General features: G+C 37.8%; 8 protein-coding genes and 1 long non-coding RNA gene across 16 annotated transcripts in view; 4 read left to right on the top strand and 5 right to left on the bottom strand.

Annotated features, from left to right (window-relative positions):
• The window catches only part of LOC126584969 (uncharacterized), a 3,020-nt gene extending 2,160 nt beyond the window's left edge, over window positions 1-860 (bottom strand). Inside the window, exons 1-2 of one of the 5 annotated variants that reach the window (XR_007610209.1) lie at window positions 405-860; window positions 180-242 (exon numbers count right to left, since the gene is read on the bottom strand). This is a non-coding gene — a long non-coding RNA (uncharacterized LOC126584969). The remainder of the gene's footprint in view (window positions 1-179; window positions 243-404) is intronic. The other 4 variants (XR_007610210.1, XR_007610207.1, XR_007610211.1 and 1 more) reach the window with 4 other exon arrangements.
• A 13,832-nt stretch (window positions 861-14,692) lies between these two features.
• LOC126584967 (cytochrome P450 84A1-like) lies at window positions 14,693-17,256 on the top strand. Its single transcript, XM_050249348.1, has 2 exons — window positions 14,693-15,631; window positions 15,990-17,256. Exons 1-2 carry the CDS (start codon window positions 14,693-14,695, stop codon window positions 16,608-16,610), a joined length of 1,560 nt encoding a protein of 519 aa, XP_050105305.1. The 3' UTR covers window positions 16,611-17,256.
• Window positions 17,257-19,090: 1,834 nt separating this feature from the next.
• On the bottom strand, window positions 19,091-22,337 carry LOC126584966 (uncharacterized). Its single transcript, XM_050249347.1, has 5 exons — window positions 21,957-22,337; window positions 21,474-21,643; window positions 21,166-21,229; window positions 19,582-19,654; window positions 19,091-19,440 (listed from the first exon to the last, which is right to left on the bottom strand). Exons 1-5 carry the CDS (start codon window positions 22,168-22,170, stop codon window positions 19,320-19,322), a joined length of 642 nt encoding a protein of 213 aa, XP_050105304.1. The 5' UTR covers window positions 22,171-22,337; the 3' UTR covers window positions 19,091-19,319.
• Window positions 22,338-22,945: 608 nt separating this feature from the next.
• On the bottom strand, window positions 22,946-35,539 carry LOC126584965 (zinc finger CCCH domain-containing protein 19-like). The gene is made up of 10 exons (XM_050249346.1): window positions 33,977-35,539; window positions 33,817-33,896; window positions 32,321-32,508; window positions 29,339-30,260; window positions 29,107-29,234; window positions 28,701-28,760; window positions 28,573-28,623; window positions 26,448-26,518; window positions 25,573-25,727; window positions 22,946-25,415 (listed from the first exon to the last, which is right to left on the bottom strand). Exons 1-10 carry the CDS (start codon window positions 35,260-35,262, stop codon window positions 23,254-23,256), a joined length of 5,103 nt encoding a protein of 1,700 aa, XP_050105303.1. The 5' UTR covers window positions 35,263-35,539; the 3' UTR covers window positions 22,946-23,253.
• A 1,668-nt stretch (window positions 35,540-37,207) lies between these two features.
• On the bottom strand, window positions 37,208-44,539 carry LOC126584964 (zinc finger protein GIS2-like). The gene is made up of 4 exons (XM_050249345.1): window positions 44,344-44,539; window positions 40,325-40,538; window positions 39,620-39,712; window positions 37,208-37,990 (listed from the first exon to the last, which is right to left on the bottom strand). The coding sequence occupies exons 2-4, from the start codon at window positions 40,450-40,452 to the stop codon at window positions 37,429-37,431; spliced, it is 783 nt and encodes a 260-aa protein (XP_050105302.1). The 5' UTR covers window positions 40,453-40,538; window positions 44,344-44,539; the 3' UTR covers window positions 37,208-37,428.
• Window positions 44,540-51,594: 7,055 nt separating this feature from the next.
• LOC126584963 (endoglucanase 24-like) lies at window positions 51,595-55,438 on the top strand. Its single transcript, XM_050249344.1, has 4 exons — window positions 51,595-52,285; window positions 53,852-54,151; window positions 54,297-54,458; window positions 54,646-55,438. The coding sequence occupies exons 1-4, from the start codon at window positions 51,857-51,859 to the stop codon at window positions 55,252-55,254; spliced, it is 1,500 nt and encodes a 499-aa protein (XP_050105301.1). The 5' UTR covers window positions 51,595-51,856; the 3' UTR covers window positions 55,255-55,438.
• Window positions 55,439-63,096: 7,658 nt separating this feature from the next.
• Window positions 63,097-65,366, top strand: LOC126584961 (uncharacterized). The gene is made up of 2 exons (XM_050249339.1): window positions 63,097-63,261; window positions 64,544-65,366. Exon 2 carries the CDS (start codon window positions 64,546-64,548, stop codon window positions 65,284-65,286), a length of 741 nt encoding a protein of 246 aa, XP_050105296.1. The 5' UTR covers window positions 63,097-63,261; window positions 64,544-64,545; the 3' UTR covers window positions 65,287-65,366.
• A 583-nt stretch (window positions 65,367-65,949) lies between these two features.
• Window positions 65,950-68,192, top strand: LOC126584960 (fructose-bisphosphate aldolase 1, chloroplastic). The gene is made up of 6 exons (XM_050249338.1): window positions 65,950-66,218; window positions 66,529-66,798; window positions 66,911-67,020; window positions 67,131-67,221; window positions 67,370-67,639; window positions 67,730-68,192. The coding sequence occupies exons 1-6, from the start codon at window positions 66,045-66,047 to the stop codon at window positions 68,006-68,008; spliced, it is 1,194 nt and encodes a 397-aa protein (XP_050105295.1). The 5' UTR covers window positions 65,950-66,044; the 3' UTR covers window positions 68,009-68,192.
• A 288-nt stretch (window positions 68,193-68,480) lies between these two features.
• LOC126584962 (B-box zinc finger protein 18-like) overlaps window positions 68,481-70,309 on the bottom strand; it is a 3,902-nt gene continuing 2,073 nt past the window's right edge. The window contains exons 5-6 of one of the 4 annotated variants that reach the window (XM_050249343.1): window positions 70,165-70,244; window positions 68,481-68,742 (exon numbers count right to left, since the gene is read on the bottom strand). In XM_050249343.1, coding sequence (XP_050105300.1) covers window positions 70,173-70,244 — 72 coding nt within the window. In that variant the 3' untranslated portion in view covers window positions 68,481-68,742; window positions 70,165-70,172. Of the gene's footprint in view, window positions 68,743-70,155; window positions 70,251-70,309 lie in introns of all 4 variants that reach the window. The other 3 variants (XM_050249341.1, XM_050249342.1, XM_050249340.1) reach the window with 3 other exon arrangements.

Here is a 70,309-nt window from a genome sequence, read left to right as displayed (position 1 = left end):
CACCCACACTAAAAACCCAAACAGACAAAGGAAACCGTAAAAATTAATCATCTGTATTGTTCTTTTTTTGTATTTTTATAAAAAAAAAAAAAAAAATCGAACCAGAAACGAAACAGGACCCAAAAAAATTAAAAATTTTGTTAAAAGAAAGATTTAAGAACAAAACATAAATTATATACCTCACCCAAAAATGGCTTGCAAGCTCGTACAATAAAACCCTAAAATTCAAAGACCAATGTTCCCTGCAACCAAAAACGAAATCAGATCAAACAACCATACACAAAGTACGAAAAAATTAAGAAAACACCCGGTACAAAATACCTAGACTTGAATTTTACACTAATCAATTCAAAAATTTTCTTGCTATCCAAACAGAAAATAAAGAAGCGAATGAAGCAACGCACCTAAAACGGTGCGATTGGTTTCTGGAAAAGAGAAGAAAAAAACAGACGAACTACCTTTTTAGACGATCAGATTGAAATCTAAACGGAAAGACAGGCGGAGAGATATAGAGAGAGCAAAAGAAAAGGAAAAGACATAAGAGAAGAGGAAAGTGAAAAGTGGAAAGTGGAAAGTGGAAGATGCTTCCAGCCAAAAAATAAAACAACCAGCCTCTGAACAGAACCCCCCACGATGATCAACACGTGGAAGCTAGAGGTACCAAAAGCAGAGTCTAACCAAAAATTAAAACAAACAAAGGCTAAGCAACAACATATACGGGAGAGAGAGAGAAAACATAATAATTAAAAAATTAATGGCAGGACAAACAAATTATATAAAAAATAGAAGTTAAATCAGGCCACATAGTTTGTGGCACATCAAACACTAAAAAATTATAAAAAAAACCAAGGGAAAAACACAGAAACAGAGGAAGAAAAGGGAAAAGCAACGGAAGAAAATGGAAGAGCCTTCGAGCACCTTCCCCATCAAAAACGACGCACACAGGTAGAGCACGTGACACAATTAATTCTCACCTTCTCCCAACAGGCGAGATGACAGGGATGGAGGAAAGCATGCGAGGGGAAGTCAGGAGAGAAAAAGCCAATAAATATCTCAATTTTTAATAATTGTTTTGTCCATGTATCTAATTTTTTTATAATTTTTTAATGTGTTGTTTGCCACAAACCATTGCAGGATCTGAGTGGAAGACAAAAAAAAAGGCAAAACCTAAAAATAAAATAACCAAAAGGCAAAGCAATGAGAGACAGGTGGCTTCTCATAAATTTTAATAATTATTTTGTGCATACATCTAATTTATTTATAATTTTTTATTGTGTTTTGTGCCACATGGATCGAAGGTGAGATGGCGACAGGGATTGCAGGGAAGCATGGGGAAGTCAGGAGAGAAAAAGGAAGCAAATACCTAGAATCAAAAGGGTAAAACGGCAAAGCCGAGCAACACGCGGGTTAAAAAAAAGATAAAGGAAAGGGGTAAAAACGACATTTCATGTAGCATCTTCAAAATGCCAAAAAAGTGAGCGTTAGATCAGGGGCATTTTAGCCATTACACTGCTCGTGAACAGTGCTTTTCACCGGGTTTTAGTATATAGATAATGTGGGCATGGTTTGTAACCTACTTCTCCACTGTTTGACAAACACATGGAGAAGAAGTGACATTTGCGCATGGCTACTTGCTAATTTTCAATGTTGATACTCCTCGAGCGCAGTGCTCATGTGAGGGTCGTTGAAAAGAAATTAAGCCAAGCGCTTAGTCTGACAACATTCATATCCCTTCATAGACTTTCTTTTCTATTGTTGGTCAATTTTGTGTCTTGGAGTTGACGTTTAGATAGACCTGTCCTTGAAGCTCTGTGCCAGAAAGTTATCATGTTTATCAACTGGCTTGAGCAGTCGAAAAATCCTTTAAGTCTCTTGCTTGTTCCCTTTTGTCGATAGAAAATCCAGAGCTTTGCGTGGTCATTAGTGATAGTCGTTAGAGTAGCACTCGGTCCCTCGGGTTGGCCTGTGAGCCTAGTATATTGGTCTTTCCTCATTTCCTAGGGTCTTTCAAGACCAATCTCTGAGTTTTTAACAGCTACACATTATTTTAATTAGTCTTAAAATACCCTTGTGTAAACAAGGTAAACCCTATCATAGTGTACTGTTTTTTTTTTTTTTGGATCAAACAATATTATCTACATGGGAGGAAGTAGTCTTAGCCTAATAATAAGTTAGTAATAATGTGGTTCAATTTTTCGTTTGGCAAGAATCAAACCTAAAATTTCTCACTTACAAGTGAAAGAGAATATCACTAACCTTACATAGTAAGATTAAATATGAAAGACTGTAATTTGTAAAAGGACTAACACGTTGACAAAAATTTAAATTATACACGATGTTGAGAAAGACTGAAAGGAAAGAGGAAGTGTGTTGTTACCAGTTTTATTTGTTTATTCGTCCTAAATTAAATTCCCCCCCCCCCCCCCCACGTTTCCTTTGGTGTTATCCGTAAAAAAATAATAATAAAATAAAGAGTGTTTTCATTAACATCCCATAATTTTATGAATACATCCCAACTTCAAAATTATTCTTTAAAATTCCAATATTAGCCCTTTCATTTTTTAAGACCACCTTTTTATAATAGTTAAGAAATTAAAACTTTCTAACATCCTATCTTAATCGCTCACCCTTCTGCCACCTTCCTCGTTGGTGTCGGCCAATGATAGCCACCCCCTTTCCCGCTGTTCTCTCTCTCCAGAATTCTCACTTCTGCTAATATTTTGCAGGACATGAAATACCATAAAATTGAATTTTATAATGTCGATATCGGCCTAATCAGGGATACCAACTTGATGGTCATGGAAAATTTGAAAAAATGCTACTTGTAGAGAAGCAATCCTTCTGTCAACTCGGAATTGACTTTCTATGAGACTATTGGCTAGTCTAATACAAGTCAGCATTTGTTTTGGTATATTTGAGATCATTTTGTTAACGGAGGTGCCGGGGGCTGTCAAGAAGAAGTAGGTTTTAGGATGATGAAGGTGGTGCTGGTTTTGTTTGTTTGTTTTTATTTAATTTAAATTAGGGTAGAAAAGGAAATTCAGACCAAATAAGAGAATATGGGGTGTATTCATAACATTATGGGGTGCCAATAAAAAAAGGCCTAAAATAAATACAAAACTCGCCATATATTTTTTATGTGGTAAACCCTAAGCTCACCACCACCTGTTTACTATTTTTTCCTCTATTTGGTCTCACGATGGAATAAGGTAACCGATAGAATAAATCCCTAGCTAGGAAACCTTGTTCTACAAGTATTATAATTAAATGTAAATTAGCTCTCCACACTTTCCAAGGAATCCTAATCCTTGAAGCCAAGGTTTGTGATGTATATATATAGGGTTTACCCATCTACGAATGAAATCAACTAACTCAATATTTCTGCATCGTATCGGACAACTGAAAGTTGAAGCTTAAGAAACTCTCTAGCGCCACAATATAAGAGGTATGTATGTTCAATTTTTATTCTGTTAAATGTCTTAGTGCTAATTTTATAGTATGAACATCAATACTAAGGATATTTTGCGTAGTATATAAAAGTTTCTTGTTAATATATATTGCAAAAACCCTAGACTAAATCAGTTAACTTGGCATAAATGGTGAATTCTTTGTTTTATGTAATTGGTATAGATTTTGGTTTTACTCAAACTTCAGGAATTTAATTGTTTATTTGAATCAAATTAAGGTTACTGATTAAATGTTATTAATTATTTTCTGAACCCTAGAATGGATGCAACACAAGATGTACCAGTTTCGCTTCGTACTTTGAGAGAGTACGCTATTCATAAGCAGATGGCTGATCATCCCCTGCTGGAGGACATGAGGAGACAAGAAGAACTTAAGTTAGCCGACGAGAAGGCGTCGGCACTCATGAATATGGAAGTTGTTGATGTAAGTGATGAGGCGGACATGCTGAACTTGTGTTTGTTTAAGCTGGCAGATCACCCTAAAACCTGGCCTGGTTCCGCCCGGATCACAGCTGCTCTAGATGCACATGAGCTTCAAAAAATTCTTGCCATTGCTGTTCGGTGTGACATTCCGGTACTCCAGCCACCACAAGGATGTGCTTGGGATTCCCACATCCTAGCAAGGGACTTATAGGTCAAATAGAATATATTTATCCATATGCCCGAAGTTCTGAGTTTGATTATCCAATTTTTTAGTTTTGTGTTTAATTTTTAAAAATTCGTTATTTTTGTGTTGTAACTATGGATTCGGTGATGTTTGAATCTGGATTTAAATTTCTTATGGTGTTATATGCATCGAAGTTTTACTTCTCTCAACTCAATCATATAATTTTACTGTATGCATCAAACGAACATGTGAGGATTTTACTGTGTAACTTGCTATTTATCCAATTTCCTCTCTCTCAAATTACGCGACGCTCATACACCGCGTGATAACTGTTTGCACCGACGTTTCCCCCCCTGCTCAGCCCTCAGCAACTGAGGACTTGATGATGCATGACTCTTGAATAGTGAACATGTGTTTAGCACAGTGACTTTTGAAAAATCAGTCAATCAGGTGCAGTCATTGAAATTTTACGCAGTCACATCAAAGTTCCAGCACAAACTTGTCACACCAACGTAAGACGATTTTAGCGCCATAAGTCACCTCATGTCTACTCTGTTGTAAATTGTAATGATTCTAGAGATTGTGTTCTTGGTGTGTTTTAAGTTTTAGACGCAGGTTTAAGGCTTTTCTAATTATTCCGCTGCGTTTCGATCTTTCTTGACAGTGTTGGATATATGTCAACAATCTACAATAAAATAAATATGCTAATAATAAATACGAATAAATATATTCCAGAGACTCAACAAGATGAAATATTAATTAAGCAGAGTAACAAAAGATCGAGGCTTGCGTACCGCAATGTCCTTGAAATAGGAATAATGCCCTTAAAATAGGAATGTTGACTTTGTTTATATTGTAAATAATTCCTTTCCTTCTCTGTGAATGTTTTAGCTTGATTGTAGGAACCATATTAGGCATTATTGTAACTACAAATAGGTTGTTATGCCTCTTGAATCAATATCAAAAATCAATTACATATCATTCTTTTACATGGTACTAGAGCATTGATCTGGGCAATAAACCAAACACAACAAAACCCTAGCCGACCTCCATGGCAAACGACAAAGCATCAGGCACGGCCTCAGGAACCCAGTGGGATAATCCCACTCATCAACTATATCTTCATCATTCAGACCAACCCGGTGCTATTCTTGTGCCGCAGCCCTTGGTCGAAGACAATTACAGCACATGGAAACAATCCATGACTATGGCCTTAACGGTCAAGAACAAAATCGGACTCGTAGACGGTTCGATCGAAGAACCAGATGGAAAGAATCTCCATGAATGGCAGCAGTGGAATCGCTGCAATAATCTGGTCCAGACTTGGCTGCTAGGGTCGATGTCGAAAGACATCGCTAGCAGCGTGATCAATTGCAAGAACGCCAGGCAGATGTGGCTGGAACTGCAGGAGCGATTCTCGCATGTGAACGTGGTTCAACTGTTCAATATCGAGAACGAGATTCATGATTGTGTGCAAGAAGGTATGTCTGTGGGATCTTACTTCACGAAGTTGAAGGGACTATGGGATGCCCGTGACGCTCTATGCACTTTTCCGATCTGCACTTGTGGCTCAGTCAAGGAACTGGCTGCATATTTGGACACACAGAAAACTATGAAGTTCCTCATAGGCCTCAATGACTCATATGCAAGTGTTCGCAGTAACACCTTGCTGCAAGATCCGTTACCCACAGTGAACAAGGCATACTCCCTTGTTCTGCGGCATGAGAAGCAATCGGAAGTAACAGCAGGAAAAGCTTCGACACAACCGGATGCGGCGGTGTTTGCCGTGAAGAATGCCAACCGTGAATCCGAAGGAGAAAAAGGTGAGTTGAAGTGCACCAAGTGCAACAAGACCAACCACACTGCCAAGACTTGTCGGGCACACCTCAAATGTGCATTTTGTGGCTGGAAAGGTCACACGGCAGAATACTGCCGCAAGAAGAAGGCAGCGGCTGAGGCTAATTTTGGGGCAGTGCTTTCCAAAGGGAATCAAGCAGCAACGTGTTTGACAGAAAGGAAGGAGATGAAGTTCCCGTTTACTGCTGAAGAGTGCAAACAAATCTTGAGTATGCTGCAAAATAAATCCTCATCTGCCAATCATGTTAGTAATTCTGCAACCCATGAAGAACTCTCAGGTAAAGCCTTTTCACTTAACTCTCATGGAAAACAAAGCACTTGGATTTTAGACAGTGGCTGCACAGATCATATGATTTATGATCCTGACATGTTCTCCACCTCGCGGCCTGTCACTAATCACACAGTGGAATTGCCGAATGGGTCCGTAGCACAAGTGACTCACATTGGCAAAGTTGTCTTGTCCCCCAATTTGACCCTTGAGAACGTTTTATGTGTCCCGTACTTTAAGTTGAATTTGGTTTCAATTAGCAAGTTAGCCAATTCATCTTGTATTACAATTTTTCTGAACCAATTTTGTATCATACAGGACCTACGTTCGGGGACGATGATTGGGACGGGAATTGAACGGGAGGACCTCTACTATCTCGATCATACCAAGAAAGGAACATGCAATCAGGCACACAAAACCCATCCCATCCTTTGGCACCAACGCCTTGGCCACCCATCTACCAGAGTTCTTCCATTATTTCCTATTACTACTTTTAAACATGCACCTTGTGCTACCGACAAGTGCACAATTTGCCCTTTGGCTAAACAAACCAAGCTTCCCTTTTCTTCTAGTTTAATTACTACTCATTCTAGTTTTGATTTAATTCATATAGACATATGGGGTGGTTATAAAATTGCTTCCACTTCGGGTGCAAAGTATTTCCTTACTATTGTTGATGATTACACTAGATGCACCTGGATTTACCTTATGAAACACACGTCTGATGCTCGGCCTCTTCTAGTTAATTTCATCAATATGGTTGCCACTCAATTTGATTCCAAAATTAAAATCATTCATAGTGATAATGGCCCTGAATTCAAAATTGACAGTTTCTATGCAGATAAAGGTATCATGCATCAAACTAGTTGTATCAACACACCACAGCAAAATGGGGTTGCTGAAAGAAAACATAGACACTTGTTAAACATGGCACGTGCCTTGCTTATTCAGGCCGGGCTTCCAACTCATTTTTGGGGGGATGCCATCCTCACATCCGCTTATCTCATCAATCGTACACCTACCCCTCTTCTCAATGGCAAAACCCCGTATGAAACATTGTTTAACAAAACTCCCAGTTATTCCCATTTGCGTGTTTTTGGTTGTTTATGCTTTACTTCTACCCATGCCCAAACTCGTTCCAAATTTGATCCCCGCGCCTCTCGGTGTATTTTTTTGGGCTATCCTTATGGTAAAAAAGGCTATCGGGTTTTTGATCTTAGTCAACAAAAGGTACTCGTTTCTCGTGATGTGAGTTTCTTTGAGGATGTGTTTCCTTTTCTTCTTCCTCACCATTCCGCTGCATCACCACATCCCCATATTACCCACATTCCCAACGTTTTCTCATCTCACCCTGACCCATTTTTACCCTCTGATTTGGACTCTCTTTCCGCACCCCCCTGCCTCCACCTCCCGTTGGGCCTACTCCGACACCCGGCCCACCTCACCCCACATCCCTTAACCCACTTCCTGCAGAACCCACACCTGCCGAACTCACACCTCTGCTTTCTCCTTCTCCGCTCCCCGCTCACTCTCCACCGACACCTCTCATTTCCCCACCACCGTCCCCCCCGCCTACCAGCCCCGCTCCGCGCCGCAGCGGTCGCTCCACCCGACCGCCTGCCTATTTGCAGGACTTTCATCTCGAGACTAGCCTCCCTTCCCGGACCACCTCATCATCGTCTTCGAACCAGGTCACCCGTTCAGGTACGGCTCACCCGATCTCTCAGTTTTTGTCTTATGCTCACCTGTCTCACCCTCACAAAACATATCTTGCTCAACTTACTCTTCTTAAAGAACCCACCAGTTTCTCTCAGGCAGTCCAAATCCCACACTGGCGTGATGCCATAAAAACTGAAATTGCTGCTTTACAAGCTAATGGGACTTGGAGCTTGGTGCTGTTGCCTCCTCATAAGCGGTCGATCGGTTGTAAGTGGGTGTATAAGGTGAAATTGAAGGTTGATGGTACAGTTGAACGCTACAAAGCCCGCTTAGTGGCCAAGGGCTACAGTCAGGTTGAAGGCGTCGATTACCGGGAAACCTTTGCCCCCGTTGCAAAAATGGTGACAGTTTGTGTTCTTCTTAGTGTGGCCTCTCTGCGTGGCTGGCATCTCCATCAGTTGGATGTGAACAATGTGTTTCTAAATGGTGACCTTGATGAAGAAGTCTTCATGTCCTTGCCTCCTGGTTTCGGACGAAAGGGGAAGCATCGGGTCTGCCAATTGCATAAGTCATTGTACGGGTTAAAACAGGCATCTAGGCAGTGGTTTATCAAGCTGTCCACTGCCCTCAAGGCCGCGGGATTCCAACAGTCACGATCTGACTATTCTCTCTTCGTCTGACGTCGTCAAGACAACTTCCTAGTGTTGCTTGTATATGTTGATGATGTTATACTGGCAGGGAACAATTTGGAAGATATAGAAAACACAAAGTTGTTCTTGGCTAACCGATTCAAACTCAAGGATTTGGGGCAGTTGAAATATTTCCTTGGCATCGAAGTTGCCAGGTCACGACATGGAATTAGCTTGTCACAACGAAAGTATGCTTTGGAAATCTTGGATGATGCAGGATTTTTGGGTGTCAAACCTTCTCAATTCCCTGTGGAACCGAATTTATCACTTACACAGCTCGATGGAAAGTTGTTAGATGATGCTTCGGTATACAGAAGAATGGTTGGGAGACTAATATATTTGACCATAACTAGGCCAGACTTGACTTATGTTGTACATGTATTGAGCCAGTTCATGGACAAACCACGACAACCGCATCTGGAGGCAGCCCACAAAGTGCTTAAATATATTAAGCGAACACCGGGTCAAGGCATCCTACTGCCATCTACAGGGTCGCTACAATTGCGGGCATTCTGTGATGCCGATTGGGCACGTTGTAAGGATACAAGAAGATCGATCACGGGATACTGCATCTTACTTGGGCAAGCACCGGTCTCTTGGAAGACTAAGAAACAGACAACGGTATCACGTTCGAGTGCGGAAGCCGAGTATCGATCCATGGCTACCACTTGCTGTGAAGTTACATAGTTGAAAAACATTTTGAAGGATTTAGGAGTTGATCACACGCAGCCAGTAGCTTTGTTTTGTGACAATCAGGCGGCTATACACATAGCATCGAATCCGGTATTTCATGAGAGAACCAAACACATAGAGATAGATTGCCATCTGGTTCGAGAAAAGGTACAAGAAGGGATGATTCGGACAACTCACATTCGAACCACAAATCAGCCAGCAGATTTGTTCACTAAACCATTAAGCTCGACACAATTTGAAGTGCTACTTAGCAAGTTGGGTGTCGTAAACATACACTCCAACTTGAGGGGGAGTGTTGAAGAAGATCGAGCTTAAAATAGGAATGTTGACTTTGTTTATATTGTAAATAATTCCTTTCCTTCTTTGTGAATGTTTTAGCTTGATTGTAGGAACCATATTAGGCATTATTGTAACTACAAATAGGCTGTTATGCCTCTTGAATCAATATCAAAAATCAATTACATATTAATTAAGCAGAGTAACAAAAGATCGAGGCTTGCGTACCGCAATGTCCTTGAAACAGAAATTTCGCCCCTACTCAGTGCTTGTAGTTCTACGAACGTCTGCTTCATCAGGATTCAACGATCTAAGTCAGAAATTCCAACACCGGAAAATTGACTTTTGGCGAATATTAATGTGGTTCTCTCAGAAAGGATGTTTATGATTGCAGGAGAAGATTTATGATTTTTTTTCTGTGCTTTAAATGTCATGCAGATGGATGTATATATAATGTGATTATACCTGTTCATAACAGGTATAAGAAAGGGATGCATCTGTTGGGAGACATATGCTGAAAAGGGTGTTTTTGTTTCTACGTTCTCACACTTCAGACTTCATCTGAAAAGATGAGTCTGTTGGTAAAAATAAATAATTAATTCTGAAAATAATTAATTAATTAAATTATTAGAGCCCCAAGGCCCATCTTTTGACAATTAAATATATATTAATTATAATTAATTATATATTAATTACCAATTAATTAGTACACTCCAAAGCCCAACCCCAAGGGTGAGCCCAGTTTTAGTCTCCAGGCCTATTACTCCAATCACTTTCTATAAAGGACAAAGTCTTATAAAGTGATAAAATCTTTTGAGAATGACCAATGTGGGACAAAGAAATTTCTACTCAAACTACTCAAATTTCCAACAATACCCCACATTTGAGTTGAAATTTCATTCAAACTCCAACAATTACCCCACATTTGAATGCAAATGTAAATGCAAATGGATGACTAGGCTGCCTAAAACTGAGAGAGAATAGACATGATATGCATCGAGTGAAGTGTCTTTTGGACTTGAACTTACCCTAGTGAAAACATATCGGGTTTGCTTGGTGACGCAGTGGATATGGAAGATCTTGAACTGTCCACCGCAGTAGTAAACCGAGACAATGTGCTACACACATATCATGTCTGCCACACGTAAATTCATACGGTTGTGTTCATTTTGGCCCTGAACAGATCCCGAATTTCGTAGGAGCTTTAGAGAATTTAGCCATGTCATTTCTCATAAATGTGGGCCCTAAACCCCAAGGCCCAAGGCCCATCTTTTGACAATTAAATATATATTAATTATAATTAATTATATATTAATTACCAATTAATTAGTACATCCCAAAGCCCAACCCCAAGGGTGAGCCCATTTTTAGTCTCCAGGCCTATTACTCCAATCACTTTCTATAAAGGACAAAGCCTTATAAAGTGATAAAATCTTTTGGGAATGGCCAATGTGGGACAAAGAAATTTCTACTCAAACTACTCAAATTTCCAACAATACCCCACATTTGAGTTGAAATTTCATTCAAACTCCAACAATTACCCCACATTTGAATGCAAATGTAAATGCAAATGGATGACTAGGCTGCCTAAAACTAAAAGAGAATAGACATGATATGCATCGAGTGAAGTGTCTTTTGGACTTGAACTTACCCTAGTGAAAACATATCGGGTTTGCTTGGTGACGCAGTGGATGTGGAAGATCTTGAACTGTCCACCGCAGTAGTAAACCGAGACAATATGCTACACACATATCATGTTTGCCACACGTAAATTCATACGGTTGTGTTCATTTTGGCCTTGACCAGATCCTGAATTTCGTAGGAGCTTTAGAGAATTTAGCCATGTCATTTCTCATAAATGTGGGCCCTAAACCCCAAGGCCCAAGGCCCATCTTTTGACAATTAAATATATATTAATTATAATTAATTATATATTAATTACCAATTAATTAGTACACCACAAGGGTGAGCCCATTTTTAGTCTTCAGGCCTATTACTCCAATCACTTTCTATAAAAGACAAAGCCTTATAAAGTGATAAAATCTTTTGGGAATGGTCAATGTGGGACAAAGAAATTTCTACTCAAACTACTCAAATTTCCAACAATACCCCACATTTGAGTTGAAATTTCATTCAAACTCCAACAATTACCCTACATTTGAATGCAAATGTAAATGCAAATGGATGACTAGGCTGCCTAAAACTAAAAGAGAATAGACATGATATGCATCGAGTGAAGTGTCTTTTGGACTTGAACTTACCCTAGTGAAAACATATCGGGTTTGCTTGTTGACGCAGTGGATGTGGAAGATCTTGAACTGTCCACCGCAGTAGTAAACCGAGACAATATGCTACACACATATCATGTCTGCCACACGTAAATTCATACAGTTGTGTTCATTTTGACCCTGAGCAGATCCCGGATTTCGTAGGAGCTTTAGAGAATTTAGCCATGTCATTTCTCATAAATGTGGGCCCTAAACCCCAAGGCCCAAGGCCCATCTTTTGACAATTAAATATATATTAAATATAATTAATTATATATTAATTACCAGTTAATTAGTACACCCCAAAGCCCAACCCCAAGGGTGAGCCCATTTTTAGTCTCCCGTCCTATTACTCCAATCACTTTCTATAAAAGACAAAGCCTTATAAAGTGATAAAATCTTTTGGGAATGGTCAATGTGGGACAAAGAAATTTATACTCAAACTACTCAAATTTCCAACAATACCCCACATTTGAGTTGAAATTTCATTCAAACTCCAACAATTACCCCACATTTGAATGCAAATGTATGCAAATGGATGACTAGGCTACCTAAAACTAAAAGAGAATAGACATGATATGCATCGAGTGAAGTGTCTTTTGGACTTGAACTTACCCTAGTGAAAACATATCGGGTTTGCTTGGTGACGCAGTGGATGTGGAAGATCTTGAACTGTCCACCGCAGTAGTAAACCGAGACAATATGCTACACACATATCATGTCTGCCACACGTAAATTCATACGGTTGTGTTCATTTTGGCCCTGAACAAATCCCGGATTTCGTAGGAGCTTTAGAGAATTTAGCCATGTCATTTCTCATAAATGTGGGCCCTAAACCCCAAGGCGCAAGGCCCATCTTTTGACAATTAAATATATTAATTATATATTAATTACCAATTAATTAGTACACCCCAAAGCCCAACCCCAAGGGTGAGCTCATTTTTAGTCTCCAGGCCTATTACTCCAATCACTTTCTATAAAAGACAAAGCCTTATAAAGTGATAAAATCTTTTGGGAATGGTCAATGTGGGACAAAGAAATTTATACTCAAACTACTCAAATTTCCAACAATACCCCACATTTGAGTTGAAATTTCATTCAAACTCCAACAATTACCCCACATTTGAATGCAAATGTAAATGCAAATGGATGACTAGGCTGCCTAAAACTAAAAGAGAATAGACATGATATGCATCGAGTGAAGTGTCTTTTGGACTTGAACTTACCCTAGTGAAAACATATCGAGTTTGCTTGTTGACGCAGTGGATGTGGAAGATCTTGAACTGTCCACCGCAGTAGTAAACCGAGACAATATGCTACACACATATCATGTCTGCCACACGTAAATTCATACGGTTGTGTTCATTTTGGCCCTGAACAGATCCCGAATTTCGTATGAGCTTTAGAGAATTTAGCCATGTCATTTCTCATAAATGTGGGCCCTAAACCCTAAGGCCCAAGGCCCATCTTTTGACAATTAAATATATATTAATTACCAATTAATTAGTACACCCCAAAGTCCAACCCCAAGGGTGAGCCCAATTTTAGTCTCCATGCCTATTACTCCAATCACTTTCTATAAAAGACAAAGCCTTATAAAGTGATAAAATCTTTTGGGAATGACCAATGTGGAACAAAGAAATTTTTACTCAAACTATTCAAATTTCCAATAGACGGAGAGTCAGTTTGTTGAGGCTGTTTAGTCCCCTTTTCTTCACTTAACGACACACTAGACAATCCACCACTTGCCTGTTTATCCCCATTGAATTACCGAAAATAAAAATAAAAGGTCAGAGTTTCACTTACATAGCAAATTAATACATATATTCAAGTGGCCTGGGGACAATGTGGACAAGGGATATATTCAAGTCGTCATCTTCTATGCCCAACCATTGCGCCTTCGTAAGTTGGTGCATAAAGGATACACTAGTTCAGCATAGCTTTTATTGACTGATCTGAGAACTTGTGTCGGAAAATTTTGACATTTAGGGGTACAAGGTATGATCACAGAAAACTAGAGTTCTCCCAGTGGCAAGAGAAACTCTGCAATCCATCATAAGTGAAGTGGTCTATCTCTCTCATCATGTGTCACCAGGGGCTCAAAGTAAGGGCTACTGGAATTTATCAGTAACCATGCATTGATACAATATCATTATTCCTCTTTTGCCTCTCAAATATAGCAAAAGGGAAGCAAAACAAGGTCAACTGTGAATCAACATTTTCTTGCTCCATTCAGTTTACTAATCGTTCGTTCTAACATCAAATTGCCATGACCATAGCAGCTAAAACCCTGTAACAGATCTAGCATCACACTGCCGTAAAAAGAATAGTGATCTCTGAGTTTCTGTATCTCATCGATAACAAAATACCTACAATCATATGTGTCAAATATTTATTTTATTAATATATTCGGTCCCATAGTTACATTAATTATTAAAAAATAATTAAAAATCAATTTTAATCCTATTGGTTGTCAATGAGACTCATGAATTAAACAATTAAATTAAAGGCATTTGACTCCATCTTTATTTGCGGTAAAAAATGTCATATATGACATCTTCTTTAGAGAATACCGTGATGTCTTTTAATCCTAGTTGACGTATTTGACATCTCTTTTATACATGGTAAGAATTCAAATTATTCTTCCCTTCTTTTGTCGAAATTCAATTAATTCCTTAATTAACTGGGGTATAATCTGTTTCCAGACAAGTGGATCCAAAATTCCCACTGGCAGTATACACAAAACAACTCGTGACGTTTGCAAGATAAAATACATAGCAGATATCACCGCCAAGTCACCAGTTATTACTTGCCACTTTAGGGCTGCAGATCCCTTATTAATTATATAAAGAACTCTCATAGTTTTATATGAACCTCACCAACCCCATTTTCCCAACACAACCAAAGCCATGGAACTCCTTCACCAAGCTCTTCAATCCTTGCAATCTTCACCCATGTTGCTTATTCTTCTTCTTCTTCTCCTCATCATTTCCTTTATTTTTCTGTTTAATTCGCGCCGGAAACTCCCATATCCGCCAGGTCCAAAAGGGTGGCCCATCATCGGTAACATGCTCATGACGGACCAACTTACCCACCGTGGCCTGGCCCATTTGGCCAAGCAATATGGCGGTCTCCTCCATCTCCAGATGGGGGTCATACATGTTATGGCCGTATCAACTCCTGATATGGCACGCGAAATCCTCCAATCCCAAGACAGCTCATTTGCCAACCGGCCAGCCAATGTTGCCATATCTTACTTGACCTATGATCGGGCAGACATGGCCTTTGCCAACTACGGCCCGTTCTGGCGTCGCATGCGCAAAATTTGCGTCATAAATCTATTTAGCCGAAAACGGGCTGAGTCATGGGCTTCGGTGCGCGAGGAAGTCGATGAGATGGTCCAAACCGTGGCGGGGAAAACCGGCTCGCCGGTGAATATCGGGCAGTTGGTTTTCGCTCTAACTAGGAACATAACATATCGGGCGGCTTTTGGGTCAAGCTCACATGAAGGGCAAGGCGAATTTGTGCAGATTTTGCAAGAATTTTCAAAGCTTTTTGGAGCTTTTAACATGCAGGATTTTCTACCTTGGTTGGGTTGGGTTCATGCACAGGGTTTTCAGGACAGAATGGCTAGGGCACGTAAATCACTAGACATTTTCATCGACAAGATCATCGACGACCACATGGCTAAGAGGAAAGCAAACATGGAGAAGGATGACAGTGAGGATGCTGATACAGATATGGTGGACGAATTGATAGCTTACTTTAGTGATGATGCTGGAAAGGAAGGTGACGACCCCAATTCTGGCTTCAAGCTCACCAGAGACAATATCAAAGCACTTATTATGGTATGTACATTTGACAATTAATATTTTCTTAATACGTTATATTTGTTGGTGAATAGTCACACATCAGAGAAAAACAAAAATAATATACAATTTTTATATTTGGGACATATACTTCTAATATCATCAAGATTTTCCAATGATAAAATTCTACACATAGCAATAAGTGGTATGCACTTTATTAATTTTTAAGAAACAAATCTGATTTTAAGTATTTGTTGTTGACTATTTGGGTAAGGAATTAGGAGAGAAAACTATTCTGATAAGGAATTCATGTACGTAACTATTACTATATTTATCATTTCCGATTGATATCGATTGATTTAGTACTAAATAATACGATTATCCCATATATACGTAGGATGTGATGTTTGGTGGAACAGAAACGGTTGCATCAGTGATCGAATGGACAATGGCAGAGCTGATGAAGAGCCCAGAAGATCTCAAAAGAGTACAACAAGAGCTCACCGATGTGGTTGGATTGAACCGTAGGCTCCAGGAAACCGACCTCGAAAACCTAACCTACCTCAAATGCGCAGTCAAAGAATCCCTCCGTCTCCACCCGCCAATCCCTCTCCTCCTACACGAGACCGTGGAAGACACCTCTGTGGCTGGCTACTCGTTCCCAGCCGGGTCACGGGTTTGGATCAATGCGTGGGCTATTGCTCGTGACCCGACTGCATGGGACGAGCCAGAAACATTCAAACCCTCGAGGTTTCTGGAAGATAGCTCGCCTGATTTCAAAGGGAGCAACTTCGAGTTTATTCCTTTTGGGTCCGGTCGGAGGTCGTGCCCGGGAATGGCGTTGGGGCTGTATGGGTTGGAGATGGCTGTGGCTCATCTGCTTCATTGTTTTGCATGGGAGTTGCCGGGTGGGATGAAGCCTAGTGAGCTTGACATGAATGATGTGTTTGGACTGACTGCACCAAAAGCGGTTCAGCTTGTTGCTGTGCCAACTTACAGGTTGAATTGCCCCCTTTGAATTAATAGTTTCAAGTAGACGAGGAGACGATGATGATGAAATATTACTTGGTTTTAAATCAGTGATCGATGAGTCAATTTCTCTACGTAAAGGTACCTTAACTAATAAGGGTTTGTTATGTTCTTGGTCTCTCTTTACTAATTGGATAATACTATTGCTTTCCCCCATGGGGGATGAGCTTATTATTCCTCTATTGCAAATAACAATATCTTCAACATAGAAATTTCATAATCGGAACAGTCCAATATCTTAATCTTCATTTGAAGATCATCCTTACAAAAAATAATTTGATTTTGTGATCGGTTCGTCATCCAAATGTATCAGTAAATCAACGGTTCATCATGAATATGCTACTTGATACCTACACTTATGATTTATTTGATACATTTGAATGGCTAAACAATCACGTTAAATTATTTTTTTGGAAGGATGATCTTAAAATGAAGATTAAGAGATTGAACGGTTCTAACTATAAAAAAATCTACGTTAAAGATATGTTATTTGCAACTGGAGGAATGACCTCATCTCCCATGGAGAGTATGTAAGCAGTATCCATTATTGTAATAATCATTTTTAATTTTGTGATCGATATAATATCACTATGTTGTTAATAGTTAACATAAATGTATGCGTAGTTGTTTGTTAACCTTTGTTGGCTTTCTGTCCTTTGTGGCTCGGCCCTGTATCTTTTAGTCAGTTTTCCGAAAGACAAAAAGGGAAGAGATCCTATCCGGATCTCTCCCACCAAATTCTAGGGATCCGAAGATCCGAACTCTTAAAATTGGATTCAATGGCCACAAATAGAGGATTCCTCTAAAAATTATAATAATTACAATAATTTGATCAAATTTCAAATGTTTGGATCTTCGGATCCCTAGGACTTGGTAGGAGAGATCCGGAAGGGATCTCTTCCCTACAAAACAAGTGGGGATGTACTTTTAATGTTGGACTGTTAAAGTCCTGGAAAAACATCTTTTGTCAAACTATATAGCAAAAATAGTAGTAAGCTAATTAAGATGCTTATGGTGTTAGATTATGGATCGAGGTTATTGATCAAGATGAATCTTTCCTAAATTTATACCAAATTTATAATCTCACAACATAATTTGATGAACTCGATATGCAATATTGATCACACAAAGAGTTCATATAGAATATTGGTTTATATCATAAAAAAATTAAATTTGTAGGGTTCGTAAACTGTTCCATTAGGTAGTAGTAACATATTAACTTGATATTGTGATGATACAAGGCTCAAATTAATAGTATTGTTATCAACTAACTATTGATCTAGTAATTTTTTTTCTTCCCTAATGTTGAAATAAACGTCATGAGCTCGATTCCTCTCTTTTATACAAAAGATAATATAAACAGTAGCATAGATTTCAACAAATGGCCGTTGAAATAAACATTTTGAGTTCGGTTCCTCCCTTCTACACGAAAGATAATATAAATCAATAGCATAGCTTTCAACAAATGACCGTTGCATTTAGATGAAAGCCCTTAAAGTTTGCCGACCCTTTGACATGTGGTTAAGTAAATAATATAACTAGCTAATTGAAGTGGTTGAGAAATGGACATTGTGAGATTGGAATGCGTTAGCAATTGCGCAATGCAAACTATGCTGTCGGTAGAAGGTGAAAGGATAAACCTCAGCCAATGACATTCTATGCAGCTGTTTAGCTATAGCTTTTTGAACCTGTACAAACGATTTTTATTTTCTTTTTAATATTTAAACCAAGAAATATAAATTTTGAGTCCAACTTCAAGGTAGATGATCGATTACTCATCAAATAAACTTATTTATTCCAATCATCTTTAAAATAAGAGGAAAAAGAAATAAGCAAAGTTCCGTTGTTGAGCAAGAAATGAAAAATTCATAGAAAGGTATAATCTCCACCACGTAATGTGCACCTACACGCCTTCATTGACGTCGTTTCTCAATTGGATAGATAAAAGTTTTCTTCAAGTCTAAACCCCCTTTCATCAAGTGGTGAATTGACACAATGATTAGGACATTTCTCTTCAGCCCACTACTTTCTGGATACAAACTGTCCCTCTTCCCCTAAAGTAAATTTAGTAACATTGATTCATGCAAAGAAATTCCCTTCTAATCTTCTCAAATGAATACTATTTACACTTTTAATAGTCATTCGGGTTATCTGCTCCTATCCAATCCCAGAAATTAGAAATCAAACGAGGCATAATTTCCACACTAGCAGGCAAACAACAGCTAATCAAACAGCTGCAAAAGGATAAATTTACCTTCGACTTCTACAGTCAACTTAAACAAAATTTTAAAGTTGACCTTCTTTCAATATACCTTCCGTCCATCGGTTATCTAATTCAATCCAATCCTAGACATCAAACGTGTAGCATAGAAACTAGGTAAGCATGGGATTACAGCTCAATACATTTGTTTTCTAAACAAATTAAATCCGACAAAAAGAGAAAGCAATGCCAACAGTTACACGAGAAAATTTTCAACCAACCATGCTAGTCTTGTATTTGTGATTACAAATGTTGAAACAAGGTGTAACCATGGCAGACCTACAACCCCTATTATTACAAATTTCCGCTGTAAAAAACCCATCCCTTCGCCGGATGATTATATTGTTATTACCATAAAAAATAAAAAATAAAATAAAATAAAAGAGAGCGAGGGAATGAAGGGTATAGAAATTATTTCTGCAATAAAAGGAAGAGTTGTTACTTGGGCCTTCTACGGTAAGGGTATAGAATGTCATCCACACTTTGTTTCACGTAGTTGCCCACCCTATTCACATTTCTAGCAACACCTGATGCTACTAGTACTGCATTCCTCTTAAACCTGCACATATAAATATAAAGTTTTTGAACTATAAGGCGAAAGATAATAAACAAGACCGGAAATTAAATTAATAAACCATGTGAAAAAAGTCATTGACAAGTGATAACTCATATTCACTGCTAAGTCGAGTTTCTGCCTTACCTGCGGAGGTATTCATCTCCTGCTGAATGTGCTGGTTTGTAGGTTCGAGGTTGAGGAATAGGCCGACTGTTTTCTGGAGAGGAGACACAAAAAGTTATCAACAAGATTGCTGTAAATGCTAAAAGAATATTCAAATCACTTTGACAATTAGTATTCATATATTGAAAAAGTTTGCTGCTTCACCAGAAACACCAGTAAGAAGCATAAGCTGTTAGCATATAAACTAATCAATTATTTCATATTCTTCTAAGACTCCCCATCACATGTTAGTCTCTCTTGTGGAAATCAATCTATATTGAAGTTGCAATTGTAGGGATTCAAACTAAGGATCTCGTTCTTTGGCAAAGTTTGCCAGTTTACCACCATTCCCAAACATTAAAGCTGTTCAGTGGAGACCTAATGTGAATCTAGCTCTATTGGATACATAGCCCAATCAATGTGGTGCAGTGCAAAACACTCCCCCTCAGGCAGATCACCTCTTTGGGTGATTACACATGTGGCATGGGGTCCCTCTTTTGGTGATCAGGATTCACGAGCTCTTATATCTATTAAGGTGACCTACAGTTTGTGCCTCTAATACCATGATATAGTTTGTTGATTTACCACTATCCCAAAAGCATCGACTGTTAGGAAGTGAGGCAAAGAGTTATTGGATGTTCTAAATAGACACAATAAGAAGTTCTAAAAGACGCTAGGCTAGTTGGGTGGTGGGCTGGGGCCTAGCTCCTAGGTGGCTAGACGGGGCTTAGGCGGATTTAAGCAAATTTATTACATATCATATAAATAAGTGCCTATTTATACTTTAAAAATATACATAATTGTATTGAGATACATAAATTGCAAAATAAAACAGCATATAAATTATAAAGTATTAAAATATATTGAACATGAGAAGCAAGTATATAATGAGTTTTCACTCGAATATTCAACAAGTTTGTTACATTTTAATGAAAAAATAAATTGCAAAATGAAAGTTATCAATTTTCTGTATAAGTGAGAGTCGCGACCTCGGCGGGTGCCTAGTCGGGTCTAGGCGGGCTAAGCAGGCGGCTAGGTGCACTAGGGGGACTCCTTAGCAGTTCTAGGCACCCTTTCTTAATTTTTAAACGCTTAGGGATTAATCGGGACAGTGACCAGGCGCCTAGTGCCTAGGCGGCGCTAGGCGGGGATTTTTAGAACAGTTATATATCTAACTTTATACATCAAGCGAGAAACTATAGAGCAAAATAAAGAACAAAACTGAGAAAATTCATTCTGACGGTAACCAAACATACCCTTCGAGAATGCAATAAAATCACACTGCACATTTTCTAAGTTGAGCTCTTCATAATGAGAAGAGAGAGAGACACACACACATGGTATATGCTGACAAATAACGTCACATCACTAATCTAATTAACAAGAATTTTGGCATGCATTTCATTTGCAGGACGGGTTTAGAACATGAGACATTTTAGTATCAGAAACTAAGTGCCCCATGGGAGAGATGTATTTGTTCAATATTCATGGAATCAAGACCTTATTGGCATTCCCCCTCCCCCTTAACAAAGTTAAAAGAAACATAAAAAGAAAAACTTGATATACCTTCACTATTATGAGCAGGAGCCGGAGCATGCGTATGGACTGCAGGTTTTTTGTCATACAGTACCTGACACAAGCTCATTATGTCACATATCAACCAAGTTAACGAGAAGATTGTAAGCATAAAAATATGAATATTATGAAGTATCAATGAAACTAGACTTTTAACTTAAACATAAGGATATTAGATAACAAAGTGATGATATTCCACCAGATAAAATTCGAACAGTCTTCAAGTGTAAAATTATATGTAAAATGAGTTTTACAATTAGAGAAACAAGGAAAAAGAAATAAGAGTCAAAATATAACACCTCGAGACCAACACAAAACGGCAATTCTGCTTGTTTATTATGTGGATCAGCAGGAGTATCTTTTCTGTCCAAGAAGACCGAATAACCAACGCAGGCATATTTAAAATCAGCAAGTGTCCGGTCTGCTTTAGACGCCTCCAATTCAGTTTCTCCCACAATGTAGCTCGGAACTGGGCATATAAAACCATAAATAATAATATATCTTAATCTTGTTGATGCATGAAAACAAATATAAAGTTTCAGATGGTCTCTCAATATATATGATGAAAAATTGAAAACCCGAAAAGATATAATCATCAAATTAACTACTAAATACTCCATAAAGACACAGCCTTTTCTTGTCAGTACGAAAAATATAAGCATCAAATGAGCGTGTAAATGTTGTAGCAGAACTAAAAGCACCACGATTTGATTTCTGGGTGATTGGATTAACAAAACCGTCAAATTCATTCATCAATTTGGAGAGAGAGAGAGAGAGAGAACCTTGTTGGAGGGTTTTGGAGAAGCCGACGCAGTTGGGGTATTTAGATTTGGATTTTTGGGTGGAGGAGTAATAGAGGCAACCCTTGCATGACTTTCCCTTGGTCGATGACCCTCCTCCGCCTCCGCCTCCGCTTCCGCTTCCGCCGAGAATAGGATTGGGGTTAGGTTTTTGGATTGGGATTTCTCCATCTCCGCCTCCGCCGTTCTTATCCATTTCTATCTCTCTTTAACAAAGACTTTCAGATTATTATCTCCGGAATCGAATCAATGAGTCGGCTGAGAATCGTATGATTTCTCCATCTGCTATTTATTTGTTGCTCTCTCCTTTCTTTGCTCTCTGTTTCTCTGGTGGTGTTTTGTTGATTCAGTTTTTTCACTTCCCTCCTTGTCAGCTGCACTAGATTGTCCTCCACGGTTCGGTGCTGATCCTACGGTCCAAAAATAAGCGGTAAAACATGTGTAAATTTTTATGAACATATACGACATCGATGTTATTACGACGGTTTACTTATGTCATATAAGTTTTCTTTTCGTTCACTGGAGTTGTAAATGACATCTTGCAAATAAAGAGTTGCGCATTCCTTTCATTTGTTATGTTTATACGGTGCATTTATGATTTATTTCTTATTAACTTGACCTAAGTTCCTTGGGACTATAAAATCACTCACTCAAACATACGTCTTACAAGAGTTTAAAGAATTGACAAATGACATATAATGAGTTACGTATGGTGTTAGCTTAAGTTGTGAGCGGTATTCAATTGATGTGTTAGAATTGAGTTAGGCCTAGAGTTCGATTCCCTCCAATTTAATACCTAAACTTCTGCCTACTTTATAGAATTATCATTGCAGATGTGCTTCCCCATATCCACACGATGTTGTTTTTATCACATTGGAAAATCTAAACAGTACCGAAGAATGCACGCAAGCCCAAACAAAGCGAGACACCAAATGACGATTTTGACATGAACTACATTGAGGATTCCCCAATTATCCAACGCGTGATATGTCATTAAAGAGGATATACCTCACACAGAAAAACATGTAAACAAACCCTACAACAGACCACCGGACCACCGGACCACCGATCACAATGCCGAGTTGTATGAAGAACAAGTATCGGTACTGGGATTTAAAAGGAAAAGAAGAAAATATACCATATAATAATAAGGATTTTGATGAAAGAGCTGAATACACTAAACTAAACTGCCCTGGTTATGTAATTAGAAGATTAACAAAACAAAGGGCTTATGCAAAAGTCAAAACTATTTAATCGGAAATTTTCTGTACACCTGCTGCTATGTGTTCCCAAACTTCTTACTGGTCGGGTGCAGATAATCACACGCTGCGCCCTTCTTGCAGTGACCACTCTCAAAGAACCTGCACACTTTTAAAGTAGTTCTCCGCAAACCTCCTCCCCCACCGCCCCCACCGCCGCCACCACCACCGCCACCACCACCACCGCCACCACCGCCACCACCGCCGCCACCGCCACCACCACCACCACCACCACCAAATGACGACTGCCTATTCCAGGGCTTGCCACCACCATAACCAGAATCTCCGCCATGTAGGCCGCGATCCCTTTGATTTGAGAACCTATCTCCTCCATTCTGAGTTTGTGCACCCCAACCAGGATTGGTGTTCCCAACTGCTGTCCCTTGACCAGATGGAGCCCAACCTGGATTTGCAGGCGGTCCTTGAGCAGCAGGTTGGACCCAATTAGGCGCTGCATTTCCAGGTACTGGACCTTGACCAGGCCCAGCCCACCCTGGACCCTGTCCCGGAGCTCCCCAATTCATGTTTGTATTTCCCGGCACTTGTCCTCCCCAGGCCATGTTTGGATTTTCCCCAATTGGCGCCCAACCTGCGTTTTGATTCTCTTGCCCCGTTCTTGGCAGAGAACTTTGGTTATCTGGAACACCCATGCTCCAAGGCAACTGGGGTGATAGTGCTGGAGGCTGAATGTATGATTGATTAGCCGGAACTTGGGGTCTCCAAGGATCAGACTGGGGAACACCAGAGAAGCCTGATGAAGGGAAATTTCCAGCTGCATTTCCTGTATTAATAGACGGGGTAGCATTGTTGGTAGATGGAGCATTACCCCAGTAACCATGGGCCGGATGTTGTGCAGGTATAGTAGTAGCACTAATTGGTTCTATCCTTTGGGATGGAGCACCTGTCCGGTGTTGAGTTTCACTCCCAGATACTGGGCCTGAACCAGTCATTTCCTGTTTTGGAACTGAACCAGAAGCCCATCCTAGAGTATCACCACCGGGTGAACGACTGGTCACAGACTGAACCAGATTTTGCAGATTTGAAACAAGATTTTTCACATCTGGCACTTGATTCATTGAAGCATTTACTTGACTCTGCATTTGAAGACTATTTGTGGAGCCCAGAAGTGGAACACTTTCAGACTTGGGTGCTGCATTAATCCCATGAAGAGAGCTTGAGCGATCATTCCCAGAAACTCGCAGTGCACTTTCTGGAGTAGCTACTGTACTAGGTCGCGGCACTCCATTGCCACCCAAGACAGAGCCAGTTGGATGAACAGGGGTGGGTGACCAATTACTTTCATAAGCTTGACCCCTTGCCCCACCTAATGGAGTTCGGGATGGAGTAGGCGAGGGAAAGTTTGTTGTGCTCCACCCATCTGAAGAATACTTGGGGACCTCCACTGATGATGGAGTACCCCTGCCTGAGGAAGGATTAAGTTCGTTTTGAGACCCCCAACTTCCTCCTCCAGCTTGGCCTTCTGTACCCCGCTGAAAGAGACCTCCTTGAGGCTTCCCAGAATGTGCAGGTGTGAGATGTGAATCTTGCACCATTTGGGCCTTTAGAAAACTACTGTCAACCGGTGAAGTGTCTTTCTGGAACTTTCCGGCCAATACATCAGTTACCAGGATAGAATCTTCTTCCTTCTCAGTGTTTTTCCAAACTCTCAAGTTGGCAGGAAAATAGCCAGTGCTGTTCCATTTGCGCAGCTGTGCCATGGAAAATGGTCCCTGAACTTTCCCGGAAGGATCTTTGTAATGCCATATTTTTTCTGCATCATTGATGGTGGCCGTAGATTGCGTTATGCTAGTGGAGAAATGTGCCACTGAATTTCCCGAGCCACCACCAGGAGATGATTCAGATGGTACCATAGACTGCGTACTCCTAACACCTGTTTCTAAACTTGAAATATTTTGTTTCTTCTCCCATTGGTTTGTTTTCAGTGTTTCTCTGTCTCTTCCTTGACCCCATGAATCATTCACTATCTCACCAGCTCCAGTTGTATTTTCTGCTTTGTTGTAGAATCCCTTATTCGACATATTCCTGCTTAACTCCCGATTCGGATTGGAATAATTCCTTGTCCCACTCCAGGAATCATTAAAAGAAGATCCTCCTCTTCGTGGAGAGATTGGATCCCTCCCCTTCCTTCCAAAGGCAGAACCTGTAGATCTAGTGTAACTATCTGCATGGATTGAAAGCTATGTTATCAATGATTGAAGTAATGATTGGATTATACTATCATTCCAGTTAAAAACCTATGATTGAATTAATGACAGAGAAAATAGCACTACAGAATTAAAGGTACAAAAATTTCAAAAAAAAAAAAAATTGAATGGGACCTTGTCTCTTATCATCTCCTTCGTCTTCCTCCTCCTCAGATTCATAACTCGGGTCCATATTTGGATCTGCATGTATTTCTGGAGTTTCCTCTAGTCTACGCTGGCGTTCCTCAGGTGTCTTTAGAAGCTGCAACTTCTCTACACACTCTCTAAGCGTGAAAAGGAAGTTAAGGATTACATCATATCCATTCCTAGTCATCTTAAAGTACCATATAGAACATAAACACCTCTAAAAAAATATAAAAAGTAGTTTTAAGGTTTTCTTTCCAAGAAATCAAGAAATTAATAAGATTGTGTTATATTAACAGTGAAAATGTGTTTCCGCATCAACTAATGAAAATGGAACTATCAAATAAAACATAAAGAAAAAGAAGACCTCAACTGGTTTAAAGTATCCCTTCACAATTCACTCATTACTTCTAATCATAGCAGGAAAAAATAAAAAATAAAACACATGAGAGAGAGAAAGAGAGAGTTCACTTTCCGCCTTTACCAACATAAAGTTTTTAAGTTTTCTGGAAATCACTAATATAAGAAACAGGTCAACTTATATCGAAGGCCACAGCCTTGGAATAGAGCAAGAAAATATAAAATTACATCAAATAGCTCAGACTGCAGGAAAGAGATTAGTGCATAAGGTTCCAACACATTCAAACAGCGCGCACCAAGAAAAGGGAAAAGATTTCTGCACATCATATTTCACCTCTTGCACACCCATATTTTTTCTAGCCATTGGATTGAACAAAAAGGATAATCAAGGGCCAAAATTAATATGGGTGTGTAGAACTAGAAGGTAAAAAAGGGTCTGCAGAAAATCACTCCCCCACAAGAAAATTGTGCACAAAAATGTATTAAACATGAAAAGTAAAGGATATTCCTTCCTGCGCCCTTTTTCACTAGCTCGATCGCGAAGATGACTGAGTCTCACTATCTCTGTTTCTAACCACTATCAGAATAAAAAATAAAAACAAATAAATAATCCATCATAGAAAAGCAACAAAAATTATTGAATTTAGACCTACAAGATTAAGAGTTGAGTCAACACTAAAGGAGCCAGAATCCATATTGTATCCAAGAAGAGGAAGACAAAAACAATCATTTTTAAAGAACAAATCTGGTCGAGATTATTAGAAATTAATTGGGGAAATGCAACTAGTTCTTGCCGATATTCCTATGTTGCAGACAAGTTAGGTCTTTGATCTCTTCATGAAAACATTAAAACTCCGCTAGCAAATGGCACAGGATGGCTGCAAAGAACTCGAGCTGCTCATAAGTTCAAGATTGCATTGAGATTGTTTTATATTTGAGTTGATCTGGAACCCAACCATACAACAACAACAAAGCCTTTTCCCACTAAGTGAGGTCAGCTATATGAATCCTAGAACGCCATTGCGCTCGGTTCTGTGTCACGTCTTCCGTTAGATCAAAGTACTCTTAAGTCTTTTCTTAAGAGTCTCTTCCAAAGTTTTCCTAGGTCTTCGTTTACCCCTTCGGCCCTGAACCTCTGTCCCATAATCGCATCTTCTAACCGGAGCGTCAGTAGGCCTTCGTTTCACATGTCCAAACCACTGTAACCAATTCTCTCATCTTGCCTTCAACCATAGGGTTACAAAAATCAAGCACCTGCCTATCTCAAGCTTAGGTATTTAAGCCATGTCACTCTATGTTATACATCATTTTGAAATATATAAATGAGGGGCTAAGGCTAATACAAGGATCGACAGCTTGATTAATTAACAAAGCTCAGCAAGTGAAATCAAGCTTGAATTTTGGGATTCAAAGGTCGGCCTTTACATGTTCAAGACCAATTCGAAGTGCAACCGTGTTGAAGCTCGACATCAATAGCATTTAGATGTCCAGTTAAGTTGGAAAAAGGAAAAAAGTTGCTTCACCTAGGCTTTGTATGCAACCATTTAAAGAGAGACCTACTTACAAGTAGAAAGGAAAACCATCACAACGTAGTGCTAATAGCAACTTGTACTCAACCTTAGACACAAGTTCATTACATGGTGATGGTGTAACCTACCCCAAATACCTTCTAAATTGAAAATCATAATAACACGAAAAAAATTTCTGTTGTGTCTTAATGTGTGGTACAGATAAGAAATACCAAAGTCAATTACACTTGGAATCCATGACTCCATAACCTCTATAATCAAAACCACTGTTGTAAGCAATATGCGAAGCAAGGTTTCGCTTTACAAGCCAATACCTAAAGTTGGAGAACCAAACACAAAGAAAGAAGCCTACTTGGCCTAAAAAGACAACAAAACAAACCTAGGTTCAGATTGCTTGCCATGGCCTTTATTTCCCTGGTTCTTACAACAATGAGCCAGTCACCCAACACACATGTGTGGAGTTCAACAAACTCTTTCTTTATCACTTTTGCAGATTAAAGGCTACTTATTTTATCTTCTATTTCTTGGAGGAAGGAAAGCTGTTCTTAATTACCTTTTACCAGTGGTTTCTGCGTTTTTTCTGGCCAATACAGTTCCATTATATTGTATGCAGTTCACAGCTTGTATTTTTTTCGACTAATAATAATTTAAAATTAGTTATTTTATAATCAAGTATATTATAATTTTCTCCATAGAGGACACAGCCGAAAATTCCTCTCCATAGAGGACACTCAGCTGAAAATTGCAATCATGATAATATTTTCTTCACCATCATCATCGTCCTGGCATCATCATATTTTCTTTTGCTTTACCTCTCTGTGCAACATAACTTTCCTATGTGCACTCCAAAACTTTATCCTGGCAACCAAATCTACAGCCATCCCTAATTCCAATGCTGTAAAATAGATCTTAATTTTGAGATGTACAAAATTACCAATCAACCCTTGACGCGATATGATACATGTGCAAGCCTAAGCATACATGCAACATGTGCAAGCCTATGCGTACATGGAACATGTCCAAGATGCAAATAAAATATGTAAAGAAAAAAATTAACAAGCCTGAAAACTACTTCAACGGAAAAAAAGGGAAAGAGTTTTACATCTTTGACTCTGACTGCTTGGAGCACCGTTGCTTTGTCTTGAACATCACCCTGCAATCAACAACTTTCTCAGGACAAAATGAAAATTAACATCAACACACAAAAGTAACAATAGAACATAGAAATACCACAGTAGGCCGATTGATAAGTCCACATTTTATGCTCTGACGCAGTCGCTTGCATTCGTCCTAAAAATAAAACAACAAGGAGATATATCAAACAATTGACATCCAAATGAAAGTAGAAACCAAAAAAATAAAAAAATAAAAAAATAAAAATAAAAATTCAATCTCTCCCAATAAAGAGGTCAGAGAAAACTACACTTTCCATTGGATATGAGAATTAGTCACATTTCCCTTATAACATATTTTGCCCAATGGCAAGCATTATCTGTCTTCCTAACGTTATTTCTAATAGAGGCCATCCCCTTGAGAACAAGAATGTGCAAATCATGTCTCTTTAAGAGCCACAATTATGTTATTTTTTAACCGAGTTTGGAATTGAAATGAAATAGTTAGTTATATGCTAAATCACCTCAGTGAAATCTTGGTTTGAGATGATATCAATTGAAATGATCTCTGTCTTGTTTAAGTTTAATATCTCCAGCAAGATGTCTGTCATCCTTTTACCAACTTTATATGGCTCAGCACCTTTGCATGTACCTGTTCAGGAATCATTTAAACAATGAACCTTACAATTCTGCTGGTTTAATGCCTTCTTTGCTCAGGCCAAAAATACAATGAAAGACAATTAATCAAATAGTTACCTATAACTTGGACCAGCCTATACAAATCTTGCTTTTGACCACTACCAGAAATTCTAATTCTGACAAACGAGCCAGCAACCTTATCTTGAAAGTTATCCAGATCATCAAGTAGATCTTCCACTAAATTACGCCTTAAGAAAATTAGATTAATGTTGTGCATATCAATGGCTGCAAAGTCGTCAATATTAGATTGAGGTCCTTTCCCATCACCCTTTTTACGTGTTTTACGTCTCTTATCTTTACTGGCCTTTTCCGGGGTATCAGAGTTGCCATCAACCTCCAACTGATTGCCTTCGGTATCAGCAACACTCCCTTGAAGATCATCAGCGTGAGCATCCTCTTTTACAAGAAAGTGGGATTCAAGAAGCCTTAACATTTCAAAATGCCCAACACGTGGTTTCCCAAATATATTTTGAAGCCTTATATCACAAACTATCTGACTTTTTCGGCGAGGGTCACGAAGTTTGTTCCTTTTTATATATTCTAGCAAGAGAGCCTGAACATCAAACTGAGATAATGCAGACTCATCACCATCTCTCATGTGCATAACCAACTCCAGAATTTCCTTTGATGCCCACCCTGTACTGTCACCTGCAGATGGGCCTTCAGAACCAGTTGCTGTAGCTGGACTTGATGAATCCCTCCCCTTTGCACGGGTTCTCATTCGTTTTTTGGACTTTCTACTTTTAGAGTTAACTAAATCCAAATTTTCAGAGTTGTCTGAATCAGAACCTCCACCATCATTAGCATCATAGGGTTCATCACGTGACTTCTGTTTATTAGCACGTCCAGTTGAACCTTTCCATGGATTCTTGGCCTGAACAAGGTCATCAAGCGTTAGGGATAACTTCTCTTTTAAGTCTATCCAATAATCCTTGAAGAGGTACTCCCAGCTGCTTTTATCATCAAAATTGACTTCATCCTGCCCAAGCACAGCAAAAATAAGAATAAAATGAATGCCACCGTGAGCAATTAAACATGTGAAGTGAAAATAGTACATGTTTAAGGACAAATGGTTTAAAGGTAGAAAATTCCTGAAATAGTTCCAAAATGTTCTAAACTCTAAACGATCAATCTGTTGTTTGAGCAGTAATAACAGTGTGTAATGTAATTATCTCATTAGGATTAGTAGCATGGAGTGATGTAAATCTATATGAGCAAAACTCTGGTTTAGCCTTTTATATTCAAAATAACAACAAAAACTACATGATAAATTAGGAAGAACCTGGAATTATAGTTATACAGCTGTATTGTCATCCTTTTGACAACAATAACAAATACTGGACAGACTTTACAGAAATTTTGGGATTAGGTGTCATTTGAATTGCATGAAAACAAAAAAATATGCGCCATTAGGACCACACTTTTTTTTTTTTTTTATAAAGAAACAATTGTATTAAGAGGTCGCACTGGGTGCGATGGCAAGTGCCTTCGCCCATGAGCGGTAGGTCTCGGGTTCGAGACTTGGGAGCAGCCTCTCCATAAATGGGGGTAAGGCTAGCCGACATTCACCTCTCCCAGACCCTGCGTAAAGCGGGAGCCTTGTGCACTGGGTACGACCTAAAGAAACAATTGTATTAAGATTAAAGGATAAGCCCGCACTATTTTAATTAGCAGTTTATCCTACTTCCTGCAGAGGGCTGGACAGCTTTTTCATGTATACATGAATGCTAGCATTCCAGGTGGTCATGAATGCTATTTATCAAGATTTCAAATAATTTAAACTACCTATTAATAGAACCCTCTTACCTATTATTAATAGAACCCTCTTTGTCAACCAAAAGAGGGTTGAAAAGACTATATAAACTTCTATCACCAAAAAAAAAAAAAGATGGGCAATAATGCAATTTCACAAAACTAAATCTTGCTGTTTTTTATTGAAGCCTCACCTACATGTGATTTTAGCATATATCTAATATTAAAAAAATAAAAAACAAAAACTTCTCTTCCCACTCCCACATTCTCTCTCTCCTTCCTTCCTTCCCATTTTAAAAACAAAAATAAAAAATGTTCACATACACCAAGTGTGTTGGCATATGCTAGTAATAATAATAATCATCATCATCATCATCTAAACTACCTAACCCCTCTTTGTCAGCCAAAAGAGGGTGAAAAGAAAATTTGCACCATCGACACAGGCAATGATAGACATAATCCCTAAGAGGGTGAACATATGTAACACCTCAACCATTTCACATGAGCTTTCCAGCCATATTATATCTTATCTTCCCTTCTTTCTTGTTCATTTTTGCACAAAATTATAACCATACACTTTATTATGCCTTAACTTTCGAACCAATGCATGGAATTACAATTAGATGTTTTATTCTTGAAGCCATATTTTCCAACATAAAATAAAAGAATTCTTATAAATGAAAAGAACATTACAAAACAAAAATACTCAATCAAACTAGTTTCCCTTAAATTTATTAACATATCCAATGTATAATTCCAGATATATGACCTGTACAAACTCATTACGTTCTCATTAATTTCTTTTCTCTTCTTTTTATAGGTAACACGAAAATTTTATTTTTAAGAAAAAACAAGTGGAAACAGTGTTCATTGAGTGAACTAGGGTCCGCAAAAAGGGAACTCAAACAAAACAAGATGAGAACAGGGGAAAATAGCTTATCAAGACAAACCTCAGACAGCAACAAACCTAGGACAAAATCACCAGGGAAACCAAGATACTGCTGATTCCCAGTTCACATCCACAATTAGAAGAAACTAGGGAAGTCACAAACCTTATTACATACAGAGGCCCACAAAGACCACCCATATATACAAGCTTTGTTGTTTCTTTTTATCCTTTTGGCTAACTGATTTTTCAGGATGTAGCAAAAATAAATTTCTCAACACACTACCTTCACTCACTAAAACACTCCCAAGAAAGATATAACCCTTGACCCTGATCATGACAATGCTAGCAAAAGGAATATAAAAAGGTAATTAGGGAATAACAAAAGAAAGAACAAAAACCTTGTCCTTGTTTCCTTGCTCATTCTTTTCAATCATCATGACAGTTTTCATGCATGTCTCACAGAAGCCTTTGTTTCCTCGAACACATAAGATAACAGCATCTTTGAGACAGCCCTTGCACAAGGAAAAGGTACATGTATAACACATGTAGTGGGCAGTCTTCTCACAGTTGCTACAAAGGTGCCAACCTAAAATACATTTGTTAATAAATCAGATACTGCCCAGCAATCCAAAAGAACTAAAATAATTTTCATATAAGCAATTTTATATTGATGTTAAGTGATGAAACCCAAGTCACACATGTAAAAGAACTGGTGCTTATAAGATGAAGAGTTCAAAATACAGCCATAATGCCTGCAATCTCTCTCAAAAAAGACATTGGCTACTAGATAAACTAAAAGTCTAAAACCACACGAAAAAATAAAAAATGAAGCAGACACACATAACTTCCAGGTTAAGGCTAGAGTCTGAACTAATGTAAATGATGAAAACTTTTCATGAACCCTTTCTTCCAAAAACAAAAAAAATGGTTGACTCGTCTTTCCCTAAGCATGGGTTGCTAGGGCACTTGGTAAGAGTTTGGTACTTATTTTGTTACTTTAACTTAACCGTACATGATACAGAGGGGGTCAGATTTAGAAGGGTATAACATTTCAGTGAGTAAGAAATTCAAAATTTGGCAAAGTAGGGCTTGATATTAGGTCTGATATATTTCTCCTCCTAAATCTTGAGTTTTATTTGACCTGCTTAACTTAAGTCCCCATTCCATATTCTAACATAATCATATGAGCAGCTGTAACTCTTTCTCTCTCATTCTTACTGTAAAGCCATTACGGAAAGAATACAGTTAGCTGAAGGCACGAACTTCAGTGCTCAATACACAATGTCCTTCAATTCCTTAATTAGCTGTCGATCATAGGTCATGACATCAGCAATTGTTTCTCCCTTTGTCATTATAAAAGAAAATCTAAACCAAGGAACAAAAAACTGATCCCTATCTGCAGAAAAAGCAATGCCCTCCTCTTGGTAACACCCATATCTCAACAACTCATGAATACATTTGTAAACGATTTCAATTTTTTACAACTGCAGGTACTTGTAGTCACAACTCTAAACAAATACAAAATCACTAGGAAACTAACTACTATCTTCAAAGCACACAAGCTTCCAAGGACAATTAACAAGTAGTCACTCAAATAATTATGTTCCAGGTCGGTAATTACAACCATGCAGCCCCAAATCAACTCTAACTAGACAATAACAAGAAATTTCAGTACAAACTGTCCAATACTTCATGATACTGAAAGTAAGCAAAACAATATCTCTTTGAAAAAAAAAATTCACCAAAACTATCAGTATTTTAGATATATTTTTCAGATAATTTAAGAATACACTGACTCAATCATCACTGCCACTAAAGAAGCACTAATGCAGATACAGTTTGAAGCTACAAAACAGCATGCTAAACACATGAAGGATGGTATGCAGCAATTTACCACAATTCCATCGACCCTTAGCCCGAAAGAAGGCCTCATCACGATTAACACATGAAGGATGGTATGCCTTGGGACATCCCCTGAAAACCACCGATTAAACTAATCAGTTAACCAATCACAGAAGTCAAGAACCACAAGCAGTAAGCAAGGTTTAACTGACCTGCGGTCACAAAGCACAAGCTCTCCCCCATCAAAGCAAATGAAACAGACATCCTCTTCCATTTTCTTCTTTGAAAGGAGTTTTCCTGTGTCATTAGAACTCTTCACACGCTTCCTCTTCCTGCCACTGCTGGCCCTTTTCATCTCCTCCTCCTCTTCCACCTCCATTTCTTCTGCTTCTTCCTCTGCTGCCCCTGTCTCCTCTGCCTCAGTTGTCTCCTCCATTACATCATCACCCGTATCCACCTCCCCCACTGTGTCAGTCTCAGCCAACATGTCTGCCGCATTCTCCTCATCATCTCCCCCTGCGTCATCCTCATCCCCTTCCACTTCGGCCGCAGCCTCCTCTTGCTCAGCTTCGGCCTCAGCCTCCTCTAACTCTGCTTCGGCCTCAGCTTCCTCTCCCACTGCCTCGTCCCTATCCTCCCCTCCTACCGCCTCAGTCTCAGCCTCCTCTCCCCCTGTCTCGGCCTCAATCTCCTCTCCCTTGGCTTCGCCTGTCATTTGTTCTGTTTTGTTCGTCATTGAAAGCACAGTCTCCTCAGCCGTTTCAGCCACATTAGACTCCTCGGCCTCCTCCTTGTCCAAGTTAACCACAGCAGCTTCCTCAGGCAACACCTTCTCCTCTGCATCCAGTGCCTTTTCATTCACATCCCCAACCTCAGTTTCCTCCGTGGCGTGACCGTCAGCCACATCCATCTCCTCCACAACCTCAGTTTCCTCTTTCACGTGACCTCTGGCCACAGTCATTTCCTCCTCCACCTCAGTTTCCTCTGTCAAGTAACCTCCAGCCACATGCATCTCCTCCTTGACCTCCGTTTCCTCTGTCACGTGGCTTCCAGCAACATGCATCTCCTCCTTGATCTCCGTTTCCTCTATCACGTGACCTTCTACCACATTCGTCTCCTCTTCCACCACCAACTTCTCTCCCGGGTCAGCAGCAGACTTCTCCATCGCCGCCCCTAAATCCTCCACTGCGTCAGTTTTAATAGTCTCATCAGCCACAACCACTTCCTCCACCACATCCTCCATATCCGTACCCCCCTCCTTACACCCGCCTCCAATCCCATCCCCATCGCCTCTCCCTACTGAAGCCGGTACCAAATCAGATTCTCCGTCGAACCTGAGCCCCGAGCCCCCATGCTCGGGCTCGGGTACAGCCTCCGGGTGGCATTGCGGCTCGCTGTTCCGGAGCTCCTCACCTGTGTGAGGCCACGGCAAAGCGTCGTCTTGGCGTGAAATCGAAGGCTCGCTCACCTTGGAAGCATCTTCCTCGTCCGCTTCCATGGCAGTTACTGAAATTGGAAATCGGAGATTGAAAACCCTAATATCGAAAGAGCTAGGGTTAGGGTTTTAAGCTCCCCGGTTCCCCTGAAGGGTTATATGTCGTCGTTTTATCGTTACGCAATAAAACGGTTGTATTAACTGAGGCGAGCAGTAGCGAAGGAGAAGGAAGCAACTGCCACGACGGCCAAAGAGAAGAAATGGCGTAAGCAACAATGGGTTTTTTTTTTGGCGGCTCGCTGGTTTAGGACGTGGGCTGATTTGCGTAAAATTACTAAAAGCTCCAAAGCCACACCTACACCAGACCTAAATCGACTTTTCAATTTTAGGGCCGTTACCGTTCAATTTATAGTTGTCACGTATTTAAAAAATACATGGTTTTTTTTTTTATATGTGATAAATTGATTACATTAAGAAAATCTCTCATACTACCTGCCTTCTTTTGATAGTCCTAAACCTGGTAAATTATACACAACACAAAAAATCAAGTGTTTAGATTAAGCCTTAAGGCTCTTAACAAGTTTGATTGATAACCGGCAAATCCGTTTGTAACCTCTTAACTAATTGGTCGGTTTGAGTAAATCAACGAATTCCTGTTTAACAAGTTAAGAGTAATGCTAATCTAGCAATTTGACATACCTATATACAAGAATCTAACATGAACTACCCGCTATTGTAAGTTCTTGTCTCATGTGGTATCACTATCACCATATGAGGGTTGCAATCCCCCTCCCCGTTTTCCTTTAGCAATTTTCTCTCGCATAGAACTTAAAATAGTAATATCGCTCATAATAAATATTTAACTACTTGGAATAATGAAATTTATGTTTTAATTATTTTTTCAAACTCGAATTTCGCAAAATTCTTTTTCACATGATAGTGGCTTTATTGTCTATTATCTTAGCAAATTACATATAATAATTTAATTTGTTGGATTTTGACAAAAATTTCCAAGAAAACTTAACCAAATCAATGTTGAATGATTTTGATTCAAGTGGTTTGGGCCTAAAACTCCAACATGTAATCACCCTTTCTACATATTTTCATATTCTAGCACATCAAACTATCTTAAACTTCAACATGTCATCAAACTTCAAAGTTTAGCTACTAATATATGATAACTCAAATTAAGATCAATAACTTCAATGTTCCATCAACCTTAAGTGTCACGACTTCTCGGTTTATAAAAATTTAAAACCGTAAGTAAATCGATTCATTATCGTTCAATTAGATTGTTTGACTTTTTCTTTGCTCAAAACCAAACCAAATTGGCCACTACGATTTAAAATGGCCAATTGATCCGTACGTTAGCTTATTAAGCTTCCGGTTAAAAATTTTGGATGTTCTCAATAGTTCTTTTCTACTCATATAGGAAGGTAAGAACTACTATTTTTATGGAGGGAATCAATTTTTTTTTTTTCAATCTTTGGTCAAAACCAAACTAAATCGACCACTACGATTTAAAATGGTCAGTTGGTCCGCACATTAGCTTGTTAAGAGTTCGTTTTAAAATTTTGGATGTTGAAATTCCGATTTTTTTTGGAATGAAATTGCAAGAGAACTCTCATTCTGAAAAATGGGGTATTTAGGAACTGGAATCCCTTATCACCGATACGATTTGTTTGATTTTATTTGTGAAGTTTTTAAGGTGCATAATATAATTAGGATAAAGAAAATAAAAAATGGAATACAAGAGTACAAAGCCGTATTTTTGTTTTCACTTAGGCCCCGAAAACTCAAGTGGCCCTCGCGTGAAGTGACAATTACATGTAGAGAGAAACTAACACAAAAAAGTTTATCAAAATCCTCCGAAAACTCAAGTGGCCGCTCACGTGAAGTGAATTCCGCCCGATTCAGCGAGTTCACAAGCTTCCTAATAACTCATACAAGCGAACACCAAATCACCATGTTGACCATAAAAAGAACAAATTAGGGGTACTAACAAGAGTGAAACAAAAATCTGCAGGCGTCACAACATAAAATGCAATTACGTACAACAGTTTATATTTGCAGTAACTGCCGAAAGTTCAGAAATAATCGAAATAATCTTCTAATACAACATCAATTCAACTCCTCATGCTCTTAAAGTTTCAACCTTCAATCTAAAACCTAAACCGGAAATGCTTGCTCGAGATGACAGGTAAATGCCGGAATATGATCTTCCACCTATCAGTACCTCCTGGGGTAGCGGTCCATGAATCTTCCAGAAGGGCACTCGTATGCCAGGTGCCCTCGTCCCCCACAGTTGTGACATATCATCAAGGGGCCCATGCAATCCCTGCTCATATGGCCAAGTTGCTGGCAGTTCCTACATACAACGTCACGGTAACTGCCTCCGCGTCCACCCATTCCACCACCACCACCACCTCCTCCACCTCCACGCTCTCCCAAAGCATTGGCCCTAGGGCACTGTCTAGCCACGTGGCCAGATACATTGCATAAGTTGCAGATGGGTTCATTCGGGCAATCACGTGCCAGGTGGCCTGTCTTCCTACAGTTGTTACATGCCTTCTCATTTGTGCAGTCAGCTGCAATATGACCCTGCTTGTAGCAGTTGTTGCACAACCTCAAGTCCCCAGGTGGCATTGGGGGAGCTGTGCAGTCTCTGGCGCGATGTCCAGCCTTACCACAGGTGTGGCAAATGCCTTCATTTGGGCAGTTACTAGCCATGTGACCCGGTTCCCGGCAATTCCAACATAGTGACTTTGTTGTACACTCTGAAGCAATGTGCCTAGTAGAATGTTCGAATTACACAATTAGAAATGAAAGGCTCCCGTTAAGCATGCAGCATTTAATTTTCATTTTAAAATAAACAGCAAACAAAAAATTATCTGCAGGAGGCAGGTCCATCATTCCCGTGAGATAAGAAACCACGTAACCTTATTGAAGCAACGACATGACTAGTTCAACCATCAATGTCATCACAAGGTGCTGCTAGTCTGGTTTAAAATAAAAACAGAACATTCTGAATCATCTAATTATGTCTAAAACCTAAAGATCTCTAAAATTTTAACTTCCCGTCAAGAGTCTCACAGAGATAATGCTCAAATATTAAAGCAATCCTAAGAGCCTGGAGAGTGGGGACTGAATTATTGCTGGGGAACATGCATATTTCTCTGGGATTGTAGATATTTTCTTAAATTCTTTTGTCAATACTCTTGAAACACAGTTAAGAGAGAAAGGGAGATGAAAGTGGTAGTGTTGGCAGCCATACATTGTCCAAAGTAGTGCAAGGGAAAACAGATGCAACAGCGTATTAGAGGCAGAGGTGACATACACTGAAGGGGACAAAGACAATAAGTTGACAACCGATTCCAGTAGCTGTGGGATGGTGGGAAACTGATGAGGCATAAAGTGGTAGCTCTGGTTATCTCAAAATGGTTACAAAAATAGTGCCATCATTACACCAAGCCTAATGGTGCTACAGTACGTGTAGTTTATAGCTAGTACTGTATGGTGGCAATAGTGGTTTAACCATTGAAGACGGGAATGGTAGAGGAGAAGATGCTGTTATAACTAAGAATGCAAACTGTTTTTTTTATTATGGAGGTGAAATAATATCTGAATAGAAAAATGGGGATAGAAACAACAGTTTTAAATTATTGGAATTACTTTGATGGAAATGGACCGCTCAGTAGCAGAAGCAATGGCATTTGACTTGCTGCAAAAAGGAGGGCGAAGACAGAACTGCGATGTAGATGCATTTTTAACAGAAAATTTACATACTCAGGATGTGTATCTCTAGACTAAAAGCATTAAGGCTTTTTAGCCAAAATGGTCCCTCAGATTTACATAACTCCTCACTTTGGTCCCTAAGATTTGAAATTGATAGAATTGGTCCCTGAGTTTGTCCACAATCAATCATTATGGTCCTTCCATGATAAATCTCCATAAAATAAGGATAAAATGAAAAAAATACCCCAATTTTTGTCAAATTATTTTGGCCTATTGTTTATTAAATTGAGGGTATTTTTGTCATTTTGATCCTTATTTAACATAATTTTTCACCTAAGGATCAAAATGATTGATGATAGACAATCTCAGGGACCACTTCTATTGATTCCAAATGTTAGGGATCAAAGTGAGGAGTTATTCAAATCTCAGGAACCATTTTAGCTAAAAAGCCAAAAGCATTAACTAGCTAGATTCTAACTTTTCATGGATTTTAACTCTACAAATTCTGGAACCCTAACATCTTCAAACCCTCCCAGAAAGCAAAAGGTGCAAACAAAACAAACACCATAATTTAATAAACAGATTCCTTCAAAAGTAAAACGATAAGGCAATAATAAATAATGGAGAAAAAGAAAATAATGGAAAATCATGATGTCCAATTATGAGGCAGAATAAGTTTCCGTACCCAGGAAGACCACAATTGTGACAAATTGCAACATTCGGGCATTCTCTAGCAAAATGACCTGGCCGTTTGCAGTTCTTGCACAGATTGTCTCGGCTGGCAAAAAAACAAAAAATACATTAAGTTCTTATCAGAAAAACAACAGCATTCCAAATTTCAAAACATAACTAGTTAATGAGGGTCACCTATTAAATTAACTCCATGATTTTGAGTTATAAAAATCAGAGCCTCAATAGAAGAAAGAAAAATTCAAAACATGAGACTAAGCACTCTGAGAGTTAAGCATCCAACAAATTGCAAAACAGCACGGAGTTGACACATGCACTGAGATAAATGTAAATGATAAAACAAAAGGTAAAATATACACAACTTTTGTGCACCGCTGGCAGTCCCTCTACAACCAAAAGGATTTACACTGAAGTATGTGATTAATCAATCAATATGATTGGTATTGGTATTTGAAAGCTTTACAAAGCTCCAAATAAATGTCCAACAAAGCAAAGAAAATAATTATCCATAGGCAAAATTATCATATATCAACTCCATAAAGTTTTCACAGGTATATTCAAGTAGTGGTCTTACTCCAACACATACGGGTTGATAGTAACATTCGAGACCATCTCCAATGGATTGAAAGGTTATTTTCTCCTTACCAACCCAATTTTATAAGGACGAGAACAAAGAAAAAATAGTCAAAAGCCATAAAACCTGAAACCCCGACGTCCTCCATCTCTCCTGTAAGGTGCATCACGGTAGGAAAAGCGATCAGAACGGATCTTCCGATCCAAAGGGCTCCTGCTCCTGCTCCTGCTCCGGCTCCTGCTGTCTGAACTCATGTTAATTAATTCTTAAAAAGACCTAGCTCCACTGATTGAATGAAAAACACCACCACAACCAACACCACACAGCTGCTGCCTCTTCCCTGTCCACATCACAACCACACCCACATTACAACCACACCCAAGATTATACCATGAGTCAAACGACTCAAAACCAAACCAACTACATTCCCTTCATAACAGAAAACACCAAATCCCAACATAGTACAGAAAAGTTTCAACAAGCAATCCATCTCACAAGAATTATTTACCACCACACTCAGAACCCAGATACTAAATACCCGGTTTCTCAACCACATCCTTCAAAAGAAAGTCAATCTGGCATTCCCGTCAAAACTTAAGCTTACATCAACCAACAGACACTCTCTAAACTCCAACTTCTTGAAACCATCTAAACTGATTGATCATTAGATAGTAACTTGATCTTGTACAACAGTAAAGCAAGGGAAAAAGTATGCTCATTGGAAAATATGAGTGTTAGGTTGCAAGTAGGTCTAGGGCAGACACTCTCAAACAACTAGAAGTAAATCACATGGTATAAGTCGAGAATTTCGAAGAGAACCACAGGGAAAATCAGAAAGCTGGCAACATTTGTCCATTGTAAAAATCTGCAGCAATTCCTATGAAAAATCAACATTAAACTTGGAGACCTCATAGTGCTTGAAAGTTGGATGAAAAGTTCCCTATTTTCAGACGAACAACATTTAGCATTGGATGTTTAGAGCCTCCCTGTAAGACCAATTTTTCTTTGTAAAGCATAGGTATGTACAGAAATAACGTTAGCATTAATTTTAATTACCCGCGGGAGATGATAAGCTCATATTTACATATATTTTACATCAAATTCACTTGTCTTTTCTTAGTTAGTTCCTTATATTTTTGAGCTATTTACTTTGTTTTTGTGCTTTGTAGGATTTGTCAAGTAAAGAAAAGAAAAATAGCACAAGTGGGATTTTAAGTAACAAATTCGTCAAAACTGCCTGTGCAGATCAGCTGACTTTGGAAGCAAGTTGCGAACAGCTCAGAATGAATTAGAGAATGAGCCTTACATGCTTGGAAAGCTACGGCTGTCTATTTTCTGGAGCATTTCGCGGATTGTTAATATCATTTTTCTAGAAGAAGTTATGGCCGTTTTAACACTGAAAGGTTACCAAGAGGCTGAGCAGTTTGTAACTGCAATGAAAGCAATAAACCCATTAAATCTAGCAGCCAAAACTGATGCAGCCAAGAACAAGTCAACGGACACTTATAAAAGGGAATGGAATCAAAAATGAGGATTAAGAGAGAGTAATTGGCATAAAGGCTACCCAAAGAGTTACAATTGTTTTACCATTTCCTCTCACTTATTGTCATCACTAAATGGCTATTAGTGGGTGAATTAAGGAGAAGAAAATGATGCAGCAAGAATTGGTTTAAAAGCAGCATTGGGGAAGAAAGGAAAGAGGAGGGGGATGCCTCAGTTGATTTCTTTCGGTTCTATCTTCTCAAACTCATGTCTATCTTTTGTTTTTATTTAAGGATTGTGTGTAACTAAATTTTTAGTAGTTAGGGGCTGTTTTGAAGCCCCCAATATGATTGCAAGTTTGTTATGACATTTCGTATGAATTACTTTTATGAATGGATGAAAATTGGTTCACTACTTGTCTCATTGATGAATTCTGTGTTTTCTACGGATGCATACTTAGTACGCATATCTAGGATTCTAATGCTATGAATATGTGTGTGCATGCCCTTGTCGAATGAGGACCTACATACGTTCTAGAGTAGTACTTGTTAATTGCGATTAACATGTTAACCAATTTCTAGGATAAGTAAGACAACGCCAGTAGTTACGATGCCTTGTGATGACTCAAACTCTTTTCGTTCTTAATGATTTCTACTTGTTAAATCTATGAACACGCCATTCTAGATTGCATGCTAGGAACTAAGTTAAATTCAAAACGTCATTCTCTTAACATACTACATAAGAAAGAGTAATAGGTTGAGTCTAACATTGAGCCAACTTGAGCATCTTCATCCGGAAATAAAAGGAATTTGAATGAAACATAACATGTTTGCATGATTATTTGGTGGTAGATAGCAATTCCCCTAACTCGTTTTTCTTAATTTGTGAACTACTTAAAATTTGTTTCTGTCCTGTTTTTGTTTGATTTAATTTAAATAGCAAATCAACTCCAAAAATCCCAAACATTTGTAGAAGTGTAGCTCTATGTGTCTAGTGTCTACATATAAAATTTCGTAGACTTTAGATTAGTGTAAGTCGGTCTAATAATTATTTTTCGGTGGCTGGTCAGTAGGGACAGCAACCAGTTTTTGTGACATTTTAAGTAGTTAGATAAAACAATATTCTGCGGGAAAGACCCTTATTTTCATATGCTACAATTGACAAATCTTAGTGTTAATAAGGAAAATCAATAGGACATTTGTGTGCTACTTTGTGGTGTGCTTTTAATCCTATCAGGAGACTCAATATACAATCAATATATTATATTGCATATCAAATCTTTCTTTGCCTATCCATATTCAAGAAGCAAAGCTCCTTATGCAACCAACTTAAGTGGTAACTACCTCTCTCATCCATCAGCCATAAAAGCCTTCATTTAAAAAAAATATCTTCTGCATATGTCTCCCAAAGGCACTCTGATGTGTTAATCATCATCTAATCTGGTCTTGCAACAATATAAATTCATGGTGGTGTAAGGAGTTGGATGTGTCTAATGACACTATGAATATGGTTGGAGAAAATCCAATCACATCTTCCTGATCAACCAAACAAGAAAATAAAAAATGGAAACAACATTGAAAGTGGAAAATGGAGATTGGAAGAGATGCAGAAGGTGCAAGCTTACTTTTGGGAATTAATTTTTTTATAAGATAATTTGAAAAAAGGTAATTTTGAGAAGATAACTCTTAAAACCCAAGAAATGGTTTTATTTAATTTCTTGATTAAAAAAATCCAAATGTGATTTGAAATGGATGAACGGAAACCAGTTCCTTTTGATAAATATCAAATGTCTATTAGTGGTAAACAACATGCTTTTCTTAAAAGGGGCATGTTTCAGAAAAGAAGTTGAGGGTGAGAGGAGATGCAAAGACTTCCCATGCAAATCTTAATGAGCCAAGAACCAGTTGACCATATAGTTGAAACAAATTTGAAAAAAAAACAGAACCAAAAACAAAACACTATGTAGGCAATGCAATATTTGTATTTGGATGCGAAAATTAAAAAATATTTTTTAAAAACACGAGGACACTCGTAATTTTCCAACATAACATTTTTTTGTTCCAGCTTCATACGGCCTAAAAACCTCATAATTCAAATTCAGAATTCAAATTACCGTCAGGAACAAAAAATGCACCATAGCAAAAAGCTAAGCAATTACATCCCAAGGTACTGTTTGAATTTCTTCAATACATACTTCCACCTTTCTATCAAACTTAAGCCAGCCCTCAGTTAGTCACTTCGGAAGAAACGAAATGACACAAAAAACTAACCACAGTTTCTAAAACAATTTAGTTTCGGTCATTGTTCAAACAATTTTCCATAACCTAGCCCCGCTGTGGGTCAAAACATCTACTGTTTGGTTCCATCGATTCTCTCATTCCAAGAGCATGCATATTCAATTGACACTCTCACAAAATTCAACCTACATGTATGTGAATTTACACAATATATAGCTGTAACATCAACAATACATGGTCTGAGCGATTCAAAATCACAGAAAATTCAGAGCAGACGAAAACCCAATTCAAATTCGACATTTGACCAAAGTAATGTAAATTAATTCAACTCAACATATACATACCCAATTACACAACGAAATTAGCCCTAACCCTAGAAATGGTAAATAAGGGAAAGTGCAATGAAGAAGAAGAACAAGAAGGAACCTGAGCCAAACAGCTACACAGACGGTGGTGCTACTGTGACTTTGTATAGCAGCGACGAAGTGAAGAATTTTGCAGGGAGAGAGAGAGAGAGAGAGAGAAAGAGAGAGAAGAGAGTGCTCTCAGCCTCTGAGACTGCGATATGTAGACGGAGAGCCGCAGAGCGTCGATTGTGATTTTGGGATTGTTGGTTGCGGCTCGACTGGATTTTATGTAATTTTCCGTACAAGCCCATTCTCAAGTGTTGGGCTAAGTCACTCTCATTGAGCATTACCCACGTATCTTTGGGTCAAGTATTAAATATCGATAATATCGGAAATATCGATAATCCAAAAATACGAAAATTTTGATGGAAATATTAGGATATTATCGATATCGATAAAAATTTAATAAAAACCACGGAAATTGTCAGAAAAACTTGGAAATTTTTATTGAAACTTTGCAAGATGTTTATTTAGTCAATTATCTATTAGTTTATCACAAAAATTTGGAAGGAAATGCATTGCATGATAGATATAACTGATTTAAGTTAATTATATAGCGAGCTGGCAAACATTGTGAGTGTAAAAAATATGTAGTAATTAATTAAAGAAGTTTAAACACACCATAATCATTTATGTATAATGAATTAGTACAATATTTTACACTTTATACATTGCATGGTAAGATACATGAGTGACTTAGCAAGGTCTAAAATATTGATGATATCGGAAATATCGGTAGTCCAAAAACATGGAAATTTCGATGGAAATATCAGGATATTATGGATATTTTAGACCATGGTTTCGGCCAGGTCATTCTCAATTGGTTCTTTTTTTCTTTCTTTTTTAATTTTTAATTTTTAATTTTTTAATGAAAAGATGATAGCTTAGTGGTTAGATATTATAATAGAGGGGCAACGAAGTTCAAACTCACGCCGAGATGCAATGACATAACTCATTTTCTTCACTGTGGTAAATGATCACTTGCGTTTTAATAGAAAATTTAGAAAGAATATGAAAAACAGATGGAAAATACAATTACCATATTGCTTTTAAGAATTAAAATACAAAAAAAGTATTTGGCCTCACCTATATGAAACACTATATTGATTTTTTTATAATTCTCAAAAATATATTTCAAAATAGTAAAAAACAAAAGATACATTGTAAAACAAAATTAGATCTTTAAGATAAAATAATGTATGACACCACCGTCGTCACTATTGCAGCTGCCACCACATTATCCACAGCACCACCCACGCCCCATTACCTTGGGGATGAGCAACAGAGGTAAAGTGGAGCTTAATTTTAAGAAACCAGAGCAAAATTCGCGGCGTTTAGCATTATAAAACTGCTTGCCTTTGTCGGTAAAAACGTACTCGGGGAATTTCCAAGCGGCATATGATATTTTTCCAAACAAATTCACAGACTATTGCCTCAAAAGGTACCGCCTCTACCAACTTCGTAAAGTAATCTACAATTACGATATCAAACCTGACCTTGTTCTTTCATCACAGAGTGCGCCGATCAGGTCTAATCTCATTGTGCAAAGGGTCAAGGGCTAATCATCGGTGTCAAACGTTCTGAGGGACGATGAGGATGAGTGCTCAAGAGTTTTCAAGGTTTACATTCTCTGGATAACTTCTGAGCGTTTGCCTTCATCGTCGCCCGAAAAATATTCATGTTGGATCTTCATCATCATAGATTGTGATTCTGTGAAGCGGTTTGGTTTTCACATACCCCTATAAACTTCTCTTAGAATGACCAAACCTTCCTCTGGTATCACATATTGTAAGTAGGATATGAAAAAATCACACTTGAATAACCTGCCATTGATAATGCAATATCCAGATGACCTAAGCCGAAGTTTCCAAGCATCCAAATTGTCCTTCAGGAAAACACCTCCTTTTAGAAAGTTGAAAATGGGGGTCATCCAACTCAGTTCGGTAGCAATGTTCATTACCTCAGCCGTCTAACCTTGAACATTAGGATTCTTCAAATATTCGATAGGAACGATTCTCTTGGTATATTCATCGTGTGTTAAAGCTTGGCTAGTGAATATGCTCTTATGTTCTCTAACCTTGTACTCGGCACCCTTATTGGAAGCATTGAACTTAAATCTTAGAGCATTCTCTAGATTGGTCCTTTTGGAGTGATTCAGACTAGATCTGCTCCACAACCTTGGCGATTGGATGCCTCATCCACATAAAGGACCCAAACAACCCATCCCTCCATCAAGATGGAAGCTTTGTTCTTAGATGGTGATAGAGTCCGGGAAGGGCTCTCAGCAACTCCATTACGAAAAGAAAATTCTGAGATAAAGCTGATATTGGTCGGAAGTTTAGTGCGAACTCACCTAGCTCGACCAATTAGGATGACTATTGACTGACCTTGAAAATATGGCCCCAGCTTCCGCTCTGCTATTTAACTTTAAGCGAGAGTCTGAAGTTTTCTGTTTCGAGATAGCGTGTTCTGGGCCTGCTAGACCTCGGCTTGTGTAATATACAGGGTATTGGATATTTTCAACCTCCCAAGTCAGCACAAAAATAGTAGTCAAGTATTGTGCGTATAAGAACTTACTCAACTGACAGGGTGTTTTTACACTTGATAAATATTTTAAGATGTCGTAATCCGTCCATGCCACTTTACCAATGTCTGAAATTTCGATATTATCGGCGATATTTCGTCGAAAATATCGTTTTTGTGAGACACCAATATTTTCACACGTATCCACTGAAATATCATCCAAATATCGCGATATTATCGATAATATCGATAATATCGCAATATTACTGATAATATCGCGATATTTTTGGCTGGTGCGAATCGGAAAAGAACATCGGAGTTTCTACAACTCCGGTCGACTGTAAAAGAGCACCCTAGACTCCGATCTAGGTATCAAAATGAAATACAAGACGAGAGGAATGTTTTTATAACTTCCGTTTGTCGTGAAACGGTCGAAGGTGTTCGGAAAGTTCCTCGACACTCACGGCCTCGCCAGAGAGTTCATGGGTTCCACTGTCCTAGTTGCACCTAGAGAAAAGGAGAGAAAGACGAGGTTTAGATGGTGATGATGATGTCGTTGACGGAGTACTACGAAGGGGGTAGAGGTCACGGGAGACGGAGACGGTGCCGACGAGGCAGAAGGTCCGGACGAGGAGGAAGGCAAGGGAGGAGCAGAAGGCCATGTGGGAGAATGATCGAGAGATTGAGGTCTCTATGCATTTGTGTGGGAGAAGGGAGAAAAGAGAAGGATCGAGAGAGAGAGAGAGACTGAGGTCTCTGTGTGCGTGTGTGGTGGCGTGTGATGTGAGAGTCTCTGACTCTGTGTGTGTGTGTGGTGGGTGGCGTGTGAGAAAAAAAGAGCATCCAAATAATTCAAAACCCTGACAACTTTTACAACTTGTACAATTTTTTACAAGACAAAATAATCAACTTAAATCAGTTAAATCTATCATGCAATGCATTTCCTTCTAATTTTTTGTGATAAACTAATAGATAATTGACTAAATAAACATCTTGCAAAGTTTCAATAAAAATTTTCAAGTTTTTCTTACAATTTCCGTGGTTTTTATTCAATTTTTATCGATATCGATAATATCCCGATATTTCCATCGATATTTTCGTATTTTTGGACTACCGATATTTCCGATATCATTGATATTTTATACCTGGCACTTTACATAGCAACTTTACAGAGGTCAGGCTATATATCCACATCTGAAACTTGTATATCGATGCATGCTAGTGGTTTCCAACTTTCCTCACAGGGCGGCAACTCTGCTGCCACCAACAGTTGGTGTATAAGACCTTCACGCTCACTGACCTAATCTTTTTTCTTTCTTTTTTTATGTTGCGGTGACTTGAAGGCATGATCATTATATTTTTTTATTTGATCGTTTGGTTATGTTCTCTTTTTTATCAGTTACTTAATGTAGTGATCGATTTGGTTGTGTGATGGAGCATGTGCCAAATGAGCAAAGATGTTCGAGTCTGCTCACTACTGTTCAACGCGTTGTGTGGTCATTAAGTACGTTCTAAACTACTCGGGTTAGTATAGGATACCTTACTCACTATGTGCGCGTAGAAAATCTAGAAAAAAAATAGTGATCCTTGTAATCAGTTGTGTTTTCTTTGGTTCCTTCAATTAAATTTTTAAAAATTTTGGCCCTTCAACTGTGTTACTTGTATGGCTTCAATCATTTAGTCACACCACTTTATATTTGGACGTCTATTTGAGGATAAAATGGCTAGTGCATGTGTATCAAGCTGTTTAAGACATACAAAATAATTGACAAAATGATTAATATAATACACGTGACATAACTGAGGATCGTAAAATTGAGATCAAGCAATTTACAAAAATTATGAAGAAGGGGGAAAAACTCCATTTGTTAATCCAATTAGATCAATCAAAAGGGACGCGAATGAATTGTGGTTTTCGGGATAGATATAAAAACTTAATTTGTTTGTTTATTTAATTGGATGTCCTTTACCAAGATTTGTCTTTCAACAAAAATCACCACACTTACATCTAATAGGATTCAAAATTTTAGAACTTTTGAAAAGAGCTAGTACCATAATGGAAATCAAACAACCTCGTGATCCTCTTACCCAAATTCAAGGCTCTCCACTCTTTTTTCCCTTCCCCATAGAACCCCACCAAATTCAAACAACCTTGTGATCCTCCTTACCCAAAATATGATTTAATATAATAGAGACTTTACTTATAATTGCTTGAATTTTTATTGGTACGGACTTGAAGAATTACATGCGTATCATGTTAACTCACTAACAAAATCGTAACTACATGACTAAATTAATTTGCAACAACCAATTTTAGAGACGACATTGATTAATTTAAAATTGAAATACTAAAATAGAAGTTAGGTCAATTTCAAGGATGATAAAAAACCTTCAATGAAATTAAGGGAAATTCTACGTTCTTGCTGAAGGAGTAGGATTCTCTCTCCTCATATTCTCATCTCCTTCTCTCCCATTCTCTCACACATTGTTTTTTATAAAAAATATCAATTTAAAATGTTGACGTGACTTAATATTGACCGTTCAAACAGAAAGAAAGAGAAGAAGAGAGAGAATAGGAGGAAAGATAATTCTCCTCCCTTGCTTAATAAGTTTGACAGTTCCAAGCAAATTATATCCCACAAACAAAGAACTACTTTTGCCAAAAAGGCATAAATTATTGAGTGTGTAAGCACAGCACCGCCTCTCTAACTCTAATGGCGCGTTTACTAATCCGTAATCAAATTGAGAGGAATTGGATTGAGGAGGAATTGGATTGAGGAGGAATTGAAATGAGGTGGAATCAGAATCAGATTCCTGTTGAAGTTGTTTACTAAAACTGTCAGGAATCGGAGTAGGAATGATGTTGAGTCCATATAAGTTGTTTACTAATTCATTTCAATCGGAATGAAAACTAGGTTGATTACTATATTGCCCTTACATAAATAAATTATTTTCATACTAATTAATTTAATTAAATTCTTAATTAAATTTATATAATAAAATTCATCTATATAAGCATGTATAAATAGGTTTTATTTATTTATTAAAAGATGGCAAAAATGATATTGAGTCTATATAAGTTGTTTACTAATTCACTTCAATCGGAATGAAAACTAAGTTGATGACTAAATTGCCCTTACATAAATAAATTATTTTCATACTAATTAATTAAATTAAATTCTTAATTAAAATTATCTATATAAAAAAATATAAATAGGTTTTATTTATTTATTAAAAATGACATAATGAGTGTCAAATGAAGGGCAATGTTGGGATAATAAGAAACAAGTGAGGGCATAATTGGAATAAAAGATGCATTCCTGATTCCCTTGCCCTTAGGGAATTCAAATACCTCACAAAACTAGGGAATCCGGTTCCTCCAATTTCAGGAATTGGATTCCTTGTTTCGTGTGGGCTCCACCACTTTTTTGATTCCTTAATATTTAGTAAACACCGGAATACTCCGTAATCGGAATTCAATTCCCTTTCTTTATTCCGATTACCCTTACGTAAACATGACATAAGTGCCTTGGACAAGGAGATAGGAATCTTACTGTAAAGGTACTCTCTACTGTACATTTGTTATAAAGAAATTTGTAACTTTAGGAATTCATATATAGTGATCCGAGCAAATAACATAAAATGTACATGCAAAACAAGGTTATCCTATTAAAAATCCACTAAGCTAGCCTATCAAATTACTCTAGCACACTTTGATACATGATGAAATACGAAACATACCCTACTCTCATATGTTAATAGTCAAAATAGTATTGTCTTGCTGCTTTATATTACAATCTAATGGTATTCATATTCACTTGTAAGTGAAAGGTTATAGGTTCGATTATTGCCAAAGACGAATTTGAATCACAATTTTATGACTAGCTAATTGTGAGGCTTAGTCTACTCTGCATTCTCAGATGTTATGGCCAAATCCTGAACCAGATGAACTCTCCTACGAAAACACATATTTCTTCGCACTTTAAGCCCGAACCCCTTAATGTAGATAATATTGTTTGTTAAAAAAAATTGTGTTGCCTTAGAACTGGAAGTTAAGCATTTGGATTTTAAGATTTAATGTTATAAGCCCAAAATATGGATGTAATTTTGACCATATAACAAAACCTAATCATATGATTCAAACTTTCTCTAGGTGCAATCACAATATTGAATAAAACTTGAATTAGATCGGTGGTAGACATTTTATAACGAAATAAAAGCTCACGACTACTTCTTTGTTAGATATGTAAGTTCCAAACATATGTACAATTGCAAATCATAAGCATAAGGTAATTTCAAATATTTATTTGCTTCACAAAGAATCAACTCAATAATATTTGAGTTTACAGTCCACACTTATACTGAGTCTGAGTATACTCACTCGTTTTTACTTCTCTAGTGTTGTAATTTGCAGTAGGAAGCAAACTTATTAAGATTCTCTAACCGAAATAAGGTTACAACAATAATAACAAAATCTTATCTTATTAAGTAAGGTCGAATATAAAAATCTTAAAAAGCTACTATGTTTGATTTTACATTAAATTTTTTGTTAACTCCAAATACTCCGTATCTATTTTAGAACCTCTTCTCAAGTTTTCTTTAGTCTTCATTTATCCCTTTTACTACGAGTCTCAGTCTTATAGTCCGGAGCACTAACTTTTATTTTAGCAACTGTCCCCACACAAAAGCATCGTATTTAAAAGTGAAGTACTGTGCACTCTCACATAATCACAGAATCACTATTTGTGTAACGCATGTGAGTTCACTGACACTCAGTCTACTCACCTGTCGGCGCTCACACGCCTCCCTCCCCTCCCTCGCTCCCTCTCTCTCTCTTCCCTCCAAATCCCTCTCACCTCCCTTTCCCGTGACACCCCCAAGACAGACTGCACATATATATAAAAACCTACCTCCCAACAAACTGAACCAAAACCAGAAAAAAAAACTCACACTATTTATCAGACACTACAAAAACTCACCAAAACAAAACCAACCCAGTTTCCAAAACCATGAAAAAAACCCTCTCCTTCCCTCATTTTTTTGCTTCCGTTTTTACCCTAGTTGCCCTCATCGAGCTCCCAAGCGTTGCATCATCAAGCCATGACTACCAAGAGGCATTGTCCAAGGCCATACTATTCTTCGAGGGGCAGAGGTCGGGGGTCTTGCCTCAGGACCAGCGCCAATCATGGCGTGCCAATTCAGGACTCAGTGACGGGTGGACGTACAACACAGACTTGACCGGCGGCTATTACGACGCCGGTGATAATGTCAAGTTTGGTTTTCCGATGGCGTTCACGACGACAATGCTGGCTTGGAGTGTGATAGAGTTTGGAGATTCAATGCCTCCCAATGAGCTGAGGAACGCTCTCGTGGCAATCCGCTGGGCCACGGATTACTTGCTCAAGACTGTGTCTCAGCCTAACCGGATTTTTGTGCAGGTAACTGGTAAATAAAGTAAATTTAATAATTGTGGTTGTGGTTATGGTGGGGTGGTAAGGGGAGTGGGTGGAAAAGTTAATGTGTCTTCGTCTTGGTTGAACTAGTTATATACATGTGACTGAACAATGCTTCACTCTTTACCTTTAATTAGCAATTAGTAGTAGGTTTTTTTTATCTGCAAATTACACTTTAAAATGTACACGTATGAATGCTTAATTAAAATATATGCACATATTTCAAATTAGAATTTGCTATAAGAAGAAATCTTGATTATGTATACACAGTCATAGATGTGTCTTGATTGAAAATAGTAATGTGTGAAGAACATTGTTTGAATCCTTACACGCAAGTAAGAAGTCATTTTTTTTACTTGCAAATTAATATAACAAAAAAATCATCAAACTAATCTGAACATACATAGTAAATTGTAATTTTGTAAGAGCTAAAGTTTTCTTCATATAAATACGAATAGGTGGAGGAATGTAGGTTGTGTTATGTGGTCTCATTTGGATCCTCTCCTGAGCCCAAGGAGAGGATCCTCCTGTCCAAGGAAGGATCGTTGGATTTTCATCCAACGGCTATAATTATTATAATTTTAAAAGGATCCTCCTGTTTATAGCCATTGAATAAAAATCTAACAGTCTTCGTTCGTTGGTCAGGATGATCTTCTCCTTGGGCTCGGGGGAGGATCCAATTCCGTCTAATGTAGTCCACTGGGTCAGTGTCTCATTGTCTTGTCAGGTACTGGCCCCGTGGCCCCAGTTTTATCCAGAAAGAATCTAACAAGTTTCTTTTGATCCCTTCCCTTGGAATTGCGTGCATGGCATTGCATTGCATTGCATCTGTCTGCCTATAAAATTTGACAAAGTTTACGACAACAGAATCCCAGACCTTGAATTTATCAAATCTTAACTGTGGAGGAAAGATAAATTGAGTTCCCTCCTTTCCACAAGTGTACTCTATTTGTTGGTTTCCAGAATTTGAAGTTTAACATATACATCTGATGAAATACTTTACTTAAAAAGTTTTGAAGTATTTATCACTTTCCTTTTGCTGCATTTACATAGTTGTGATTTTTTCATAGTTTTCTTCTCAACACATTGGTTACTAATATATATATTTATTTAATACATTCATCATTTTAACAGTTAGATATACGATAAAAAAAAAATTATATCTGACTGTATATTACCACCTTAACTCTAATATTCATCCAAAAGAAAATTATTCGAATAAAGTGTTTAGAAATAATTATCACAAAGGAATGTGAACCATTTAGTCTTAAATAATTATCATCTATGGGTGGACGGACGTCCATCCCACTTTTTGACCCTAAAGTCCGTGAGTTGCATCTTGCCTGCATGGGACAAACACTTGTCTCATCAAGCTTTATGCTCCATACGGAAAGGACACAAATAGTCCTCAAATTTCTTAATACAAAATAAGTCCGAATATATAGAACAGTTGCCCACTAATAAACCGATTCAAATAATGTTTATGTTGCTAATGACAAGCAAAATTTGGCCTTTTTTTGTGGGTATAACTTTGTTTTCATGGAATAATAGGTTGGTGACCCAATTATAGACCATAACTGTTGGGAAAGACCTGAAGACATGGACACAACCAGGACTGTATATGCCGTGGATTCGCCCAATCCCGCTTCTGAAGTCGCAGGCGAGACAGCAGCGGCCCTAGCGGCTTCGTCGGTGGCATTCCGATCATCCGATCCCGGGTACTCGGACACATTGTTAAGAAATGCCAAGAAGGCCTTTGAGTTTGCTGATACTCACAGAGGTGCTTATAGTGATAATTCTAACATTAAAGATGGTGTCTGCCCATTTTATTGTGATTTTGATGGTTATCAAGTAAGTCTATATATACACACACACACACACATACAAGCATTTCTATTTATTTTTATTTATTTATTTTTAAAACATAATACATGCAACATGCATCCACTTATTTTGAATTGCACTTAAAATTAATTCATCTTGTGATGTTTGGTAGGACGAGTTGCTGTGGGGGGCAGCATGGTTGAGTAGGGTCACTCAAGAGAGTGGTTACCTAGACTACATACAAAACAATGGTAAAACTCTTGGTGCCGATGACAACATAAACGAATTTGGTTGGGACAACAAGCATGCTGGCCTAAATGTTCTAGTCTCCAAGGTCAGATTAAAATTTCTCAACATATATATAATATGAAATAGAATCTTTGGTTATATTTTTGTACCGATTTTATAGCACATTCTTTTAAAATGAACACGATATTAGCGCATAAAATATAATTAGAAAATCTGAATTTTGAAATTAACTTTATCAAAAGCATAAACTTTTCTTTTCTTTTCTTTCTTAGCAAGTCTTAGAAGGCAACATGTACAATCTCGAATCCTACAAAGCATCGGCAGATAGCTTCATGTGCACGTTAATTCCGGGCTCATCATCCTCCCACATCGAGTACACTCCCGGCGGACTCATCTATAAGCCGGGAGGCAGCAATTTGCAGCATGTAACTTCCATCACATTCCTATTACTTGTTTACGCGAATTACCTTTCACGGACCTCGCAGTCCCTAAACTGCGGCAACATAAACGTCAGTCCAGCGACCCTATGCCAAATCGCCAAGAAACAAGTTGATTACATTTTGGGTGATAATCCAATGGGATTGTCATACATGGTTGGCTATGGTGACCATTTTCCGCAACGCATTCACCACCGTGGCTCTTCGTTGCCATCTATCAAGGACCACCCCCAAGCCATTGCTTGCAAGGAAGGTTCAGTGTACTTCAACTCTTCAGGCCCTAACCCTAATGTTCTTGTGGGTGCCCTCGTGGGAGGTCCAGGAGAAGACGACTTTTATGGGGATGATCGTGCAGACTTTAAGAAATCTGAGCCGACCACTTACATTAATGCACCATTTGTTGGCGTTTTGGCATACTTTCTGGCTAATCCAAACCCTAATTAGCACAAATTGGTACTTGGGCAAGGATGTCATTTTTTGTAAATAATTCATATATCAGGATTTGAAAATTAGGGAAAGAAGAAAGATGTCTCTCATCTTGAGAGCAAAGAGAGAAGAGGCTTAATTGGTCTTTGGAAATTTAATGTATACTGTTCAGGTTTTTGAGTAACAAAAAGTTTTTGTGATATTTCTATAGAGGATAAGAGAGATTTATTACATGTAAGATGCATATATTCTTTTGATTGCCCTAGTGGTTAAAATCTTTATCTTCAATTCATTACGTTTCACACTGATATTGTCCCCAACTCAGTAATTGGAGTGGGATTAGGGTACTCTTTTTTTTTTCTTCATAGATATTGTCGATGTGAGACATTTCAACACGCCTCCTGTGACTCTGATACCATGTAAAATTATAAAAAAAGAAGGGCCAATGACCTACTCCAACAACACCGATATTGTCCCCAACTTGGTAATTACCACCTGCCCAATGTGTCAGGTGTGGGGTTTTATCACAAAATGTTTCGGTATTAGTTGAAATGAAATTATGATATTTAAACTCTTTATTTTTTTTCTCATAAATACAATCGATATGAGACATTTCAACAATATATATATATATATATATATATATATATATTGTCTTAAACATCTCTCTATTGTGTAGAAGAAGGTTCGGAAACAATTTTCTTAATTTGTTGTCTCTTTATTGTTAGACACTATATGTATCAACTGCTTTTTAGACTGGCTTGGTATGTCTATGATCGTGTAACTCTTATATCTCACGTCTAAGAAGTTGATTAATTTTTCTCTTTATTTCTCAAGTCACAAAATTATTTTTGAAACATGGTCAGATAGTATTGTATATATGTCTATCTTTCTCATTCTGTGACTTAACCAAATAGACTCACACTATAAAAAAAATGGATTAGGTGACGCAATTGTTTGTGGTGTCTAAAAATTCATTACATTTGGGTAAAATAAATGAGGCTTAGAAATTGTCATATAAGAATTTTTGCGAGACACCAAAAATATTTTTGCATCACATAAACATTTTATATTTGTCACAAACTATTGTGTGAGAAATTTTACCACTGAATTAAATATTACCATGTAATGAAACTTTTAACATTTATCACATAACAAGAGAAAAGGCCATGTGCTATGCAATTCATCACATATAGTATTAAAATAAAAAATAAAAAATATTGAAGTAGTAATATCAAAACCCTCAAATTGTGAAACCTATTTCATTCAGTTCTCACCTCATCCATCTTCAGCTCCCTTCGTTCTTCTTTCGCATCCTAGTTCGACGACCAACCACCTGGTGGTTTCCACCAACAATGCCCTCGGCCAGTCTCTCACCCTATGTTGCTCGTTCACTAACTCTCTCCTCTCTCTGACTTAGGCCCCATTCGGTATTACTTTTTAACCAAAAACTGCTTCACTTTAAAGTTAAGCAGTAAAAAAGTGTTTGGTAAAAGTAAAATATCATGTTTATTTTAAAAACAATGACATCTAGACAACAGTTTTTAAAAGCAACCTGTAGGTTGCTCTTAAAAGTTACTATAATAAAAAACAAATAACTATAAGGAATGTTTTCAATTGCTGTAATACCTTCATTAGTTTTTAAAAAATGACATTATTTAGCCTTCCACGTATGTTTTATCTCTTAGAGAATAAAGTAACCATTACCACCTACCACCACCATAATTAACTACAACCTCCACCACTGTTACCACAACCACAACTACCATTACCGCCACCATCACCACCATAACTGTAACCGCCACCATTGCTACCACAACCACAGCCGCCACTACCATTATAGTCACCACCATTATAATGCCACCCCACCACCACCACCATAACGTAACCGCCACCATTGCCACCACAACCACTAGCGATACCACCGTCCCTACTACTATTGTTACCTCTGCACCCAACCACCACATCCCATTATTAGCACCACCACCATATCTCCACCATTGTTGCTACCATCACCACCACCATTGTCCCCACCACTGCTGTTGTCGCCTCCCCTCCTACTACTATATCCATTTTGTATTGTATACAATTATATCACTCTACATTAAAGTTCTTTTACACAGTTTTGCATACCCATAATACTTTTAAAGTATAGTTAATCAAATGCTCATTTGCTTTACTTTGTAGCAAATTATTCTTAAAGAACAGCAAAAGTAGCTTTTCAAAAGACACAACAATCCTAAACTGACCCTTAGTAAGATCTAGATTGGAGAAAGAGAAATTCCCTTTTTTTTATACTTCTTTTAATATTTTTTGGATTTTCTTTTTCAATCAGATTTTTTACAAGTGTCATTGGATGATGAATTGGAATCATGGTTGAGAACTTTGGAGGAAAGGAAAATTTGGTAATGGTGTAGGTGTTTTTCTCGTCTGGATACATATGGTTGTTTTTCCTCTATGGCTTCAAGTCCCGATTTAACTTATATGAAAGATCATATCAAGCTTCCATCAGATAGTTTCCTGAAATTGCAATGGGAGAATGAACAATTAAGAGCCCAATTGGATTTACAAAAAGATGATGAAAATTTGGTATTAAAGTTTAAGGCCGTTCTTGTTGCAAGTTAGAGGCATACCAGCAATAACTCAACGAAATCTTATGGTAATATTTCATCTGATGAAAATATTTATCCTGAGCTGGAATAACATGATTTGGAAGATGACTTATTTCAATAATTATGTCTTTCCTGGTAGTTTCAAGCATGCACATGGTAGACCTCTTCTCTTAGCACCTCAATATGTCTTGGACTTCTCTTTTGTTACTACCTTAAGTTGTCTATATATAGGTGTGTGTGTGCCTTTCATGACAAATTGCTATTATTGAGATATGTCACCATGAATTAGATTGATTTTGGGATGTTTATATTAATTTTTGGGATGCACACTTGGTCAATGTATTTGATTTATGTGCTTTAATTGTTGATTAATGAAGATGTTCAGTATTACCGTATATCTGTTCTGAATTGCAATTCTAGATTATGAAACAGGAACAGGTAATTAATTTGTAACATATCTTTCCTAAATATGTATTTGATTTTAACATATGTGACAAAAGATGCGCCACATATTAAAGGAATATGTGACGATTTTAGCACCACTTAGTGTAAATTATATCATTTTGGGATCAAATTGGGTGACGATAAAACCATCACTTTATAATTCTAATATGAGACGAAAAAATAGGTCATTGACCTTCGTATTTTATGACGCTTACTTCTTCACTTATAAATCTAACTAGCCTTCATGCATGTGCTCACGCGTGTGTAGAAGGCATTTTTTAAATCACGACGTACTACGCGCGACTTACACGTTTTAAATGTATTTACATGTGTAAATTGACAAAAAGAAAGTCAAATATTTGAAGTAAATAAATAATCTTAGATCATGCTAGAATAAATCCCTCATAAACCAATTAAAGCACTTGAATTCACATAATAAATCGGTCTCTATAGAATTTACAATAAGAATAGAGAAAATAATATTTAATGAACAATTGATTGAATCACATTATTGCTAGCCTATTGTGAGGCTAAGTCCACCCTCTATCCCTTAGTGTAGATAATATTGTTTGTTAAAAAAATAATTATTTGACAACTAATTAATCACATTATTATCCGCGTGCGAAATACCTTTTTTATAATCAGCATTACACACCTCTTACGATGTTTAGAATGTGTTTAAAAATAAAGAAAATAATATTGAATAAAGAACTAATTGAATCACATTATTGCTAGTCTGTGAGGCTAAACCCACTCTCCTCCTCCTTAGTATAAATAATGTCGTTTGTTAAAAAAAATGATCATTTGACAACTAATTTAATCACATTATTATCAACATGGGAACAACTTTTTTTGAGAGAAAGAAAGGCAGACGGAAAAACAATGAAAATGAGGAGAGAGAGAGAGAGAGAGAGAGAGAGAGAGAGAGAGAGAGAGAGAGAGAGAGAGGGGACAGATGGAACCCTTACATTTTTTAAATCTTATTTTTTTGTCCAACAACCCATTAGTTTATATTTTATTATGATCAAATTACCAAATTACCCTTCCATGATTAGCTATATTATTTCAGTAGGTTTTGAATTTTTTTGGCTGAGGGGCAGTTTGATCCAAATGGGATGAGCCCAAAATTTTGTCGCCATCCGTGAGCCTCTCGCTTAATATATAATAGATATATGACAAAGTCATCGTCACGTAAGGAAAATAGGCGGCGGCTGTAAAATTCGCCACGTCAGCTATCCATGACAATGTATAGGTTGAGAATTGTGATGCTAAAATTTTATCACACATGATCAATCGAGACGAATTTTCATATTTATATCACGAATATTTGTCATCACAAAAGCCCTAATTCCTTGATATGCTCATGAAACCCACAGGACTTAGTATTCAAACGACTAAAGGTGAGGCCACCCCTAAACAAGATTCCCCTCAAAAGGCTGCTAAAAAGAAAATTGGCACCTACCAACTTAAGAGGCTAAAATAATACCATTGAAGTATCTAGTAGTAGGATACTAACTTTTTCTTGATGAGTTGTTGGTATATTGATTCCAATATTTTGCTTACCAATATGTAAGAGCACTAAAAGATAGGTAGATAGTTTCTGTTGCCTCGTGCCACCAATATATTAATGGGTCTCATTGCACCGATTTCGCAGGTCTTAACTCATGTCATTCTCATAAATAGTGTTTTTTCTTGATCAATGGAGCAAGAGGCTAATAAATAGTTTGTCACATTTTGCAACATTATGAATTAAAAAATATTTGGAGTAAAAAAATTATATTTAACTTTAAATTTGACTAATTTGGTCTCTAATGCATCGAAAAAGTTGGAGTGCTTTAAAAGATACAAAAATTATATTTAAGTTTAAGATTAATTTAATCCCCCCCTCAAATGCACAAGAATTAATAGTTAAAAAGTCAAATTTGACCTCATATGCATTTGAAATATTATAACTTGCACCACAAGTCAAATTATAACTTTGTGATTGAAGATAGCCTTACATTATGTTTGGATGAGGGAAATAAACTTCGAATTTGAATAAAAAGTCAAAATTTGTAAATTGACATACACAAATTCCCTTATTTGGATTCATAAACATAGGAATTTAGAATTTCCGTGTGGAAAAAACTTAGACCTCTAATTCATAAGTTTAAATTTCATGTAAATATGTGTCATTTTCCAATTTATATGATTGAGAGCTTAAATATAACAAATAATGCATTCAATTCCACTGTTCTTTTAGGTTAACCAAACAAGAAAATTCACAAATTCTAGAAAATAAAATCCCGTCAATTCAATTTCCGTTATTTTAAAATTCCTTATTAATCTTAAATTTCTTCATCCAAACATAGTGTTAGTCATTATTTGTTGCGGACAATTACAATAGCTGTGAAGAATTTTAATTTTAATTTTTTTTTATAATTTTACTAAATAACTTGTGCTTATGTGACCGAATGCTACTTGTGGTAATGAAAATAGAATGCTTAATACAAAGAGGCAACAAGTGCCCCAAAAATGTGTGGCTCCTAGCTAGTTAGGCAGGGTTGATGGTGGAGTTTGTGTCCTATCTAGATGTATATCGACAATTTGCTTTTCAATTGATATAATGTGATCAAGCAATGCATGAGATGTCATTCTTCGTTGTTTGTTTGCAAAATTTATCAACACTTCTTTGGCAAAACCAGACCAACCCACTTATCACTTGTCTTTGGCTTCGGTTTAAGTCATTGTCTTTTAGGCTAGGTGCGCCAAGGCCACTTTAAGCCTGCTCAACCAACAGTTTAGCTGGTTAAACCATACTATTGTTTTGACCCACATCCTTGAGGTATCTCGGAGTTGTACCGGTGTTATCTTCAACTGAATCACTTAGGTTCGTTGAGGGTGTTGAGTCCAATGAGCCTATCAAAGTGTACGGTTTATCTCAAAAAATCTAGATACAATTGAAAGAATCATCTATCTACGATCAATCACTTCTTTGATGTGAGACGATTGTATGAGATTCTTAATAATCCCTACCTTGATGAAAACCATCATCTAAGCCAAGCCCCCACCACATACCATCTAAACGGTCCATGATCTCTTAGCACAATCTCTGCAGTGCAACTCCTCCCAATGAAATCGGAAATTTTCTTAGAGTAAATTGTAGCAATGGTCCTTCAACTTTAATCAAATTGGAACAATGATCACTCAACTAAAAATCCATCACCATTGGTCCCTCAACTTATCAAAATGTGTAGCTATAGTATTTTTCATCAATTTCGTCAAAATTTTGTCAAAATAAATTATGTTAGAATAATCATTTATATAATTAGGATCCATCAACTCATCAAAGTGTGTAATTATGATCATTTTCGTCAACTACGTCAAAAATTTTGTCAAAACGAGTTATGTTGGAATGACCATTGCTATAATTAGGTTAAAGTTAAGGGACAATTTCTCCAGTTGAATTAAAGTTGAGAGACCAATGGTAATAGATTTTTATTTGAGAGACTATAGTTGCACGTTTTGATGAGTTGAGGGACCAATGGTAATGAATTTTTAGTTGAGAGACCATTGCTCCAACTGAGTTAAAGTTAAAGGATTATAACTATAATTTACCCATTTTCCTAAGTAGCAGCTAACTCCACTTGTCAACCAACTTTCACCGTAGTCGGATGCCTCGAGGGAGCTACTCCAACAATTAGGTTGTCGATAAAAATTATCAGCTAAAAGTTGGGTTTAGAGGATGCGTTTGATACTTACCATTTTAAATTATTTTTACAAACATTTTAACTTTAAAAAAATTCAAATTTCAACCAAGTTTCTTTTAGAAGTGCAAACCGAAAAACTCGAAACTTAACCACTCTTTTAAAACTCAATTAAACCTCTTTTCAAATGTCATTTTCATAAATGATTTATAGTAGGGTAGGGATGGGCGTAGTTTAGGTTGGATCGGTTTCACTCCAAAACCATAACCAAACCATTTACAATAGAGCAATCTGATTCGGTTTCAGTTTTGACTAAAATTACTAAGGAAACCAAACCAAACAAACCAAGATTGAACAATTTGATTTGATTTGGTTCAGATAGCTTGGACTTAAACTCATTTATTTTCTCTTTTTCATTTTTGTTTCCAACTTTTTAAGCTCAATTACAATAACAAAAATTCAATAGTTGGCTACATTTTTTTCTTCTAGCGAATCAAATCAACCTATACCATCAAACTTAAAGCTTAGTAACCAATACAATTACACCTCAAAGATCTTCAATGTTCCATAAACCTTCAAGTTCAACATCTTTACTTTTTAGCCAATACAAAGACTACGCGTGCAAAACAAAATCGTTTAAATATCAATATGAAAGTGTGATCCAGTTCAGTTTAAATGGGTTTACGAAAGCTCTAATATGCAACAAAACAAATTTATTACGGTTCAATTCAGTTTTTGGACTGTTTGACTTTTATTTTAGTCGTCAAAACCAAACCAAACCAGCAAATAGTCTGCACTCATCCTTACAATTGAATGTTAAGAATTGAATTCACTTTATTATCGAGTCCTTTACGTTTATTAAAATATAGGTATGAAAATCATTTTACTTATCAATTTTTTTCATATCTCGTCACTAACACATAAAAAATTAGAAAAATTGTGAGTTCCTCTTTACAATCAGTAATCAAATACCTAAAAAATTTGATTTAGATCAACTAAGGGGTAAGTTGATCCAAACAGCTGCAAAGCTGGACATGTGTATGACGTGGCTCCCAACAACCTTTTTTTTTTTTTTTTTTTTTGAGGAACACTCCCAATAACTTTGTCCGGGTAAAAGTAAAACAACGTAGGAAATACCGGTAAATGAAAAAGTGAATGAAACCAAATCCGATAGACTTGTAATTCGTATGAATCGTTATTCGTTTCTTGGGTCGTCTTCTTCCTTCCACAGATTCCGTCTGTTTCTTCTCCCCTATCAAAATTAGGGTTCTCAAAGGCACAAGGTACGCTCCTCAACCCCCAAATTTTACTCCATCTTCGTCGTTTATTAATTTCACGTTCCTGTGAGTTTACGGTTTTTCTTATTTTTTGAATCTGAAAAGGGTTTAGGGTTTATGTTCAATTTTGCTATTTTATTTCATTTTAATTGTGGATAAGCATCTGAAACTTCAAACTCTACTTCCTGTGGAATGAAAACCTAAAACTTTTTAATTTCAAATCTGTATTACTTAGTGCAGAAAACAGTAGTCATATGTAAAGTAGAAAATGATATGTTGCAGTATATTCCTGTGTGTATTTATGTAAAATGATTGTCTATGTGGGAATGTTTTGCGTTGATTGTTTTCGTTTTGGTAGTTTTCATTGAAATGTTTGAAAAACCTTCGTCTCGCTTTGTTTTGTAATGGAGCATTAATTTATAGGGGAAACTTAGGTGATGAGAGGAAATTTTGTAACTGATTGAGGCTTAAGACATAAAATGATAAAAATTTCCATCGGGACAAATGGGGGTTTGATCAATGCATAGATTATCGAGTGTAATCATTTGGAGACTTTTTGTGTTTTACTGGTACAGTTAGACATTCTTGCAAAACGCGAGTAGTTTACTCCAAGGTCGAATTTTCAGGGGGATTGGCTTCTAATGTAGAAAACTCCATTCGCCTTCTTGCTTGGTTTGTTTAGTTCCCCTTACTTTATTGGAACTTGCCATTTGAAGCTTGAATTTACTCAAAAGAAACCCTCGGACAAACCACAAATATGGATCAGCTAAAAGAAACAGAAGATTGGTTAAGGCATGTTGTGTGCACTACCATTCTATTGTATTTGTTGTTAATAGCTGTTTCCGTAATCTGTTGGCCTTTTGTTTCAGTATTAGTATGAACTTTCATGTCTGTTATATTGATTGTATATTTTTCGGTATTACATGAATATGTGAATATCATGAATGAAGCAATGTTAGGTTTCTCAGGTATGGTCCAAAAAGGCTGTTTCTGATGATATCTGACCAACATACTGATGTTCTTCCAAAATGATTGGAAGCTAGGTTTTTTTTTTTTGTATTCAGCTTTTTGCACGGGGGCTTTTACATTTTTATTTTTGGGATTTTTTCTTTTGCTCTAAGTTTTCATGTCAGAATGGAAAAGGGACATGAAATTTGTATGTGAACATTAAATTGAACGTGTATAATGACAGAATTTAATCACAATCACTTGTTAGCATAAATTGTTTTGTATTTGAAAAAGCATGGCTCGTACTTATTTCTACTTACTGTTCCCATTAAATTTGTAGCTATGGATGTTGGAGATGAAGTGAGGGAAGGCACTATTCAGTCTCTTATCATGGATTCCCTAGAGTCTATTAAGAAAGGCGAGGTACTTTCTCCAGAAGACAATGCTTGGGTTGATTCGTGCCTGATTAATGAATTTGATGTTTTCGATGACAACTGGGATTCTCTGAAAGGTGCCTTAAAAGAAATCCTTAATTCCCAGCCACCCGAATCACTCAGCTCTTCCGCACTTGTAACTGATGGTTTACCCGGGGGAACCGACATTGAGGTACTTCCTTCTCGTGAGAGGGCAGAAACAGAACAACTCCGAAGAAGAATCCGAAATGCTGTTCTTGGTATTGGTGAAGAAGCAGAAAGAAGCGATGAAGATGATGATGGTGACATGCCAACCGATGAGGATACGAATAATTTGCAGTCATCAACTTTTACGGGAAATCCATTTTTGCCAGGTTACAAAGATGACCCGAGAATGACCGAAAACCCTGAGTTAGGAGCCGATATCAGCTCTTCGTTTTCTGAGATGGAGCCGTCAACAAAGGATATTTTCAGGGTTTGGGATTTGGATGTTCCTGCGGAGGAAGACGACCTGGTCAAGCAGTTGAACAAGGCCCTCGAAGAAAGTTTGCCTCAACCGGTCGCATCAACTTTTGATGATTCTGATGTATGGAAAAGTATGAAAGTAGATTCGGTTGATGATCTGGTTTCTGGGATTGCAGATCTATCTTTGGATCTAAACTCTAGTTGAACATCTTATGTATATTAGGATTTCGTTATTCGTTGTGGTGTTAATAATCGACTTGCCGTTGTTTCACAATTTCACCGAAACACTGAAGAGTTATAATTGAGTTACAGTTCCAATCAAAATAGCTGTAGAAAGTAGAAAGGTTCCTGCTTGTGCAAATCATGAATCTGCTACTTGGTGAGACCCATTAAATTGAACCAACCTATCGCCGTGGTCTATGTGGCGGGGAAAATCACCAGAACGATCGGAGAAGCTGACCCGTATTGTTGTCCACCGTCCACGTGGGATTCCCGTCTCGTCGAGCCTTACGTTAAACCGTAGCCATTAGTCAGTAAGAAGGGGGATTGACAAGCAAGAGAGATCATTTCATAACAACCTCATATTTGCTTCCCCTTTGGAGGGAGGAATCTCTTGAGACGAGTCTGTTTTGGACGCCTCACATTGTGAGCGTCATGCTTTTGTCTGTTTGCTCAACTGAAAAAAAAGGGAGAGATATGATGGCTGTTTTTTACAAGGTGAGAAAAAACCCTCGTGTCTGAACCACGCACGCAGCCGGCCAAGTCAGCAGGTTATCATCCACACGGCGGGCCGGGATTGGCCGGAGCACAACAGCCTCAAATTTGACATCTTTTTTACACACAACAGTTATAAATATTGAGAGTGAGTGCATGTGTGGCAAAGAGCAAGAGAGCTTTGCCAGAGGAGATAAGATTATATTAAACTTTGCTCTCTCACTAGGCTGCCACTCTTTGTAGCTAACAATGGCTTCTGCATCTCTCCTCAAGTCTTCTCCGGTTCTCGACAAATCTGAGTGGGTGAAGGGTCAGACCCTCCGCCAGCCTTCCGCCTCTTCGGTCGTCAGATGCCTCCCCACTGCCCCGTCTGGTCTAACCATTCGTGCCGGTTCCTATGCTGATGAGCTTGTTAAGACTGCTGTAAGTTTGACCACATTTTAGTTACTATAAGATTTGTACAATATCATTATTCTCTCTAGAATATATACGCAAGAAAATCTGAAAATCTTGAAATGTTATCTTGTTAAAACAGTTCGACACGTTTCTAGACTCGTAATCTGAACTATTGTCTATTGATAAGGTAGATTTTTGTTTGAACATGCGGTACAAGTTGATAGTCTGATAACGTAACATACTAAACTGTTTTAGTCACAAAAAGTTTATCTTTAAATTGCACCTTTGCCTGTTGAGGTCTGAATTTGATGAGGTGTGGTTTTTGTTTTGGGTATAGAAAACTGTTGCATCCCCAGGCCGTGGAATCTTGGCCATGGACGAGTCCAATGCAACTTGTGGCAAGCGTCTTGCCTCAATCGGGCTAGAGAACACTGAGGCCAACCGCCAAGCCTACCGTACCCTCCTTGTGACTGCCCCTGGCCTTGGCCAGTACGTCTCAGGTGCCATTCTCTTCGAGGAGACTCTCTACCAATCCACCGTTGATGGAAAAAAGATCGTTGATGTGCTCGTTGAGCAAGGCATCGTCCCTGGGATTAAAGTCGACAAGGTAAGTGACTGAAACGTAAAAATTTACATACCAAAGCAAGCATTACTTTAATGTAAGCATAGTATTAGTACATAAAACTTATGGTAGCTAAATGTTCTGATTATAACAACAGGGTTTGGTGCCCCTAACGGGTTCCAACGATGAGTCATGGTGCCAAGGTCTTGACGGTCTTGCCTCTCGCACAGCTGCCTACTACCAGCAGGGAGCTCGTTTCGCCAAATGGTAAGGATCAAACCTGTAATCTCCATGTTATGTTGGTAATTATATTCTTGCTCATTAAGGTAGATCGATGACAATCAAATGTAACATAATTACCAACTCTGATGAACTAGGCGTACCGTTGTGAGCATCCCCAATGGCCCATCAGCTCTTGCAGTAAAGGAAGCAGCATGGGGTCTCGCCCGCTACGCTTCCATTGCTCAAGTAAGAGAACTGATATCCTATGCAACTTATGATTTCAAAATTGATTGACTAATTGCTATTAAGTTGCTACTTAGACCACAGGGTTTTGTTTTGTGTCTAGTTAGGATGTGTTTCTAATTGAGAAAGTGTTTGCTTCTTGATTCTTTAGGACAGCGGGTTGGTCCCAATTGTCGAGCCAGAGATCTTGCTTGATGGTGAACACACCATTGAAAGGACTTTCGAAGTGGCCTTGAAGGTCTGGGCCGAGGTTTTCTTCTACCTAGCTGAGAACAACGTCTTGTTCGAGGGTATCCTCCTCAAGCCAAGCATGGTTACTCCTGGTGCTGAGGCCAAGGAAAGAGCCACCCCTCAACAGGTTGCGGACTACACCCTCAAGCTCCTCCACAGGAGAATCCCCCCAGCTGTCCCCGGAATCATGGCAAGTGTTTGAAAAACTTGACGCTAATTAAGTGTTTCTGTGATGAGAATATATTATGTACTGATGTTGGAATTGTGTTTTGTTGAGCAGTTTTTGTCTGGTGGACAATCTGAAGTCGAGGCAACCCTGAACTTGAATGCGATGAACCAATCACCAAACCCATGGCACGTGTCCTTCTCCTACGCCAGAGCTCTCCAAAATACCTGCCTGAAGACATGGGGAGGCAGACCGGAGAACGTGAAGGCAGCTCAGGATGCTCTGCTCATCCGTGCCAAGGCCAACTCACTTGCACAGCTGGGCAAGTACACCGGAGAGGGAGAGTCAGAGGAGGCAAAGAAGGAATTGTTTGTCAAGGGCTATGTGTACTAAGTAATTTGTACCGACGCTGTAGATGATGGAGAACAAAGGGAAGATGATGATGTTGATGTTAATGGAAGAACCAGACATGCATCTCTAATGTGTGTAATGCTTTATAGCCATGAAAGACTATTTTTGTTGAACATTTTATGCACCTTTTAGCAAGTTAATAAACTTCTTGGTGATGAGAGAGTTAGCCGGTAGTTATTCAATCAGATATTACAATGCTTGTGATTTGCATCTTCAGTTCATAAATTAACCTCAACCCCGAAAAAAGCTCAAATTTTTCAGTGATTTCTCCCTCCTTGGATCGCCTTTGTGTACAAGCACTCTGGTAAGAAGCTAATATAGATTTAGTAATCCTGATTAATTTCTCATTTGAAAGCCAAATCACGAGTTTTGGGCAGAGCATCCAAATTCATTTGAAGTTGCTTCACATTTTCTTCCTCAGAATTTTAAAAATGTCATCGCAGCGCAAGACCAATGTCAACAACGGTATTGTATTTCGATAACATAAACATTGAACAAACTGTACTAATAACTCACTTTTCTGTCTTTCAAGTGATACACATTGCTTTGAATAATACGAAGGTAGAGATTTTCTTCATCTAATCTACTTTGCACAATGAACGTGAGAGACTGATGCTGATCCAAAGAAAACGGAAAAGGTACAAGTAAGAACAAGTAAGAATACAAGTGCACAGGTCAACAATCAAGATTCTGCAACGGTAATTTGTCCAGAACATCTGCAGCCACAATGTAGAGGAAGAGAAGGGTTAGTAAAATTCTCGGACAACGATGAGGAAGAACAAAGGTAATCTCGTTAGTTCAAAAACATGACCAGACAGAAAACAGAAATACAAATAGATGGGAATCTTAAACAAGTTGTTTATGTCTACACTCAACCAATTTCAAAACAAGTAACGAAACATATACAGCATATTCAAACCTTTGAAGATAAACTGAGTAACTAATTTTCTCCCCCGACTTATCTTTTCTTTGATCAAGGAAACAGTATAATGGGAAGCCAATACAATCTCCACCTCTTTATTTCTACCAAACCTTTAAAGACAGTAAGGCTAATATGCAAAGTGGAGGGAGAAGGCGACCACTCATATTCAGTTTGCGTTCAAAGATATACCATTGAGTCTCACGTCATAGTTGAAATGAAGAAAACAAATCCGCACAAAAACGACAATTCAAAGAGAGATACATGATTCATTCATAAAGCCTATGTGTTTGAGAAAATTCTCTTCTATCAAACCAGACTACTAGCAGTCAGATGTAAATAAAGTCTCCTCTGGGTTCCCTTATTACGCTGACTTTTTGACAGCTAACAGATGACCTGTACATATGTTATGTCATCACGGATTCATTATTGTCATCTTATAGGTGAATCTTCCAGGTGAAGCATACAGCGGCACACAGGTTAGGGCTCACCTATCTAATTAACACCAACTTATGTGCTTGCTTAGAAAACTATTGCCAATTTGTTACTTTTTATTTTTTATTTTTATGTCATTTGATTATATGGAACCCTGCCCTTCCCACAAATGCATAACAGGTGCAATTTCCTTATAATGTCAACCATCCGTCTGAGTTCAAACTTATCATCCAAGTTCTTTGGGAAAAAAATGCATTACCAAGAGAAATTGCGGCTTTGTAAGCCTTAATTGTAACATTTTCTGCTAGCAATTAAAGTTGCTCAAAACCAAATATCGACTGCTGTTGGCATAAATGGATGGGTAGTTGGGTACCTAGAGAAAACTGTTTACATCACTTTAGTTTATTGACTCAAGTCCAAGAACACATGCCCACACTTGTTTATGTTGCATTCAAGAGTGAAAAGTATGGTAACCAAAAGTATGGTTCTTTGGGCCTGGTATAAAAAAATCCCTCCTTGTTAGTGACCCAATATAAGAAAGGTTTCACTCATTTTCTAGCATTTTGAAAGCAAAAATCTAATGCAAATACCCATGTATTTTACAAAAGCATGTGCAAACCATTGATCTGAGTAATCCTTTTCTTCTCTGAATTTAAACATATCAAAGTCATGCTAGAGAATTTTCCTGAGCTAAAAGCAACAATTTAACTTCATACAAGAAGATCTTGAAAACATAAAACAAATAAATGAGGACAATGAGATATGTCAAATGTACCTTACTCACTTTCCAGGCTACTTTCTGAAGGATTGAACAGGAACGACACTCGCAGATTCATCATTCACACCATTTAGAACACCCACACCCTGTTCCTAAATACGACAGCCAGATAAATATTGTTTTGATTAACCAGAATGCTTATAATGTGCAA

Source organism: Malus sylvestris, chromosome 10, assembly GCF_916048215.2.
Source record: "Malus sylvestris chromosome 10, drMalSylv7.2, whole genome shotgun sequence".
Lineage (NCBI taxonomy): Eukaryota > Viridiplantae > Streptophyta > Magnoliopsida > Rosales > Rosaceae > Malus > Malus sylvestris.
Note: the sequence above shows the minus strand (reverse complement) of the source record. Positions and strands in the feature narration are given on the sequence as shown.

What these genes read in the sequence shown, in the direction of transcription:
- LOC126584963 (XM_050249344.1), top strand. Translation starts at nt 51,857, where the DNA reads ATGAAAAAAACCCTCTCCTTCCCTCATTTTTTTGCTTCCGTTTTTACC. An exon ending in GTGATTTTGATGGTTATCAA is followed by an intron (nt 54,152 to 54,296) that starts GTAAGTCTATAT and finishes GATGTTTGGTAG; the next exon opens with GACGAGTTGCTGTGGGGGGC. An exon ending in TAAATGTTCTAGTCTCCAAG is followed by an intron (nt 54,459 to 54,645) that starts GTCAGATTAAAA and finishes TTTCTTTCTTAG; the next exon opens with CAAGTCTTAGAAGGCAACAT.
- LOC126584967 (XM_050249348.1), top strand. Translation starts at nt 14,693, where the DNA reads ATGGAACTCCTTCACCAAGCTCTTCAATCCTTGCAATCTTCACCCATG. An exon ending in ATATCAAAGCACTTATTATG is followed by an intron (nt 15,632 to 15,989) that starts GTATGTACATTT and finishes ATATATACGTAG; the next exon opens with GATGTGATGTTTGGTGGAAC.
- LOC126584965 (XM_050249346.1), bottom strand. Translation starts at nt 35,262, where the DNA reads ATGGAAGCGGACGAGGAAGATGCTTCCAAGGTGAGCGAGCCTTCGATT. An exon ending in AGCAAGGAAACAAGGACAAG is followed by an intron (nt 30,261 to 32,320) that starts GTTTTTGTTCTT and finishes GTGCTTGGGCAG; the next exon opens with GATGAAGTCAATTTTGATGA. An exon ending in AAGCAGTCAGAGTCAAAGAT is followed by an intron (nt 26,519 to 28,572) that starts GTAAAACTCTTT and finishes TTATTCTGATAG; the next exon opens with TGGTTAGAAACAGAGATAGT.
- LOC126584966 (XM_050249347.1), bottom strand. Translation starts at nt 22,170, where the DNA reads ATGGATAAGAACGGCGGAGGCGGAGATGGAGAAATCCCAATCCAAAAA. An exon ending in CTCCAAAACCCTCCAACAAG is followed by an intron (nt 21,644 to 21,956) that starts GTTCTCTCTCTC and finishes TTATATGCCCAG; the next exon opens with TTCCGAGCTACATTGTGGGA. An exon ending in GGAGATGAATACCTCCGCAG is followed by an intron (nt 19,441 to 19,581) that starts GTAAGGCAGAAA and finishes TTATATGTGCAG; the next exon opens with GTTTAAGAGGAATGCAGTAC.
- LOC126584960 (XM_050249338.1), top strand. Translation starts at nt 66,045, where the DNA reads ATGGCTTCTGCATCTCTCCTCAAGTCTTCTCCGGTTCTCGACAAATCT. An exon ending in ATGAGCTTGTTAAGACTGCT is followed by an intron (nt 66,219 to 66,528) that starts GTAAGTTTGACC and finishes TTTTGGGTATAG; the next exon opens with AAAACTGTTGCATCCCCAGG. An exon ending in GCTACGCTTCCATTGCTCAA is followed by an intron (nt 67,222 to 67,369) that starts GTAAGAGAACTG and finishes TTGATTCTTTAG; the next exon opens with GACAGCGGGTTGGTCCCAAT.
- LOC126584961 (XM_050249339.1), top strand. Translation starts at nt 64,546, where the DNA reads ATGGATGTTGGAGATGAAGTGAGGGAAGGCACTATTCAGTCTCTTATC.
- LOC126584964 (XM_050249345.1), bottom strand. Translation starts at nt 40,452, where the DNA reads ATGAGTTCAGACAGCAGGAGCCGGAGCAGGAGCAGGAGCAGGAGCCCT. An exon ending in GGAGGACGTCGGGGTTTCAG is followed by an intron (nt 39,713 to 40,324) that starts GTTTTATGGCTT and finishes TTTTTTTGCCAG; the next exon opens with CCGAGACAATCTGTGCAAGA. An exon ending in CACAATTGTGGTCTTCCTGG is followed by an intron (nt 37,991 to 39,619) that starts GTACGGAAACTT and finishes ACATTCTACTAG; the next exon opens with GCACATTGCTTCAGAGTGTA.